At 43.3% G+C, this 71,826-nt stretch overlaps 2 protein-coding genes across 2 annotated transcripts; both read left to right on the top strand.

Annotated features, from left to right (window-relative positions):
* Window positions 1-17,295: 17,295 nt before the first annotated feature.
* On the top strand, window positions 17,296-21,321 carry LOC123948855. The gene is made up of 3 exons (XM_046015981.1): window positions 17,296-17,335; window positions 19,754-19,899; window positions 20,629-21,321. Exons 1-3 carry the CDS (start codon window positions 17,296-17,298, stop codon window positions 21,184-21,186), a joined length of 744 nt encoding a protein of 247 aa, XP_045871937.1. The 3' UTR covers window positions 21,187-21,321.
* Window positions 21,322-38,768: 17,447 nt separating this feature from the next.
* FDX1 (ferredoxin 1) lies at window positions 38,769-69,425 on the top strand. Its single transcript, XM_046014920.1, has 4 exons — window positions 38,769-39,073; window positions 44,396-44,520; window positions 63,747-63,876; window positions 68,114-69,425. Exons 1-4 carry the CDS (start codon window positions 38,931-38,933, stop codon window positions 68,226-68,228), a joined length of 513 nt encoding a protein of 170 aa, XP_045870876.1. The 5' UTR covers window positions 38,769-38,930; the 3' UTR covers window positions 68,229-69,425.
* Window positions 69,426-71,826: the final 2,401 nt, after the last annotated feature.

Raw genomic sequence — 71,826 nt, 5'->3', positions numbered from 1 at the left:
GTTGTCTCCAAGCATTCAGTGGGTAGACAGATACCTTTATGATGAACTTTTTTTTTTAAGATTTTATTTATTTATTTGAGAGTCGGAGATCACAAGTAGGCAGAGAGGCAGGCAGAGAGAGAGGAGGAAGCAGGCTCCCCCAGAGCAGAGAGCCCCACGTGGGGCTCGATCCCAGGACTCTGGGATCATGATCTGAGCCGAAGGCAGAGGCTTCAACCCACTGAGCCACCCAGGCACCCCTATGATGAACTTCTTTATTGACCACAGACTTAGCTACAGACGATACTATCTTCACTCTCAGGACTTCGGCACTTGGTAACACAGGTAACACCCCTCTGAGGTCCTGCCCCTCTAAGGCACTAGGTGGGAGCCACTCGAGGCCCCATTCTTTGTAGGATCTAATGGTTTCCCATTCTTCCCAATCTTGGGTCTCTTTATCTTTCCCCATATTCCCTCCCTTTTCTTGAATAATTCAGCTCTAGTCTCCAATTAGCCTATGTTAAAAAATAAAACATCTTAGCTCTTTCATGGTGACCAAGAGGCCCTAAGCTTTTGCTTACGAAGCCTGTAAAGGGGGCTGTGATGTGGTGAGGCAGCACCCATGTACTTATGTTCACCCGTGAACAACAGGAAAACCACCTACAGCCACTTGAAAGATAGAAGCTTATTTTTCTCACTTAACAAGAAGTGCAGGCCTTGGTTCTCTAAGTTGGTGATGTCAGGTTGATGCATTTGATTCTTTTGACCTTTCTCTCCCGGTTACATGATGACACCGGTGGTCTAGCCATCAATTCCACACTCGAGAGAGAAAGAAAGGGAGAGACGATGCTGGTCTTGTCTGTTTTCTTTCTTTCGGGAAAGCAGAATCTCTCTCAGCACCCCCTCTCCCTTGACCAGCAGCCACAGGTGTGCCCTATGGGCCAGAACCGGGTCGCAGGGCCTCTCTGGATGCAAGGAAAGATGGACAAGCAAGGATGCTGCCTTTCAGGCCGTAGAGGGAGAGGCACAAATGGACAGGAGGTTTCGGAGAGGCTTTTCAGGAGCCACTTACCATTATCGTCCATAACCTGTCATCTTTCCTGAGGAGTAGGAAGTGAGGCAGAGTGACCTTCTCAGATACAGCATCTGGGTCTTTGGGCCGTGGCGGATTATAACATAAATGGGATGTCCAGGCTCTGCGAGTCGGTCTCACGCTACACTGGCAGGCTGCAGAAAAGAAAGAGCAGAACATTCTGTGCCTCAGAAATTGGGGGCAGGAGTCTAGAGGAGAGTAGTGTTTGGATGGTTGGGAGTGAAACAGGGCAAGGTCACAGGGACACTGAGCTAGAGAAGCTCACAGAGGGCCACTGAGAGTGCACATCAGAGGCGGAAAGGGGGGGAATGAGAGATGTTGAGCTCTAGCCAGAGGCGTCACATCTGTGGACGGCCTCCGCCTAGCAGACGGAATGGAGGCCTGCTGCGGGCCAGGTCAGGGTGATGCTGTTTGATACGGTCCTTCTGACCTTCTCATGTGCCCAGACTGCAGTGGGAAAACGAAGTGACACAATCCAATCTGGTATGTCAGTAAAGTTGTACCTGACGAATACAGTTTCTTCATAGTCTTTAAGAAAAGATACTTTGACATAAATATGAACTATCTGATAGTTGAGAGGTCACTAAGAGTAAAAACACAGAAGCCTGAGAAATTTAGGTAAATTCTCCATTCGACTGTGTCCCAATTCCATACATTTCATTTCTGTTCATACCATTAACTGCGTTCTTTCCTTCACGGATGCCCAAATCATGGACTTGTACCTGGGCGTGAGTACACATGAATTCACTCAGAAGAACCTGCCTTCTTGCTCCCTTTTCTCTTACCAACTAATTTATCAATTCAACACATAATGTCTAGAGCACCTTCTCTCTCCTTAAACTTCTCCTAATTCCCCCACTTTAGACCTGGGGGAGCCATGAAGAGAATGGCAGGTGGTAGTCTGGGCTGAGGAGATAGGAAACATATCCACTCCAGACAGATATGCAGAAGCTTCTCTCCCCTTCCACTCCTACCTCGGGGCCTGGCAGCAGAGATCAGTAATAAATTAGGAGGATCACTGACGTGTCTAGTTGGCCGCTCTCATGCTGGGTATGTCACAAGACTTCTCTCTGTTTCACTGCCTTTTCACTGAGACAAGACTGGTATTATTGCTTTCCTCTCCCTCCCCTTTCATCTCTCTTGTCCAACTACCTACCAGATCTGTCACACAGATAAATAGGATATTGCTGGTCACATTTCTCTGGGAAAAAGTCAAACCAAACTATACATGAAAAACATTTTTCTTCAATAGAGCTTTTATGTTTACCCCCCACGGGTCAGCTCAGAAGGAGGGGTGAGTGACCGTCTTGAGACTATCAGAGAACTCTGAAATCCACACTAGCACAGCGGCCTCTTCTATTTAGAAATGTCTCCAGAATGCGTATCCACCTCCTTCCCTGATGCCTCACTCTGTGTTCCGTCCACGTACGCTACCTTATCATCCCCTGCAATTTGCCTTTATACCGTCATTACACTCATTTATGTAACCTAGATGTGAAGAATCCTTCCCCTGTGCCAGACACTCATCGTTCCAGGCACCGAGGATACGAAAGTGAATGAGACAAAACTTCCTGTGCTTTTGAGTCTTACATCCTAATAGAGACACACGATAAACACACACACGACAAACAAGACAATACAAGCACACGTGTGTGCGCACACACACAAAGTGAGGGGGGTGGTAAGAACTGGAAAGAAAACAAAGTAGGTCAAGAGGGTTGAGAGAAAGAGATGGGGAGGGAGTGCTGTGTGAGTAGTTTAATTTAGTAACAAGGAAAGTCCTCTCTGAAAGTTGACATTTAAACAGAGACATGCATGAACTGAACTAAAGAAAAGAGCCGTCACGATGTCTAGGGGAGCAACATCCTAGGCAGATGGAAGCAAATGCTGAGACCCCAAAGCAGGAATGCACAGAGCAAACTCAAGAATACTCGGAAGAGTAGGAGGGAGGGTGAGCAGGCAGGCAGGTGAAGACCCGATCACGTAAAGCCCTGCATGCCGTGGTAGGGAATTTATCCAAGTGTGACGGCAAGCTATCGAAAGGATATAAACAAGGAAATGATATAATCAGACCTATGTTTTACAAGGTTCTCTCTGACTGCTGTACAGAGACTAGAACAAGAGTGGAATCAAAGAGGTCAGGTGGGAATTCACTAGAATGATCCAGATGATAGAAAATGGTGTCTTGGAGTAAGACAGTAGTGATGAAGGCAGTGGGAGATGGTGAAATTGTGTAATAGGATGGAAGAAAATCCAACAGGAGTTTTTGTTAAGTTGAATGAGGAGGATGAAGGAAAAGAAAGCTATGGACAATTCCAAGATTTGTGGCCTAATCACTGAATGAATATGGGTTCCGTCTAGCAAAAGAGTGAGCACTAGGGAAAAGGTAGGTTTGTGTGCAGTAGAGAAGGGGATTCAGTCTGGGGCATGTTTAGTTTGAGATGTTATTACGCATCTGAGAAGGAATGCCCAGTAGGCAGTTAGACATATGGGTGTCAAATTCAGGAAAATGACCAAGGTCGTAACTGAATTTTGGATTCATGAATGAATTTAGAGATTACAAATTTTAGAGTATACCAGGAACTGGAAATCAACTGAAGAAATGTTTCTAAAAGGAGAGGGTGGCCAACTATATCAAATACTTTTGAGAAGCTGAGTAAGACTGACCAAAAACTGACCACTGGATTTAGCCATATGAAGGTCAGTGGAGACCTTGATCCAAATGGATTCAGTTTCCTAATGGGATCAAAACCCTCAGAGTTTTGATTAGACATTTATTATATGAAGACTTGTTATGTCCATCTTTCCAGCTGGGGTATAAATTTCATGAATGTAAGGATGATGCCGCTTTCAGGCACCATTTTATCTGCAGTGTTTGGCTCACTGCCTGGCACACAGCGAGCACCAGAGATATTTGTGGTGGATCCCATTCTGTTCAGATTCTTGTAAAGCAATTGATTACTAGAGATTCCACTGAGGTTGTAGACTGTGTGGAGATTTGTCGGTGATTGTAATGAGGCGGGGAGGGGTGGCTGATGAAGCCGTTAGAGGACTCCTCTTTCAACATGACAAATACTGACTTTCTAAGTTTAAAATGGCGAACGTGCTTCAGGAGTACACGATGACAAGAGAGGCCTGGTGTGTGGTAATGTGAGATTAAAAGTGCATGTTTTCACTATCACTGGGTGTGTAAAATAAAAAATTAACCCCGAGAGAAGTCATGAGGGGCAAACAGAATTTCTCCTTAGGTGATTTCCCTTGGAGAGGAAAACAGAGCAAATTTCAGTATTCAGAGAGCCAGGTCTGCGTCTTTGGCACATTTCCTTTACATGCTCACTGAATTAGGCCACATCATTGCTTTGAGAACTGGTAAGATCTGAGATCGTCCATTTATTCATATTAGCTCAGATCCTCCCTTTGACTAACTTCCTGGAAACAAATCAAATGCCATGAGAAGCTCAGCAATTTTTTTCTCAGATCACTAAGGAACATTTGGTAAATTACTCCTTTAGTACATAAAATCACTTCTCCTATCCCAAAGGCTTTAATGTAGCTCCCCATTGGTACCTAATTTGCTCTGAGTTGGTGGAATGAAAATCTGACTCAGTGAGTCACTACCCCGAGCAGAAAGCTGGACGTGAGTAGTCCCATGCCCGACAGAAATCATCATTCAAATTAGGCAGGCCAACCGGATACAAAAGTGACTGAAATACACTCAGGGCAAAATAAGGACCATTTGGAGAAATCACAAGACTCCTGCCATGTTAAGTACACCCCAACAATGATGGTGGGTTAAAATGGGCCCCTTGGAAAAAACCGCCTTTGAGAAAAAAGAAGGAAGATGGAGCTTTCCCAGAATTGTACATGCTCTTAGTATACAGTGCATTTATAAACAGATTATCACCCCTCGGGAAAATGTTAGGGGGAGGAAGAAGTCAGTGAGTGATGAAAGTCTGTAATGAAGATGCACACCGTGACCTGCAGCAACAATACGGAACTCCTCCAAGCCTTTATGTTCATGGAAGCTGCCAATCCTGAAAAATGCACAGGAGTTCCCTGTTGTGTTTCTACAACTTCTTCTTGCCCTTTAACCAGGAGAGAGGACAGGCACGTGGTTAGAGTCAAAGCTGGCAAAAGGCCAACTGCTTGTTACCAGTTGTCTTTTTGGACCCACAGGTCTGGAAGCCAACCTAACCTTTCCCCCTTAAATACTGGGTCTGAAAAATAGTTACATTTTACATGTTCTAGAGAATAGAATGAATTCTGGCTCTTTCTAAGTGTTTCAGTATCTGTCTTAGTTCTTTAGGGTAGAATCAATTTAGAGAAATACTTGTTCCATTTAGAGTCTGTGGCTGAGGGGTGCCTGGGTGGCTCAGTGGGTTAAGCGTCCAACTTTTGGTTTGGATTCAGGTCATGATCTCAGGGTTATGAGATTGAGCCCTGGGTGGGGTTTGCACTCTGCTTGGAGCACCCTCCCCAGGCCCCGCTCTGATCCTCTGCTCTCTCTTCCTCTCAAACAAATAAATAAAATCATAAACATAAATAAATAAAGTCTGTGGCCGGAAGCCTATTCATTCTCAGCCTGCCCCAACACTGGCTATTCAGCCACATACTTCACAAGTACCATTGAGCACCTACTATGTGCTCTTCTTGGTGCCAAACCCTGGGGTTTTAGAGGTAAATCTGGTAAGCGGAGACAAACACGAACCCACAATGCCAACAGAGTATTCTAGGTACTTCTGAGCAAAATAGGAAGGACACCATAAGTTCCATGGGGCATCTACTCACAAAGCTTCAAGGAGGCCTGTTGGGCTGAACCCCGAACAGTACTAGGTGAGTAGCCATGGAAGGAGAAGGTGGGTACGAGCACAAGACGTGTGTGTATAAAGACGGAACTCGCGTGGCCAACTGAGAGACCGCATAGCAAAGCATTGTGGGGCAAGGAGAGAGAGCTCTTGGGGCCCGGAGGCAGGGGTTGAATGAGGTTGGAGAGAGAGAGCAAGATGAAAAGTAGCAGGTGGTATGAATTCCCCTGCAGAACCACTCATAACCAAAAAAAAAAAAAAAAAAGGGTCTTCCTCTTTGAACCTCAAGCAGACTTTGTGGTCAAAATGGAAATACACTGACATGTTAGTCAGTCTACTTCCTGGGATTCGTAAGCCAAAATACATTCATACTATCTTGAAAAAACAAAACTGATCTTTTGCCTTCTGTTTTTTAGCTGGTCGGGGCTCTTTCCTTATTGGAGTGACCCAAATTTTCATTCCCAAGGGACCTGTGCCCCGCTATGTGGTGTTCTAAGCACGCCCTGTTGGCTTGTAACACTGCCGTGGGATCATGACGGGGTGTGTCGGGGGAGTACTGTTTGCTACAGTACCTCTCCTTCCCTTTATAATCAGAATTAATCACCGAGCCTACACTTGAACTTTCTTTTCTGTGTGCCAAAAAAAAAAAAAATGGCAAGATAAGAACTTCATTTCCCAATTCAGTGGAATCGTGAATGTGTTCCTTGACTGAAACCTTTGTCCCCTTGGGTTCTAAACTCTAAAGCCGTTGCTCTTTCCAGGAAGGTGGGCAAGAAGATGCCCTTAGAGTTTTTTGTTTGTTTTTTAAGAATACTGTTTTTCTTTTCTTTTCTTACAAATGATTGATTTTTGAAGGACTCTCATGACCCGAGATCAAGAGTCACACACTCTACTGACTGAGCCGGCCAGGTGCCCCTGCGCTGCTTGGAGTGTTAACCGTGGGAAGATGTTCCTGCCCATTGTCCTTCAAGGCCATCCCTATGCGGGTGGACCCACAGCAGTAGCTGCGCGAGTGTGGGTGTCTCAGGTAAGAGCCAGTCTTGAACACTTTCTTCTCTAGTCGGCAAGTCACGGGGTGTTCCCCCCCACAACCCTCCCAAAGGCCATGATGTGTGGGCTGGAGGAGGACCTATGGCCCCCAGCTCCTGCAGGGGGAGGCGGTGTATCTGTCACACCAGGACCACCTGCAGTGAGGAGCCTCGTGTCAGGCTTAAAGGCCCCTTCCCTTAAGAAATCATAAAAACATTCACCGAAGAGTTTTCAGTGCTTTGTGATTTTCAAAACATTTAAATCCTTACTTCAACTGGAAGTTCAAGGTAGGGATCCACCTTTATTCTTTTTCCAAATGACTAGCCATGATGTCTGAGTAACACATTTCTTTTCACCACTTTAAGCTATAACCAAATCCTGTTCCTGTTTGGATCAGCTCCTGTGCTCAGCATTTTGTTTGATCGATCATCTACCTGTCCCTAAAGCAGTATATGTCAGCAGTAAATACTGCAGTTTCAATGACTGCCAAAGTCCTCCAGAATATCCTTGTGTTTGGATCTTCCTTATATGTTTTTATTCTTCCAAACTTCAAAACTGCTTTGCCAAGTTCCAAAAAGATTCCACTAGAATCTTTATTGGGCTGTAATAAATTTGTAGGTTGGTTTTAGGAAAAAGGGACATCTTTACAATGTGTGTCTTCCATGCCAAGAATAGGACATGCCTCTTTATTTATGGAAGTGTTCTCTCTCACTGGACACTGAGTCTTAGTGGTATGAACTAGTTTCTTCTCAAGAGACTAGTTTTTTGTTTTGTTATCAGTCCTGCTGTAAGACGCGAGTTCAACAAAATGTAATCATTTCTTGTTGGGTCACCGAGTACTCTTGACAGCATAAACACAAGGGTGTATTGTTGAAAACTGTGTTGTGATGATTAACTACCCAAGAGTCCAGGTTGGGATTTTTTTTTCTTTGAACTGAATATAGAGGGATGACCAGTTGAAAAAACTGATTGGAAAATTCAAAACATCCAGAAACCACCAATGTGTAATTTTGTTATTTGCCTATGAAGGATTTCTTTTATTGAGAAGTTGCATCATTATTCCAGAGCAGGAAAGAAGGTTGTAATGTTATCTTGGCCACATATTTGTGGCCCATCTGAGAAACGTTTGCATAAATGCGCTGGTTAAAAGACACATCTTCTGGTCCAAAACCCATTCTAATACTGACAAGACAGTAAAGAAGAATGGTACCTGCCAAGTTATTTAACAAAGCTTTCCAAGGAAGTCACCTGCCAGCTTTCCTTTTCCACTGTGTACTCAATGTTTGGTATACAGTTGGTGCCTAACTACTTACCAAAGGAATGAATGGAGTCTCTAGAAAGGATTTATTTATATATATGTTTTTTTAAAAAGATTTTTTAAATTTTTTAATAATTTTTTTTATTTTTTAATAAACAAATAATGTATTTTTAGCCCCAGGGGTACAGGTCTGTGAATCGCCAGGTTTACACACTTCACAGCACTCACCACAGCACACACATACCCCGATGTCTATAACCCCACTACCCTCTCCTGACCGTCCTCCCCCCAGCAACCCTCAGTTTGTTTTGTGAGGTTGAGAGTCTCTTATGGTTTTTCTCCCTCCTGATCCCATCTTGTTTCATTTATTCTTTTTTTAAAGATTTTTTTAAGTGATCTCTACACCCAGTGTGGGGCTTGAACTCAAAACTCTGAGGTCAGGGCGCCTGGGTGGCTCAGTGGGTTAAGCCACTGCCTTCAGCTCAGGTCATGATCTCAGGGTCCTGGGATCGAGTCCCGCATCGGGCTCTCTGCTCAGCGGCGAGCCTGCTTCTCTCTCTGTCTACTTGTGATCTCTCTCTGTCAAATAAATAAATAAAATCTTTAAAAAAAACCAAAACTCTGAGGTCAAGAGTCACTCGCTCCACCAACGGAGCCAGCCAGGCACCTCCTATGTATGCTTCTTAAGATAAAAACCTGAAGAGTGCAATCTGGCTGGCTGCTGTGGCAGAAGCAACAGCTTCTGGATTGGTAGCTGAGACTGGTGACCCTTCCTGCCTGTGCCTCGTCTAATCTTCTCCACGGCCAGCCTGCGATGCTCGGTCAATTCCCCCCAGTCTACCTTCCATTCCACTGGAGGGTGTCCCCTAAGAGCTGGCTTCTGTTTCCTTCCCACCCAGCCTTCTGTTGCCAAAGATCCTTTGTGCCTCGTGCCAGCCAAGTCACAAACCTTGGACAACCACACTAACATTCTGCTGTTGGCACTGGGATCAGAGAGAACTATGTTACCATCTGCGTGTTGGAACAACGCATTAACGACAGACTTTGCCTGTTCTTCTTTTCAGGATGAGTAGGCTGATGGGCTAAAATGACTCAGTCAGAGCCAGAATGGGGCAATGAAAATAATTTTTAGCCCCGGTTGCTGATATGGATTTATGAATGGGAACGATGTTAGGTCAAAGAGAATGCAGCGTGAAAGAGAAGCACGTCCATCCTAGGTAATCAAAGCCTGGAGTCTCTGCGACTGGTATTAGGAGCTGGAACAGAATGCCAAGAGATCGGAGACCAGAGAATGTTTAAGGAAATAGCCAAGCCAGCTACAGCCAACAGTTGAGCTTTTGTTCGCTCTCAGAGCTACATGGCCGCCTGAATTTATTTAAATGTCCTAGGATAGAGCAGACCTAATGGAGAATGATCATAAAAAATGCAGGTGTAAGTGTTAGGAGGCTGTTGCGTCTCAGTGAGAATTATTGAAAGAGTAGAAGAGTCAGAGTGTGAGCAGCGAGGCTGGGAACAGATTCTAAAGTCACGTCAGAAACAGGATTAGTGGGAATGAATGGCTGCACAGCCGTAAGTCGTGAATTCTAGAAGTATTCATTGATGCAGGGAGAAAGTACAAACAGATAAAGACTCAAATGGTACAATACGATCCATAAAGATCAATAAGCATTGAGAAAATTTGGATAGTGCATGAATCACTCTCATGGGTCTTTAAAAAACTGTTTAGAACACATTATCATTACTGCTCATGACAGTTCTCTAACAGTGACATCCTTTAAAATTGCTTCCGTCTTAACAGTTCTGTGAGTGTGACTCAACCAGGTTTACACAGAGGCTTGGAGGCGTATCTGTAAGAACTCAGGGCTTTGGATTTCCAAGTCCTACTCCTGGAGTCCACTCCTAGTTGCAGTTCAGCTCTCACAGTCCTAAGGTCCAACCCCAATTTACACACGCACACACACACACGCACATACACTTTCTCCAAAATTTTAAGTATGACTTCTGAGACTAAAACTAGAGTGATTTCTCTATTATCAATACTTCCAGATACAGGTAGGTAGATGGTTAAAAACACATAAATATCGTAAATAGCTTTGCAACTAGGAAGGTGACCTCAGTGTTATACCATTTTCAAGAAACTCTAGTGTGGCAAGACCACAGATTCCTCCCGTTCCTCCTTCTTCCTTCCAACTTTTCCCCCGCAAACACCGATGGAGTGCGAACAATGCTCAGCTCACGCTGGGCTCTGAGAGCTACACAAATACAAAGATGGGGACTCCTAAGGCCCAGGGCAGGGGAAGTCAAATTTGCATGAGGCCCCTCAGAGACGAGTTTAGGGTGCTTGGGGAGGACTTGAATGCTGAAGAGCCAGCACCCAGACACCAAGATGAAGAAGGATAAGGACCGTCTCAGCCTTCCCAATCCTGGCCTGAGACACCGGCATGGGTGGCGGGGGGGGGGGGTGGGTGGGGGGAGTGGGGGGGTGGGGGGGCGGGGAGTGAATGGCATGTGCCTCCTCCTCAGGGGACACAGGGTGAGTGAGTAGGGACAGGAGTGTAATAGAGGCTTGTGTGACACAGATGGGGAGGTACCCCCACCCCACCTCCTCTCCAGCACACGAGGGCTGTGAACTTGAAAGAATCAAGTGACTCCCTTTGGCAGGTGCCAAAAGAGACGCATCCGTTTGGAGGCCTTATCATCTGAAATCGGCCGAGAGGGCTGTCCTACTTAGGAGGAGAATCTTCCTCTTGGTTGTGGAAAAGCTGCGCATCGGGGCCGTGGGGTCAGAGGAGATTTTTCCTGTGTGGTTCACAAAGTGCTGGGTATAGATGCTGGGCAGCAGGGAAGGACAAAGTGGGAAGACCTAGATTTCAGTCTTGTCTCCACTGCTTATTAGCTGAGCAAACAATTGCTATGAGCTCTAGTTTCTTCCCCTGTAAAAACCCCAAATAATAATGAGTAGTCCCATTTATTGAATTGTGTGGGTTTTTAATCTTTACAACAACCCTATGAAAGAATCATTACTATTCCCATAATACAGAGGAGGAAATGAGGCTGAGGGAGGTTGAGAACACTTTCAAAATCTATATATCTAGTAAAGGGCAGAGCTGGGACTTAAACTCATATCTTGATTGAAAACCCTGTCTTCTTAACCATTTACATCTTCGGCCTCTCCTTTGTGGGTTTGTGTGAAGGGTAAAAAAAAAAAAAAGCAAGTTTTACTGAAATGTTGGTAATTAATGTGACTATTAAATGCCTAATTGTTCTGATAACTTTCAAACATAGTTTTATTTATAGCATAGATTTGAGTCTTTACATTATTTTTTAAGTATAATTATTTAAAATTTTTTTTCATTCATTTTTTTACATTTTTTTCTTGTTCAGTTTGTTGTATAGTTGCTGCTTGAGGAAAGGAACTTTTTTAAAAAAATATTTTATTTATTTATTTGACAGAGAGAGAGAAAGAGAGCTTGCATAAGCAGGAGGAGCGGCAGAGGCAGGGGGAGACGCAGACTCGCCACTGAGCCCACACGGGGCACCAACTCCAGGACGCTGGGATCCTGACCTGAGCCGAAGGCAGACACTCAACCTACTGAGCCATCCAGGTGCCCGGAGGAAAGGAACATCTTTTGAATATTACAAGAATGGTTAGAAATAATTAGCATACTCTAGTCAGGGCAGTATATACCTTTACTAACCGTGATTATCCATAAATGGCCATTTATTTCTTGCTTTGGCAGTGACGTGGAAAGGGCTGTGGACTGGGAATCTGGGACCGGCTTTTAACCCCGGGTCTGGGTTCACTGTCCTGTGTTTATCTTAGCCCAAGTACGTTCTTTGGCTAATATTGCTTCATGTTTAAAACAAGGGAATTAAAACATGAGGTGGCTGGTAACCCTTTACGGCATGAAGAGCCTATGATTCCTTATAATTTTAGAAGAGGATGTAGCTCAGAAAAATATACTTTTAGATCAAATTCTATTGTAAGACTATTAGTAACATATGCAGGGGTTCTAAGCAAGTAATAGATGAGAAAATGAAACTGTGAATTAAAGAAATTTGGATAATTTCTAAGTACTTTCCATTTTTGAAGGTCTATCATCCAAATGATAATGACATTGTAATCTGAGTGCACGCCGTGATATTCCAAAGGTCTTTCCTTTGATCTATCCTTTCTGATCCTCACACCAACAACATGAAGCAGCGAGGAGAGTAATTTTATCCACTCTCCACACAGGAAGGAACTAAGATGAAGTGCTGGCCAGGTCACCAGGCTGCTTGGGGACAGAGCAGGGTAAGACAGACTTTCTGTCCCCTACACCACTGCATTCCATGGCTCAATAAATAAATATTAACTGTGGCGTCTTATTCTGCTTTGACAGAGGACTAATCCTCAGTGATGAATTCCTGTTTCTGAAAGTTCAAAGTCCTTAGTTCATCAGTTTTCGAGCATTTGTAGGATCAACGGGGATAGGACACACGATACTGGCAACTTTTTCCAAATTCACAATTAGAAAAGATGGGAGAGTGGGTTTTACTTTTTCAACTTAAAAAAGTCAAGTAGCGGGGCACCTGGGTGGCTCAGTGGGTTAAGCCTCTGACTTCAGCTCAGGTCATGATCTCAGGGTCCTGGGATCGAGCCCCACATCAGGCTCTCTGCTCCGCGGGGAGCCTGCTTCCTCCTCTCTCTCTGCCTGCCTCTCTGCCGACTTGTGATCTCTGTCAAATAAATAAATAAAATCTTAAAAAAAAAAAAGTCAAGTAGCTAATATGTGAAGCTCTCTTTGACCTAAGACACTTTTCCTACAAACCCCGAGCCTTTGTAAATAAACAATTAGCAACGGTGACTAAGCAACTCCTCTTTCAATTACATATGCTGTGTTAAGTATTATTGCTGTGTTTGTGGAAAAGATTCATTTAGGCTTTCTCCACTCTTCGAAAAATGATTGTATCTACTATTCTTAGAGTAGCTCGCTGCTGGTTTATAGTTTTATATGCGTGTAATAAGAAAACAGTGTTATCGGTACAGAAGAGTATAAAATACATGTGATCTCCACACCCTGCAGCCCAGGCTGATGCTCTCCACACAGGCATTGTTAACAACCACTGTAGCCGTCACTACTATAAGTTAAAAGAATATGCTTATAGTTCTGTTTCTCCATTTATTGGCTTTGGAAAGTGTCTACCGATTTCTGTCTATGAGAGATACGGAAGAATATTTACACTTCCAACTTCTCTAGCTCCTAATTTGTTTTATTTTTTAAAGATTTTATTTGGGAGAGAACAATAGAGAGCTAGAGATAGCATCGGGGGAGGGGCAGAGGGTGAAGCAGTCTCGAAGCTGGGCAGGGAGCCCAGTGTGGGGCTCCACGCGAGGACTCCGGGATCATGCCCTGAGCCGAAGGTAGACAGACGCTTAGCTGACTGAGCCACGCATGCATGCCTCTACCTCCCAACTTGTGTTAGTTATATTATTTACAATTCAGTTGTATTTCTAATTTCTCTAAAAACTGTATTTTAAATTATTCTTTGTAACTTTAAATAATACCCAAACTTCTTCTGGATTTATTTATTTAGACAAGATGCTCTTATTCCCAGTCACTTAAGAGGTCTACTTTTAAGTGTTTGTTTTATGGATAGATTTACACACAGACATTTCTCCATACATACGTGGTCATGGTTTACTATATTTATATTTGGGTCTGTTATTATAATTAAGTCTTCGGAAGATTAAGAGTTAATCTATATAGGGGCACCTGGGTGGCTCAGCGGGTTAAGCCACTGCCTTCGGTTCAGGTCATGATCTCAGGGTCCTGGGATCGAGTCCCGCATCGGGCTCTCTGCTCAGCAGGGAGCCTGCTTCCCCCTCTCTCTCTCTGCCTGCCTCTCTGCCTACTTGTGATCTCTCTCTGTCAAATAAATAAATAAAATCTTAAAAAAAAAAAAAAGAGTTAATCTATATAAAGCACTCAGCACAGTGCCAGGCACATAGGTCCTCTGTTAGGAAAATCTGAGTAGTGTGGATGAACCCCCATTGAGAAGGAAATGTAATGTTATTCAATTGCAATTCTGCAGCTTAAATGAGATTCTTCTAAACTTTAAGAACTAATAGATCCTTTCTCTGTCTGTCCTCTCCTCCTCTTCCTGCTTTCTTCACTTCCTTTGGGTCATACTCAGATGGCATCCTTCTTGTATTCTTTCTTGGATTACAGTTTGTTGGATTACTTGTTTGAGCTTTGGTTTTGTTTTGTAAGGAATCTTGAATGTCTCAAAATGGTCTTCTTTTAAGCCCTCAAATTTGATTAGAAGTTTGGCCAAGTTATCCATTTGTTCCCCCTTAGAACCTGGAAAACACTCTGATAACGACCCACCAGGGAAGGACCTGGGTCTCTTTGGTTCCCAATACATCATCACAGGGACCTGGAACAGTGTCTAGCCCTCAGTATTCACTCAATATACATGAGTTTTATAAAGAATCTGGTGACTCGGGTCACCTGGGTGGCTCAGCGGGTTAAAGCCTCTGCCTTCGGCTCAGGTCATGATCCCAGCCAGGGTCCTGGGTAGAGCCCCACGTCTCTGCTCAGCAGGGAGCCTTCTTCCTCCTCTCTCTGCCTGCCTCTCTGCCTACCTGGGATCTCTGTCTGTCAAATAAATAAATAAAATCTTTAAAAAAAATGATCTGGTGACTCGTACTGCTGAGAAGAAATTGCAATGACAGTCTGATTATTTACCCCCCTCTTTGGAAGCATTCAGGGTTTTCTTTTTGTTCTTAAAATTCTAAAATTTCTCCATGCTGCCTATGTACTTCTGTTTCTTCACTTTTCCTGCTCTGTAATGAGTGAGTTTTGTCAATCTAAAAAATCTTATGTGTACAGGAAATTTATTTCATTATTTTCTTGACAATTTCATTCTCTCCACGGTCCCCTATACCTTCTCGAATCACCTTTAGAGGCGTATTAGATTTCTTAGAGCTAACTTCCATGCATCTTATTTTTTTCTCACATTTCCTGTCATTTTACTTCAACTTCCAGGTAGCCAACTTGAGCTTCTATTGTATTTATATTACTACTTAGAAATCCCATTGAAATTTTGATTTTTACCTTCCAAGAACTCTTTCATGTTGTCTGATTGCAAACTATACTTGTCTTAAAAGAATGTAGATTATAAATTCTTCTGATATGAACTGGCATTTTTATTGCTCTTACTGAAATGGTTTGAAATAGTAATTGTATTAACTGGCTGACAGGTGTGAAGAATGTGAGTGATCTACGGTGCATCATTCACTAGGGTTTTTATTTTTATTGTTTTACTCTTTAACTGCTTGGATTATCTTTTTCCTCCAGCTTCAGTTATTGATTTTTCTAAGGCTTTCCCTTTTTTTTTTTTTTTTTTTTTAAAGATTTTATTTATTTATTTGACAGCGAGAGAGAGATCACAAGTAGGCAGAGGGAGAGAGAGAGGGAAGCAGGCTCCCTGCTGAGCAGAGAGCCCGATGCGGGACTCGATCCCAGGACTCTGAGATCATGACCTGAGCCGAAGGCAGCGGCTTAACCCACTGAGCCACCCAGGCGCCCCAGGCTTTCCCTTTTGTATTGTTTTTTTCTCCCAAGTCTGAGGTTCCCTGCTGTCCTTTTATACAAATGAATGAGGAACTACACAAACACCTTAATTTAGTATCAGAAGCTGGTGTGGGTTTCCTCCTGGGGGGGCGGTTATTACATTTGTTTCTCTGAGCTTTTTCACTCCAACAGAATGACAGCAGTTTCTGTCTAAGGACGTGGAGTTTGTGGACCGGAGGGCTTCCAGGCAGGGTTTCCTGTGGGCAAGGCACAAGCCAGCAGATCCCAGAACCCAGAGATTTCCAGGTGGGGGGTGGAGGTGCATTTGAAGTCTGGTGATTTCCAGGCTGAGTTTACTACAGAGATGCAGAATTTCTTGGGGCACCTGGGTGGCTCAGTCGTTAAGCATCTGCCTTCGGCTCAGGTCATGGTCCTGGGGTCCTGGGATGGAGCTCCGCAAGGGGCTCCCTGCTCTGCAGGAAGCCTGCTTCCCCCTCTCCAACTCCCCTGCTTGTGTTCCCTCTCTCACTGTGTCTCTCTCGTCAAATAATAAATAAAATCTTAGAAAAAAAAAAAAAAAGAATTTCTTCAGTATCCCCTCCAGACCACACAGCCCTCACCAAGAAGGCTCTGTGAGCTGATAGCTTGCCTTCGGGAGGAGGCGCTGGCTTTTAGCCTGAGGGCAAAGTCTCAGCTGTGAAGCTCTGTTTACACAGGTCGGAGAAAGGGGCCCAGCTGTGCGGAGGACTGTATCCCGCTCCTTAATGAGGCCACTGATGATGGCCCCACAGCGCAGCATCATTTCGTCGTGCTGTCCTCTGGGCAGGCACTCCCTCTGGGGCCCCCTTGGGGAGACACGTGCTCAGTTCTTGTGCCCAGGCCAACAGCTTTCACTACACTTTCTCATCAGTCATCTATCTGCTTTTTCTCTTTCAGAAATCTCTCAAAACTTCAGGTTTGCTGACGTTTTTTTCTTGTTTCCTGTGCTGTTATCTCACTCTTTTCAAAGAATCTTTTCTGTTACTTTGATGGGGATGTGGGATGGGAGGTCAGAGAGGTAAATGCATGTCTTAATCTACCCACTCTGTATGAGTATTCACACACACACACACACACACACACAAACACACACACACATTTAAAAAGATACAATAACACATCCAGTCAGTCCTTTGGGGGAAGGTGCAGTTCTATAAATCACCAGAATAAAATCCTTGAATTCTTTAGTTGGTCTCAGTGTTTTGCCCAGTTTATGCTTATTAAAAATACTTAATACTGAACAACGTGTCAGGAATTGCAATTATCAAACCTGAAAACAAAAAAGTTTAAAAATTGGTATCCATAATGGAATATTTGCTCATCGATGCTTTTCCAGTTACCCCACCCTTGGATTTCGACTTTAATACCCCAACTCCATAGTGCATATGAGGGGCCGCTTTATGGTTTTTTTTAAGTAGGCGCCACACCCAGTGTAGAAACCAACGCAGGGTTTGAATTCACAACCCTGAGGATCGAGACCTGAGCTCGAACTGAACCACCCAGGTGCCCCTTCAAGGCATTGTTTCCGGCATAATGCTGAAAGAAGGGCTGTTCTACTCTTCTATTTCTCCGGGTATATCAGTGTCCTTTGGATTCTCCTGCTTCAGATTCCTTTCCTTAGAAATTCTGTAAGCAAGTATTAAAATGAATAAAAATAAAAAAAATGTTTATTAAAAAGAAACAGGGACACCTGGGTGGTTCAGTTGGTCAATCATCTGCCTTAGGCTCAGGTCATGATCCCAGGGTCCTGGAATCGAGTCCTGCATTGGGCTCTCTGCTCGGTGGACAGCCTGCTCCTCCCTCTGCCTGCTGCTCCCCCTGCTTGTGCTCTCTTTCTCTGTCAAATAAATAAGTAAATTCAAAAGCAAGCATGCGCACACACACACCCCAAACAAACCAAAACAAGCCAAATAGACCCCAAACTCTGAAATTAGCAATATGCTTCCCAGTAGTAAACCCAAGGTTGAATCTGGGGCCCACCAGGCACTAATCCTGCCCTTCAGGCAAATGCCTTCAAACTTCCTAAGTCTTAACTTTCTGAACTTGTAAATGACCATAAAAATACTACCTGTACCAACACAGCCTGGGTTCAAGAATTAAGATAGTGTACACAATTCCCTTAGCACAGTTCCTGACACCTAGTAAGGCTTCATTCGATATTAGCGATTAACATTCACAAATAATTCACATCTATACTACAGAACAGTTCTGTAATAAAGATTTATTTGAGAAAGAGAGAGAGAGAAAGGGGGAGGGGCAGAGGGAAACCGAGACAGAGAATCCCACGCAGACTCTCTGCTGAGCACGGAGCCTGACCTCACAACCCTGAGATCGTGACCTGAGTTAAAAACCAAGAGTGAGAAGTTCAACTCACTGAGCCACCCAGGCGCCCTGAGAACAGTTCTGTAATAGATAATCAACCCGGTCTTGTTAAGATATTGGTAAAATAAATAAAAGTATTAATTCCTTGTTCCATCTGGTTGGTCTTTTGGCATGTGCTTTTTAAATCATAATAAAATAGATAATAACACAACATTTACCATTTTTACGTGTACGGGTCAGTGGCATCAAGTACAACCACACTGAAGTGCAACCATCCCACCACCGTCTCCAGAACTCTTCATCTCCCCAGACTGACACTCTGAACCCATTAAACAATGCCCTATTTACTCCGTCCCCTGTCCCTGGCAATTACCATTCCATTTTCTGTCTCTATGTGATACCTCATATCGATGTGATACCTCATATCGATGGAATCCTACAGTATTTGTCCTTCTATGACAGCTTTATTTCATGTAATGCCCTCAAAGTTCACTGCAGCATGTGTTAATTTCATTCCTCTTTAAGACTGAATTCTAGTCCAGGGCGCCTGGCCGGCTCAGTCGGAAGACCATGAAGCTCTTGATCTCAGGTTCATTGAGTTTGAGTCCCACATGGAGTGCAGAGATTACTTAAATAAAAATTAAAAAAAAACCCCACTGACTACTATTCCATTGTATGTATAGGCCGCATTCTGCTTATCTGCTCATCTGCAGATGAACACTGGTGACTTGCACTTTTCGGCTGTTATGAACGATGTGGCTTTGAACATGGTGTACATATCCATTCGAGTCCCAGCGTTCCTTCCTTCTGGGTGTGTATGTCCAGAAGTGAAAGCGCGGGGTCATGTGGCAGCTGATGTTTTTCTTCTCATTTGGTAACCCATGTCAGTTTGCTTTCTTGTGTTTGAGAGATTTATGTCACATAACTAGATTTGTTTTCTTCTTTGTGTCACAAATATGCTGATGCATCTTTTCAAAGAGGGGGACAGAGCCCTTTCCTGGGACAGAGTCCACCTGTGCAGATCCACTCACCAGTGCCCAGGGCTCGTCTGGCGATGAGGGTCATCTCCGTGGCCCTGTTTACATAGGACAGAGCACCCTTTCTCCTGGCCACCAGAAACGGTTCTACAAGGCCTAGTCCTTAGCAGCTCCATGAGTAAGAAATTGGTTAGGCAGACTCTGGCTTCTCCGTGCAAATTCACTGCCATTTAACAGTGCTGCAAACGGCTTCCGGATACCTGAAATGTGCCAGACACGCGCTAGGTAATGAGGTACGGGGTGCTTGAGGCTTGGCCTCCCAGTTTGGTGGGGAGTTTATGGGGACCCCACTCCCAACCCCCTCAATGCATAAGAGCTAGACTGCCTCACACAAGGAGAGCAAAAGAGTCGTCCAAGAGCATTTTGGTGTTCTTTGGCAATGGGAGATCTGGGTTTGATAGGTTCTGTAATGGGGTAATTTCTGGGCCCTGTAATTCACAATCAGGAATTTGAGGGGGATACAGCATTTTGAAAGGGATCAGGGTCAGGGAGGGGCAGGCCTTGAAGTCTAAGGTTTGTCAGCTTCACAGTAAATCATCTTCTGGATTTGGGGAGGATTACAAGATCTTTTACCCCTCAAGCTCCGCTTCAAGAGTCCCATTTTCGGTCATTATTTTCATTCCACAGTTAAGACACTGAAGAGCTTGGTGAGACCAGAAGTGTCTGGGTGCTCAAGCCCCCACCATCTCCAGCTTCCCGGGGCCCAAGGAGGCTGACAGCAAGGAGGAGAAACAAGGTCTTGAAAAAAAACCGTGCTCGTTGGAGACCATTTGGGAAGGTACCAAGTGAAAAACAATTCACTTACTAACTGCCCTATTACCCTGAGATAAATCATTGTCCACATTTTGGCAAATTCTCTCTCCAGCCTGCTTCACGTCCCCTCAAACTGGTAACCTGCTTTTTGTACACAACACTCAGGAACGTTTCCAAAGTCACGCACTTTATAAATGTAATAAACATTTTAAGAATGTTTTTCTTATGAAAAGGAAAAGTAAGACACGCAACCATTGTTGCTGACCTCGCCCTCCAGGCTCCGCAGACGGAGGGTGTCCCCTAAAACGCGGAGGCCGCCACCTACAGGAAGAAGGCTGCAAACACTGCGATCACATTCGAGGAGGAAGCGGTGATGCGAACGGGGCTGATCTTGTTTGGTTCAAAATTTTCCCTCTTGCCAGACTGGTTTTCCTCCTCTCTTTAAAAAGTCATTCAAGGGGCTCCTGGCTGGCTCAGTCGGTGAAGCATCTGCCTCCGTCTCAGGTCATGATCTCAGGCTCCTGGAATCGAGCTCCATGTCAGGCTCCCTGAGGAGCCTGCTTCTCCCTCTTCCTCTGCCCGTGCCCCGGGAGATATGGATGTTTTTACTCTCTATTTTGTTACTTTTCATCCCTCCTAAGTGTCCCTCTTTGTCTAAGTGTGACTACCTTACACTTGTCCAACACCGGATCTTCCTTCTTGGAATGATACAGTCACACAGTCTAATTTTTTGCCTTTTCTTGAGTGTGCCCAGAGAGTGAAGAAAGGAGCAGGTCAGCGGGAAGGAAGCTTGAGTTGTGGACAAAGAAGGAGAGGAGGAGGGAGAAAGAGAAGAGCCTACGTCTCTCTAAATTTGCACCCGGTCTCAGAAAGCATACTTCGCGTGAGCTCTGTGCAGTGCCTGGCACACGAGCCAGTGTCGGGTCACAAACCCGAGTGCTGCAGGCAATCGCCTGGCTTCTCCCACTTTTCCCCCTTGGCGCTCCTGTGGAAACTTCACCGTAACACACTACGCTTGCTTTACAAAATGTTTGCTTATGAAAGTTCTGAGGTGCCAGCAGAGATTTTAGAATCGGAAAGACTTGGTTTTAATTCTCAGCTTTGCTATGGGACCTTGGATAAATTATACGCCCTCTTGAAGCTTCGGCTTTTCCACAGTAAATGTTTCTCTCATGAGAGAAAAGGGAGAAACGTATGTGAAAACCTGGGCAAAGTGCCTGGCACTTCATACAACCCAGAATTCCAATTAATCCGTTTACCAGATATTTCCCGAATGTTCGCCCTGTGCAGAGGCCTGTCTGCTGGGTGCTGAGCACACTATGGGGGATGGTCAGGCCTGCTGCCCGCGGTTACGGGACTTACATTCCAGCAGGAAAAGCCGATAATCATGGAAACGAAGTGTAATTACAGAGGTTGGTTAGCCCAGGAGTAAGTAAGCAGGGTGCGGGCTTCGTTGCCACCCGAAGGGTGAGAATGAGCAAGCGGAGCCAAGAGCTATTCAAGGCAGAGGCACGAACATCGTCGGCTCTGAAAGAGACTGCCCACCTCCCTGGTCAACCGACTGGTGACAGGCACCAGCCCCGGGTTGCCGCCTAATGGGATCTTAGGGGCTGGAATCCACAGAGGAGTCCCACTTTCAAACCCCTCTTTGTGCAGTTTCGCAACCTGCTAGACTGCTTCCTTTCTACTCTGGCTCCATCTACTGAACGAAAACGACCAGTGCTGCCTAAATTTGTCTATTACGGCTTTGTCCACAATCTTCCAATGAAGTGGAAACAGAATACACTTTCCCTGAACATGGTACTTAGTTTTGACTCTGTCAAGCTCTATTTCTGGGCAGAAGGAGTTTAAAGGGATTCTGATCATTCCTTCTGAACACCTTTGCTTTTTTGGAGGGAAGTTCCAGTGTCCCTTAGTAGTAATTAATTACGTTGGCTGGTGTGGCTTATGGAAGCTGCAACCTTCCGTTTTGTTTAAAAGAAAACCAAAGGTTTGAAAGGGAGTCACTTATGGGGTGCCCAGATGGCCCAGGCAGTAGAGCATGTGACTCTTGATCTCAGGATCATGAGTTTGAGCCCCACATTGGATGTAGAGATTACTTAAAAATAAAATCTTAATTAAAAATGGAGTCATTTAGTTAAGGGCTCCATATGAATACATAAACCAAGACTTACTATGCCTAAGCTAACTGCAGTTCCAACCCCCAGGCATGTACCCTTTCATGGCCAACATGAATTTCTGGTTAGCACTAGGAAATTTACTGATAGAGCTTCTGCTCCCCTTAGGAGGGGACATTGCCTGAAACAATGTATCCTTTGCTAGTATTTTCCTCTTTTGGGCTCCCTCTCTTCTTTTAAAAACCTTTTTTCCCCCCACAGCTCAAAAGAGCTCCTTTCTATTTGCTAGATGGTCTACTGCCCCCTTTGTGAATCATTCAATAAAGCCAATTTGATCTTTTAAACTACTCAGTTGAATTTTTGTTGTTTAACGATTTTCACTGATCCTCAATTACTGTTTTCAATATGCAAAAGTTGCCTTTCTGGCAAACTGCCATTGATAATTCTTACCACTATTAGAATCCCAGGGGCTGACCTGGGTCTTGCACATAGCTTATGTGGCTTTCTGGTCCCTGTGACCTCTTTATTCCAGGGACATCGGGCCCATCAGGCTCTCCACATATTTCTAACACTTGGATTTGCATTTCTGGGTGTTTCACTTTACTTCTACCCTCAAGTCTAGGGGTGAGTTTTTTCAGCTCATTAATCCTTTCAGCTAGTATTTATTAAATGCTTCCTATGGGCAAATGATGATTTATTTAAATCAGAGGATTTACTCTACTCTTATTGGGAGTACATTAAAGTTGCTAACCTCCTGAAGAGTATGTCTTAAAAGGTAGGGAAAGGGTGGATATGGAGACAGACAATAAGCAAATAAGTGTAAAATGTGCGAGATGGGGGCGCCCCGTGACTCAGTTGGTGGAGTGTCTGCCTTGGGCTCAGGTCATGATCCCGGGGTCCTGGGATCGAGCCCCTAGCCTGCTTCTCCCTCCCCTTGCTCCTGTGCTCTCGCTTGTTCTCTCCCCCTCTCAAATAAATGAATAAAATCTTTAAAAGAAAATGTGTGAGACAGCCAATAAATGCTGCACAGCACAGGAAAGCAGGGAAGAGGACATAGGGAAGGGGGGTGGGCAGTTGCTATTTACGGTTTGCAAAGGCCTCACTAAAAAAAGTAACCTTTGCAAAGACATCTAAAGAAAGTGAGGGAGGGAGGCATGTAGCTGTCTGGAGGGAAAGCCTGATTTCAGGCGGAGGGAAGAGCTGATGAAAAAGGGCAGGAAAGAAACAGGTGAGAGGTAGGAAGTGCGATCAGGGAGGCGGACGGGACAGGTCCTGCGGGGTCTCATAAGCCATTGTAGCTTACTTTTGCACTGAATGAGCTGGGAAGCCATTCATGTACTCTGAGCAGAGGAACTGTAACTGAACCAACAGGAGTTGGCTCACTGGTGAGTCACATATAGAAACTACACCAGATGGAGTTGTTGGACAAAGAAAAACATTTGCAGCAAGTAAGGGGATCCGGGGAAGAGCTTCCAGAGCCGTGACTCCCCGAGCAAGGGCGAATAGGTTCCTTTTATGCAGGGTTAGGAGGAGTATTTCCTGGAGCCCAGTCATTGTAGGGAGAGGTGTGTGTGAGGTCACACAAGGACCTTAAGGACACAGGCCTAGAAGTCGCATAAACTGTAGGTTATGTAAATGAGGCTTGTGTTCCTCCTTGGGTGGAGATTTCAGTATGGTAATGAGGTAAAAGGTACCTGTCCATCACTCCATCTGGGCACGTGTGAGTCTGGTGTCCAGTTCAAACTAGTCTGGGTGCTCTGGGCTCCCTCCAGGGAGGAGTTACTGCTGAAGGGATAGTTGCAGTTTCCATCAGGGCTGCTATCCCGGGGTGGAGGGGGGGTTCGTTAGTCTGAGGTAAGAGATACGCTGGGAAGAGTTTAAGGAACAATGTGGGACAAAAGTGGGTGGAGATGAGCAGTGAAGGTGAGGTCCTGGGGTCTAGCTGGGGACAGAATGACATAATCTGACTTAAATTTTTTAATAAAATTAGTGTTGGGAAGAAACCATAGGGAGAGCAGATGAGAAGCAGAGAGGTACAATGGGGGCGACTGCAACAACCCGGGCAAGAAAAGATGGTGGTTTGCCTCGAGGGTGGTAGCAGATGGAGGCTTAGAAGTAGCCCAGTTTTAATATATCCGAGGGATAGAAGTGACTGGACTTACTGACTGCATGACAGGATGTGGGATGAGAGATTAAGCAAGGCGCCAAGGATGACTGCACGGTTTTCAGCCTGAGAAAACCAGAGGACAGAGTTGCCATTAGGTGAGATGGAGAAGGCTGTGGGAAGTGAAACTTTTGTTTAGGGGGGATATTGAGAAATTGGTGTAGTCGACCCTTGAACAATGAACAATGTGGGCTTGAACTGTGTGGGTCTACTTATACGCAGATTTTTTACATACAGTATAGTACTGATAAGAGTGTTTTTTTCTCGGGGCGTCATGATTCCAGGGTCCTGGGATTGAGCCCCGTGTCAGTCTCCCTGCGATAACATTTTCTTCTCTCCAGCTTTATTATAAGAACACGGTATATAATACGTGTAACATACAAAATATGTGTTAATCAACTGTTTATGTTATTGGTAAGGCTTACACTCAGTAGTAGGCTCTAAGTAGCTAAGTTTTTGGGGAGTCAAAAGTCAAAAATCCACCAGATGTGGATTTTTACCGTGCAGGGTGGGGTGGCACCCCTAAGCCCCACCCCCAGTGTTCTTCAAGGGTCAACTGTAATTCATTTAACACATGCTGATTTGAGAAGCCTATCAGACATTCAAGTGGAGATGTTGAGTAAGTAATTAGAAATCAGATTTGGAATTCAGTCTAGAGGACTGAGCTGGATATAAATTTATGCTTTAGCAGTAGATAGGTACATAAATTTTAAAGCCGGGAGCCTGTGTGGGATCTCCCAGCAGAAAGAGGGGAAAATAGGTTTGAGGACCAGTCCTCAAACTGATTGGGGACATTTCGATTTGGGCACATGAGGTTAAGCCAGCAAAGGAGACGGAAGGACCAGAACCAAGAAATGTGTCCTTGAAAACAAGGGAAGGAAGACTTTGTAGAAGAATATTGACATGACAAATGCTGCTCGTTGACCCTGAAGTAAAAGGACTGAAACTTGACAGTGAGAAGGTCACCGTGGAGGTCAGTGATGACCTTGACTCATGAAGTGATGGAGTGGAAGTCTGACTTTAATAATAATAATCCCCCCAAACACACATAAAAATCCCCTCAAAATGGAACAGAGAACTAAATGTGAGACCTGAAACCATAAAATTCTGAGAAGAAAACATAGGCAATAATGTCTCAACATTAGCTGCAGAAATATTTTTCTAGATATGTCTCCTTTGGCAAAAGAAACAAAAACAAAATTAAGTTACTGGGACTACACCAAAATAAAAAGTGTTCACACGGTGAAGGAAATATTCAACAACAAAAAGACAGCATACCGAATGGGAGAGGATATCTTCTAATGATATATCAAATAATGGGTTAATACCTGATATATATAAAGAACTTTCACAACTCAACACCCAAAAAACAAGTAATCCAATTAAAAAATGGGCAAGAGACTCGAACAGACATTTTTCCAAAGACTTACAGATGGCCAACAACACATGAAGTGATGCTCAACATCACTCATCAGGGAAATGCAAATCTCAAAACTACAATGAGATATCACCCCTCACCTGTCAGAATAGCTAAATCAAAAACACAAGAAACAACAGGTGTTGGCAAGGATGCAGAGAAAGGGGAACCCTCGTGCACTGTTGGTGGGAATACAAATTGGTGCAGCCACTGTGGAAATCAGTATGAAGAGTCCTCAAATATTAAAAATAGAACTACCATAAGATCCAATAATTCCACTACTAGGTATTTATCCAAAGAAAATGAAAACACTAATTCAGACAGTTATATACACCCCTATATTTACTACAACACTATTTTTAGTAGCCAACATATGGAAACAGTCCAAGTATTCATCCATAGACAAATGGATAAAGAAAATGCAGTGAATAGGGGCGCCTGGGTGGCTCAGTCATAAAGCGTCTGCCTTTCGCTCAGGTCATGATCCCAGGGTCCTGGGATCCAGCCCCGCATTGGGCTCCCTGCTCAGTGGGAAGCCTGCTTCTCCCTCTCCAACTCTCTTGTATTCCCTCTCTCACTGTCTTTCTCTGTCAAATAAATAAATCAAAAAAAAAAAAAAGGAAATGTAGTGTATATACAGTGTATAAAATACATATGTGTGTATATATATAAAAAGCAGAATATTACTCAGCTGCATAATCATTTTAAGATGATTTTAAACATGCAAACGTTTATATGTATGTTATATAATTACATATACTATATACCATATATGTACATAATTTATATTACTGTGTTATATAAAATTATATATACATATAGTGTTACATATAAACATGATTATATATAATAGTATATATAATTCTATAATGTATAGAATAGAGTATATATAAAAATTATATATAGACATAATTCATATGTAAGTATTATATAATTTATGTAATTATAATATATATTATATATTTACGTATCTGAATGAAATTGGTTTCTTTATGTGAGGAAAATCTTTTCTAACCATCAATTAGACATCACGGAATTTGTTAGCATACACAAAATAATTAATATATATATATTTTGAAGATTTTATTTGAGAGGGTGAGAGAGAGAGCGAGAACACAAGCTGGGGGAGAGGCAGAGGGAGAAGCAGACGCCTCGCTGAGCAGGGAGTCTGCCGTGGGGCTTGATCCCATAGGCACAAGCTTAACCGACTGAGTCACCCAGGTGCCCCCAAGTAATTAATATTTATTTATAATCTGTTAAATCCTGTGATGACACCAAAATCATACCTGATTGCACACATGAGATTTTTTTTCCTCTTCTCCATCCAAACACATTGGGCTATTATCTTTTCTTTGGTGTGCAAAGATTCATATTGACTCATTTGCAAGTCAAAGCAGAAAAACTGGTATAGTTAGAGGAAAATCAAGTGCATGGAATCTATGGATTACTTAGGGATGGAAAGAGCATGAGATTTAATGTCAGAAAACCTAGACCGAATTCTTGACCCATCGCTTGCAGCCTCTGTGTCCTTGGGCAAGGCACGCAACCATTCTCGCCCGGCTCAGACTCCCATCAGTAAAATAAAAGCAGTAATGGCGAAGACACTCAGGGAGCACACATTAGGTGCCAGGCTACGTCCTTTACATGTGCTACGTCATTTCCTCTTCACATGGACCCTCCGAGGTGAGTACGGCTGTACTTTGTCCAAGATCGCACAGCAGGTAAGAAATGAGCAAAGCTTGAAAGTCTGTCTCCAGAGCCTGTGATCTTAACTACTATACTATAGTACTTTATGATAATTTAATGGGATGGTCAAAGTACTTAATATATATTCAAATGCTCAGAGCACTTGACACATGTTATTTTTACCACATCAGAAAGGAAATCACTATAATTAATACAGAGCATTGCAATGTAAAGACAGAAACACTGACATTGTTCATTAGGGGTCCAGAGATTCTCATCCTGGTTTCTTCATAAATTAGCTGAGTGACTGTGACAAGTCACTTAGCATCTGGGGTCCAGGTTTTCTCAATGTATTCAGATGTTTAAGTACCATTTAGATCTAGCTGGCTAGGAGATGATGCTGTTTTGCCCTTTTAAGCTCTTCTGGATCCAGCTTTCTTTAATGGGCTGGCTCTAAATTTTTTCTCACAGGAGAAATGTTGCATTTTTCTCCTTGCTCCGGCTTCTAAATGCTTTGAGTTCATATACAAGATTATCAAAAAGTGTAACATGCTCAGAAAAATCAGTGAACCATGGAAAGAGGACTCTTGTTTTCTTCTCAAAGATTTGCTTACTTTGTTTTGCTCTGTTTTGAGTAGGTAAGGCATTGGCATTGTCCAGAAGTTAAAACCCTATCACGAGGCACACACTGAGGAGTCTTGCTCCCTTTCCTTGGCCCTGTCGACCCTATCCCTACTGTTCTGCTTCTTTTTTTCTTATTTATCCTTCCAGGGTTTATCTACACAAGTTCAAGCCATAGGAATGCAAATACTTATTTTCTCCTTTTTTTTTTTTTTAAAGGGGGAAGCAGGCTCCCGCTGAGCAGAGAGCCCAATGTGGGGCTTGATCCCAGGACCCTGAGATCATGACCTGAGCCAAAGGCAGAGGCTTAGCCCACTGAATCACCCAGGCGCCCCAAATTTCTCAATGAAGGACACTTGAAGGTCACTTTTAATATTTTGCTATTACAGACAGTGATGCGAATAAGTAACACTGTGCACACATCATTTTATATTATATAGCTACACACACAGGACAAACTCCCACGAGTGGGATTTATGGGTTAAAGGGTAAACGATTTTGTAATATTATAAATATTATCATATTGCCCTCCACGGAAGTCAGACCATTTTACACACCAACCAGGAGCATAGCAGAGTGCCTGCTGCTCCATGGGTTCACCAACATCGTGCTGTCAAGTGTTGGATTTTTATTTAACAGACCATTTATCTGTTACAGAAAATGGGAGGAAGAATGATTTTAATTTGCTCAAAGACGAAGCTTTTAAAATGAGTTGGGAAGTTGAAAAGCTGGTCAAAATTTAAAGCAAGGTTTGATGGAAATGGATTCTTCACAGCAGCCCCCAAATCTGAGCTAGACAGCAGAGTAATATTCAGAAACTCCTCTTAAGTGATGACTGACATTGGAAGAGAACAAAAACAATTTTTAGTAACCCCAAAACCGTATGTCAATCATCTAAGGAAATTTGGCAATTGCTCTCCAGTTACTCAATCTTAATCCAAAGAAATCACTTGCTGCCCTACTAGAGCCTAGCTTTAACCTATCTCACAATACTGTTAACTGATTTTTTTTTTTTTTTACTGTTTTTTTAATTCTAGTCTGGCCTATGCAGGAACCAAGGGCAAGCCAGCCCCAAATATGCCATTCTGGCATGCTGATTATTTCAATCTTCTTCATTAAAAGACTCAGGATGAAATTTTACTGTCTAAAAGAATTTAGATCATAGACCTGCTCTAGGAAGAGAACCATCACCATAGATACCCACGTTGTCATATGAACATGGTATGGTTGACAGGGAGCAGCCTGTCAAGGTCTGTTTGATCAAAGTCCTCTCTTTGTCTCCTTGTTTCCGAATGGCCTTGGAAAACCATTTGTTCCCCAAACATTTACTCTTTCTCATCTTCTGGTGGATTGCTTTCTTTGCCTCTGAAATTCCAGACCCTTTACCCTCTTTTCCTTAGTTCAGGATGACATATATCTATATCTATATCTATATATATCTATCTCACTTAACTATCTTTTGAATCTTATATCTTTGTGGATTCCCTGTAAAACAAAATTCAATTTGACTTCCTGTTGATCTGTTGCATGTCAATTTAACACTTAGATCGTCAGAAGAAACTTGATAGAGTAAAATCTTTCTTCCCCAACACCAGCATATTAACAACTCCAAATTAATAACTGCATATTCATTCCAAGGGTGAAATACACATTTAATGTTCTGGACAGACATCACAGAGCAAAAATGGTAGGAACAAGATAAAAAAGAACCGAAGAAATCCCTTTCCACACTGAGTCACTCTCTCTCTGTACACATAATCATATACACAGGCATGCACACACACACACACGGCATGTGCATTTCTTTCAGATTCAAAGAAATGAAAATGTGTAGATTGCATTCTATTTTTTCTCTCAGATCTAAAGGTGAATATGTTCATTTTAACCGAACGTAATATAAAATATGTGGTACACTTTCTGTGTTTGTATATTCTAAAAACCACTAGACTGAAGGCCATCTGGTATCATTTCTTTTGGAAACACCCTAAACCTTCATTTAATTTAAATGAAAACTTCAGGGCACCTGGGTGGCTCAGCAGGTTAAAGCCTCTGCCCTCGGCTCAGGTCATGATCCCAGGGTTCTGGGATCGAGCCCCACATCGGGCTCTCTGCTCAGCCAGGAGCCTGCTTCCTCCTCTCTCTCTGCCTGCCTCTCTGCCTACTTGTGATCTCTATCTGTCAAATAAATAAATAAAATCTTAAAAAAAAAATAAATGGAAACTTCAACAAACTTCATTCCTCAGTAAAATGGTAATGATGCTGATGCCCACCTCACAGTGTTTTTGTGAAGATTAAATAACTCAAAACATGTGAAGCACCTAGAAAAGTATTGGAGTAGAGTAAGCACTCAATAAATGTTAGCTATTACCATATTTATTCTCTTGTGATACATTCCAGTGACTGCAAAATCTTTGGTAGGCACAATGGTAGGCATAATATGTATTACTTTTTTATGTTGAAGAAAATCTTGAAACCTTAATTAATGAACATTGATCAGAATCAGCCCAGAAAGTAGGAGTGATGATGGAAAGGCTCCTCCAGTGGTTAATCTTAATGCTGAACTTGTTTGATATTTAAACTCAAATGTGGGAGTGAAATAATGGCCCATATATATGGCCACGCCCTAATTCTTGGAAACCTGCGAATCTGTTACCTTATATGGCAAAAGGGATTTTTCAGACGTGATTAGAAGTAGGGACCTTGAGAATGGAGGTTACCTTAGATCATCCAGATGGGCCCCAACAAATCACATGAGTTGTTAAAAGTGAAAACTTCTCCTACTGCGGTAAGAGAGAGGTATGGTAAAGAAAGTTCAGGGAGGGGCACCTGGCTGTCTCAGTCAGAAGAGCATGCAACTCTTGATCTTGGGGTCCTGAGTTCAAGCTCCACGTTGGGGATAGAGATAACTTAAAATAAATAAATGAATGTTTTAAAAAGAAAAGAAAGGTTCAAGGGATGTGATGATAACAGGACTCAACCAGCTGACCAGATATTGACTGGTTTCTTGAAGAAGTGAGCCCACGAATGCAGGTGGGAAAAGTTTTTTTTTTTGAAAAGGTGCCTGGGTGGCTCAGTAGGCTAAGCATCTGCCTTCAGCTCAGGCGATGATCCCAAGATCCTGGGATGGAATCCTGTGACTGGATCCCTGCTGAGCAGGAACTGTGCTTCTCCCTCTGCTCGTGCTCACTCTCTCGCTCCCACCCTCTCTCAAATGAAGGGAAAAAGAAAAAAAAAAAAAAAAAAGAATCCAGGTGGCTCCCTAGAAGCCAGAAAAGACAAGGAAACAGATTCTCTCCTACAGATTCTATAAAGGAATGTGGCCCTGGGAGTCCCATTTCAAATCTGACCTACAAACTAGTAAGATAATCATTTTGATATGGCTGCAAAAGATTACATCAAGGTAGCAATCTTTTACAAAGACATAGAACTTTTGGCCATTTACTGAGTGTTTTTGTACTAAAAAATTTAAAGTGACACATTGTGAATGAACAGTACTACAAACCATATATTCTCCTGGCTTGGACCCTATGCACAATACGCCAGTCTGTTGTTCTACAAACATTTACGATGACTTAGTCCAGGCCCGAGGCTAAAGAAGACTTATGAGCTATTGGCGAATCAAATGATCTTTGATTTGAGCTATTGGAAAATCAAGTCACTGGTATCACTCAAGGGCAATGCTCAATCTGTCTCTGCCTCACACATATGTGTCTAAGTGCACTGGGGGACTTTCACGCCTTGTGAAACTAGATCTTTGGAAACAATTTTGGCAAGAAATAGTTTGGCCCAAATTTCAGAAATTAAAAACAGAGCCTGCATTGCATTTTTTAAACCTACAGAGTTGAAAGAATTTCTGGCCATTTTCTCCAACTTAAAACTGAAAGAAAATGAATTAACATTGTGCAGTGAGTCTTTTTCAATAATAATAGGGTGATTAAAGCACTACCAGTCTATGCTACTGACCGCTACTACAATACGGTCCTGAAAACAAAATATGCCAACACTGAAGTAGCAGAAGTCTGTAAATATCTCAAGGTAGTTAACATACATGTAAATCCAATTAGAAACTTTCTATCTATTCATATAGATAAAAATATTTATATTTATATAATACTTTTATTATGTAAATATATTTATATTCATAAATATATGCTATGTTGCTAGATACTTGTAAGTTTAGAGTTGCTAGACATTCCAAATTGATTTAAATCCTTAGCATTTTTTTAGTGACCACGTTTATCCTTTATAACGCATTTTCCCTGGTCTATTTAATTGGATTTAAATACAGTCCCTTTAATTGGACAGCAATAGGGCAAACTATCTTTTGATTGTATTTACCTGGTATTTTTTTTATCCTTTTATACCTCTTATAATTTTGATACATTTCTTCCAAATATCATAGAATCATAATATCTGCATCCTCGACAAAAGTCTGCGTCTTCATTGGTGTATTTCATCTATTTACTTCTGATACATTGGGACTTATTTTCAAGATTTCATTTTATTCTTTTAAAAAAAACATGCTTTAAATGGTTTTCTCCCTTCTTTCATTCTTTCTCTTGGAGCTTTAAGGATGTATTTGTCAGGATCGAGGCTACGCTGCGGTAACAAGAATTCTTCAAGTAAGTATTTTACGCAGCATCGGTGTTAAGTTCTCTCCCATGCTCTCCCGTGAAGTGTTTCAGGAGCGGGCTGGGCTCGCAGAGCAGGGGCTGCAGCACGGACGCTGGGAGGCAACTCTGCCACACGCGGTCACAGGGAACCCAGGCTGGCAGACCGGCTCCGACCGTCTGTCATCTCTAAGACGTAGCTTCTGTGAGATCCAAACACACCCCGGTTGTTGTCATTTTGCAGCCAGTGGGAAAGGAAAATGGACGGAAGGGAAAACACAGAGCATCCCCTTAAAAAGGCTACCTGGTTGCACACATCACTTCTACCCGCAGGGCTTTAGCCAAAGCTGTTACAGGGACACAAGCACCTGCATGAGCAGCTGGGAAGTGTGGCCTCCGGCTTGTGAGACACGTGTTCAGCTAAAACACAAGATATCCTGTTACCAAAAAGAAAGGGAGAGATTTCGTCGGTAACACTTTTGGTCTTATTACTGATTACATGCTGGTTCAATAACAGAATTCTACCTTACTCTTATTTTTCTCTTCTCATGAGACCATAGTTGGTGTTATTATTTTACAACCAATTATTACTTAAGATTTACCCACATGGTTGCTAATTTTCTGCTCATCATTTCTTCTTGGCTCTTAGTCCTTCCTTTTGGGTTCAAGTTCACTGTTCTCGAAGAACACTCTATTAGTTATCTATTGCTGCCTAACAAATTGCTCCAAAGTGGAATGAACGGAAACCACATTTATGTTCTGTTTCTGGATCTGGGGTGGCTGGGCTGGGCCCTCTGCTTCAGAGCCTCAGAGGCCATGGTCGGGGTGTTGGGTGGGGACACAGTCATATCAAGCCTCCACTGAGGAAGGAGCTGCTGCCCAGCTCACGAAAATGGCTGTTGACAGGATTCTGGTCTTTATGACTGGATAACTGGATGGAGGTCTCAGTTCCTTGTTGGGTGTTGGCTAGAGGCTGTCGTTAGTTCTTTGCCTCGTGACTGTCCCCAACACGGCAGCTTCTTCGCCAAAGCATGTAAACGAGGAAGGCAACAGAGGAAGAGAACCAGCAAGACAGTTCACAGTCTTTGGTAACGTAAGGCACAAGGGACACCGCATCATTTCTGCTGTGTTCTATTTGTCAGAAGCGATCACTAGGTCCAGCCCATGCTCAGGGTTGGGGGGGGTCACACCTCCATGGGAATGCCGGCAGGTGGGAGTCGCAGAGCCGTGTCAGAAGCCGCCACCAAACACCCTCCTTGTAGCGGTTCTTTCAGGGAGTCTGACGGCAGGAGCTCTATTAATTTTTGTTGGTGTAAAAAGGTCTTAAACATCTTCATTTCGGTCTCATTCTCTTTCCTCTGGGAATCCAAACAGAAGTGTGTTAGACCATGTGATATCGTCGGACAGCCCAGTGATGTCATGTTCTTATGGTTTTCTAGTCTTTTTTCCCTTTGAATGTCATTCTGGAAACTTTCTACTGCTGTGTTTTCAGGTTCACTGATCTTTGCTTCTGCGGTGTTACTGACCTCTGACCTTTGTATATTTACACATTTATGACACTTCCAAATGGCTCATCATCAGAGGAAAAACAGCATGGAAATCTGATAATATTTAAACCAAGTAATACAGAAAATATCACGTTTCAAACTCTTTGACACAACGAAACACACTACTTAGAGGAAACTTAAATACTTCGAGAAATTAAATACTTCTTATAAAAACCAAACTGAATAAAAAAAATTAAAAAAAAACCAAACTGAAAATTAATAAACTAAGTATCTAGATGAAGAAGTTAGAAAAAGAACAAACAGGTAAATCCCAAGAATGTAGAAAGAAACAAATCATAAAGATAAATGAATAAGGGCCCCTGGAAGTCTCAGTAGGTTAAGTACGTGATTCTTGATCTCGGATTTGAGCTTCACACTGGGTGTAGAGACCACTTAAAAATAAAGGATAAGATTAGAAAACAAAGATATAGCACAGAAAAATCAGGCCAAAGCTGTTATCTGAGAAGACCAATAAAACAAACTCTTGCTATGATTATTCAAAGAGAAAAGACTCAGAAAATAATATAAGAAATACAAAAGACTCAGAAAATAATATAAAAATTATGAAATGTAGTTATAGATATAGCAGAAATTTTTAAAAAAGATAACACTAGGGAAAAAGTTTATGCCAACAGATTTTGAAAATTTAGGTGAAATATACTATTTATTAGAAAATTGTAACTTTTTTAAAAGTGGGGAGGGCAGGGGCGCCTGGGTGGCTCAGTGGGTTAAGCCTATGCCTTCGGCTCAGGTCATGATCTCACGGTCCTGGGATCGAGCCCCGCATCAGGCTCTCCGCTCAGCAGGGAGCCTGCTTCCTCCTCTCTCTCTGCCTGCCTCTCTGTCTGTCAAATAAATAAATAAAATCTTAAAAAAAAAAAAAGTTAAAAAGTATACAAAAAGTTATCTTAACAAAGAAACAGGACCGGAAACTGACTGAGTCACTTGATCCAAGCCTTATTTGCATATAACAATTAAAGTTTAAGCTGTGACAGAGGGATTTCTAGTGAGTAAGGCTCCCAAAGGCGCCTATGTCGGAGAATGGTTCCTCCAAGGACTGGAGTTCTGGAGGCCAGCTCTAAGTCAGCCGGGTTCAGGCAGCCAACAGAACCTGCAGGGGAGAAAGGCACAATGCGGGACTGATAGGCAGTAGAAGGCAGAGGTTGAGGGGAGCTGTGTGTCCAGCTGAGCAGTTTGTTTTAGTCTGTTAATAAATGGGGATGAAATGTCATTCAAGGATTTTCATTAAGAAAGTAACACAATCATATCAGTATTTTTTTAACAATTTTATTTATTTGTCGGAGTGTGAGTGCACAAGCAGGGGGAGTGGCAGAGGGAGAGAGAGAAGCAGGGTGTGATGCGGGGCTCCATCCCAGGACTCTGGGATCACAACATGAGCCAAAGGCAGACACTTAACCAACTGAGCCACCCAGGTGTCACAATCCTATCATCGGTATTTTAATGGCATCAGCCTCCTAGCAGTACAGAGGATGTTTTAGAGAAAGACAAGACTACAGGCAGGAAGGTCAATTAATTTAAATATCAATTATATCTTTAAATTTAGGAAACACACCAATATCATCAGCCTTAGCAATACATACTGGGGGTACAGTAATTTCTTGGGGTGAAATATACTCAGGTCTCATTTTGTGCTCCTTTTAAAAAATTCAGAGAATTGCTGACCTTATCCCTAAATTATGTGGACTGTGTAGAATCTTAAGCATCTACTATTGAATACAGTCACATTTACATGTGACATGTAAATACGTATTAATGACATATGATAACTGGGGCACCTGGGTGGCTCAGTCAGTTAACTGTCCAACTCCAGATTTCGGCTCAGGTCATGATCTCAGGGTTATGAGATCAAGCCCCGTGTCGGGCTCTGCGCTAGGTATGGAGCCTGCTTGAGATTCTGTCTTTCTCTGCCCCTCGCTCTTTGTCCCTCTCCCACTATCTCAAAAAAAGAATATATATACACACATACATATATATAATAAAATTATATATGTAAATATTTAATAAAATATAATAAGAATAAAAATATCATTTCTTTGTATGCCCTGGACGTGGGACGAGGAAGCAGGCAAACCTAGATTTAAACTTTGGATCTACAACTCACTAGCAGTATTACTCCAAGAAAGCCACCACTGGGCACCTCAGTGTCGTCTGTAAAATAAGAGGGCAGGGATGATTTTATTTACTGCTGTGTCTCCAGTACTAGCTTGGTGATCAATGCACTGCTTATGTCAATAAATAGTTTTTGATCAAAGGCATTTATTGATTAAAGGCATGTCTACTCTACAGGGTTGCTGTGATCAGGAAATGGGATACATACTGTGAAACTTCCTAATACAGCTCTTAACGGGGACATTATTAAATGGCTGCTTTGTGACAGGCAATGGGCCAGGTGTTGGGAATAAGAAGATGACTAAGACAGCATCCTGACTTTGGGGGGGGGGCTTCTGTTTAGAGGGGCTCCCTAAAGTATGTGCGATGGGGCACACGGTACCATGAAGTGCAGAACAGGTACTCAAGAAACACCGAATCTGAATTTTTATGACACGTTTCAGTTTGCGAAGCCCCTTCATGACCATTATTCTATTTGAAATAACAGGCACTGTCAGTTTTACAAGAACAGACAGAGGGCTTAGGCAACATTATCTGTTGGGATAAACAGGCACAACTTCATGGGAAAGACAGAATTTGAAAAGAGCATCAAAATTTTGACAGGAGTGAAAGATTGTGGGGTGTAAGATTCTTTTGTTTTGTTTTTTAAATAGGCTCCATGCCCAAAGTGGTGCTTAAACTCATGACCCTGAAATTAGGAGTCATCTGCTCTAAGGACTGAGCCAGCCAGGTGCCCGGGGGATGGGAGTTTTCTTTTAATTTATATTTATTGGAGAGAAAGAGAGCAAGCAAGCACCGGTGGAGGATGGGAGAGGGAGAAGTAGACTCCCCGCCAAGCAGGTAGCCCGATGTAGGGCTCAATCCCCGGACCCCAGGATCATGAGTCAAAGGCAGATGCCCAACCGACTGAGCCACCCAGGAGCCCCAGGAGTTTTATAAGACGGACAAATATATAAGCAAAAGCTCTTCCTCAGTAATTCCATATTGCTTTTTAAATCTGTGTTTAGAGACCACATGTTTATAAATCCCCTCTATAATCCTGCTGAATGGATATTTGTAATCTTTGGGATCAAGCCTTATCCATCTTTAATCTTTGATCAAGCCTTTTTCCATCTTTAATTTTCATGAGTTGTCATGATTACTAACAGAAGTCACACAACATCATTCATTTATTCACAAATATTTACTGCCCACGTGATATGCCCCAAGCCCTGTGGCTGGCAGCATGGGGGTTACTAAGACGAACAACGCATACACACTACCACACGAAGCACAAAGCTGGACGGGCCATAACCCAGCGGAAGTTGGATTTGTTGAGAGAAGAAAGTCTGTACTCCTGCCCCTCCCATTTTCTTCCTACAGATGAATTCATCTCAGTCTGAAGATTTGATCTTATATACAAAAGAACTTAACTGTTCTACAACCTTCTCTTTCCGAGTAACTTGTCTGGGTTTGTGGTCCCTTTCCAGCCTGAAAATTTTTCTCTTTACAGGAAGGTTTAGGCAATTTGGGAGCCAAATGACTACCTTCTCTCTGCCATCAGGTTCAAGGCCCAGCCCACAGTGTCTCGAGAAACTTTACTCAGGTCTAGACTTCCTTGTTCTGAATATTTTTTAAAGTATTTAAAAATGTTTAAATATTGAATTAATTTAATTAATTTAAAAGTATCTCTCATTGTGTTTAGCACATCTGCAATATCCACTTGACTTTGACCTTTGGCATCTTTAAAGATGGCTTTAGGGAGGGGGGCCCAGGAAGCTATCACATTAAGATTTGTGACGCATTATGCCATTCCTCGTACGGTTTTTTTTTTCTGTAACCCTCAGAATGGCCCTGGAGACTGGAACATCTTATCAGTGTTTAAGTGTTTTTGGAAACTCTGATGCTTGAGGACAATAATTCACCCAAGGTCTCAGAGCTCAGGAGTGGCAGACCTTGGATTTGAACATCGCTATTTCTGACCTCAAAGCCCATGTTCTTTCCACCACAACGTATCAATCATGATAACGGGTATTTTAAAGTTCATCTTTCTTGCATTTTGTAGAAGCCCTTAAACAAACAAGCAAACAAACTCAGTTCATCAAAGGTTTCCAAACTCATGGATTTCACCGGTTGAACGAGCATTTATTGACCCTGAATTATTACCGGCTTTCTGCAGCATCCCTTTATAATCATAACTGTTCCTCTGTGTATCACGTCTGTTGGCATTGTGAAATTTCCTACTGTCCTTGTTTGACAATGCCCAGAATTCCCTTCTTTCCCTAATTTGAACTCCAGGATGATAATCGCCCACACTGAGTTTTGTTTTGTTTTGAACCGGGAGAAGGCGAGAGAAGGGCGAGACAGAAGTGGTGGTTTCCTTACCTGCCGGTCCTTCTACGGTGTCTTCCCACGCGACGTCGGCGGCCTCTCACAGCTCCGGGTTCCCGCGCGCCCACCCCGGTGGGAGCCGCAAGGTGCAGGCCAACCTGCTAGGGAGGGGCGCCGCCCCGGCGCTCAGCCCCGCCCCCGAGAGGCCACACCCGCCCGGGAGGCGTGGGAACGGGCAGGGGGAGGCGCTGCACTCGGGGTGTCGCCGGGTTTATAGGTCACCCGGAAGGCGCGCGCAGCCCGCGGCCGCCGCACGGAGCAGGCCCTCGCCGGGGCCTCAGCCGCCGCGTTTCTCCTCGCGGACCCCCGGGCGTCCGGCGCCGGCGCGGCGGCCTGTTCGCACTCGCCGAGCCGACCGCTGCCGTCGCTTCCGGTCGTTACGCGACCACGGGCTATGGCCGCCCCGGGGGGCGCCCGGCTCCTGCGCGCCGCCTCCGCGGCCCTGGGCAGCGCGGCCCGTCGCTGGCTGCTCGTCGCCGGACCCCGCGCGGCCGGGCTGCCCCGGACGCTGAGCGTGTCGGCGCTGGCGCGGAGCAGGTGAGGCGCGGCGCGGCGTGCGCATGCGGGCGTCCCCGGCGCCGCGGCGGGGCGGCGTGGGCTTCCTCGTTCTGCTGTTTCTGCTCAGGCGCCTGCGTCCCGGGCGCTGTCCGCGGTCGCTCGCCGCTCGGCCCACCGGGCCCGCAGCACTTCTGCGGGCCTGTCTCCCTTGTGTCCCGCCGACTCCCGCAGGAATCGGGGCCGCGGGACCCGGGCTCTCCCGTTCCCCGCGCCTCCCGGGGTCCTCCAGAAAGCCGTGCGCTTTGCCGCCGCCCGCTCCCGGGTTTGGCTGGCGCTGACCTTTGATTTGACCGGAGCCTGCAGTGACCTTCATAAGATGCTCCCCACGGATGTCCTGGCCAGCAGTTTTCGCCCTGGGCCTTTCCCCGCCCTGGTGGGACGTTCTGCGGCCGGTTCTCTGGCTGGGGAATGCCTGTTTGGAATACACCCACTCCGTTCCCGGTACTTCCCTGTCCGCGCTCTCCGAGCTGGTACCGGGCTAAAAGGCTCTGCCTTGGGTTGGCAAGGCAGGGTTTTAATGCCTAACTTCCTTCATCACTGTAGGCCTCAGTTTCCCCATTTATAAGTGGAGCATAGCACTAGTGTAGGCCTCGCACAGTTATTTGAAGGCTAAGTCAGGTAGTACAGGTAGTTTTGTTCCTCGCAAATTGGGGAGGGCTCGGGGATGCCACCTGTGAACAGTAGCTACTGAGGCCCACGGTGTTGTGTTTTGTATTAAATGTTGAAGTGAAAAAATTTCCCCCAAATATGGTGAAGTTTTGTATTCTTGGGCATATTTGTTTTTCAAAGACACAGCCCCCTGCGATGCCAAAGAGTTAAAATGTACTCATCATTTCAGAGTGTAGCAGTGTGGTGGGGCCGTGTGTGATGCAGGTCCTTGCTGTCCCCCAGCAGGATGCAAGAACTGGAGGCAGAGTGTTGTCCACTGCCTTATCTGGTCTCTTCTTGATAAGATCCCCGAGAACAGAGACTAGGACTTAATCATCTTGCCCCCTTTAATCCTGTTACATAGAGTGAGCTCAATAAATTTTTGTTTCGTGGACTGTGGGGGAGATAATGGAGAAGGCAAGCCAGATTTCTTTGTCCCTGTTTCCTTGACATTTCCCTGCCTTGACCTCTCTACATGCGTGTGTCTTGCTTTCTGCTGTGGATGCATTCTTGAAAAATCGTGTGTAAATTGGGACATCTATCAAACGTATTTATGAAACCAGTATTTAAAAGGAACACGAGTGCTTTTGTAAATGGGAATTAGCTCCCCTAAACTTACTAAGTTTGAATTTGGTTAGACAAATTGTCTTAAAAGGAAGCACATCTGTTCTATTCTCTCATAATCCTCCTTTCCCCGCCTTGGCCCTGTTTCAGAGGATGGCCTCGTGCCTTGTATCGGAGACTTTGGAGCTACAGCTAGGTTTTCCAAGTCTTACTATCTGAGGCTTGTGTTTTCCAGTTTGGATATGACTAACCACATGTGGCTATTTAAGATAACTTATGTTAAATTCAGTGAAAAGATTCAGTATTCCAGTTGCACTGGCCGCATGTCAAGCACTCAGCAGCCGCGTGGGGCCAGCAGCTACTGTATTGGACGCCGCAGATACAGAACATCTCTGCTGGTGCAGATCCGTTCCACTGGACAGAGCAGCCTAGAGGCTGTAGTTCCGTCTCGGGAAGTTGTGCATGTAGCTAAGTTATCAGTAACTGAGAGTTGAAAAACTTTTTTTTTTTTTTTTGAATATTTTATTTGACAGAGAGAAATCACAACTAGGCAGAGAGGCAGGCAGAGAGAGAGGAGGAAGCAGGCTCCCTGCAGAGCAGAGAGCCCGATGCGGGTCTCGATCCCAGGACCCCGAGATCATGACCTGAGCTGAAGGCAGAGGCTTTAACCCACTGAGCCACCCAGGCGCCCCCAAAAACTCTTTTTGCTCCAAAATACCCTGACACAATACTTCATATTTTGTTGTGATTTCGGTTCCAAAGGGCTATCACAAAACTTGTTGTACTTCACTCTCAAGAAAATCCTGGGGGGCGCCTGGGTGGTTCAGTGGGTTAAGCCTCTGCCTTCGGCTCAGGTCATGATCCCAGGATCCTGGGATCAAGCCCCGCATCGGGCTCTCTGCTGGGCGGGGAGCCTGCCTTCTCCCTCCCTCTCTGCCTACTTGTGATCTCTGTCTGTCAAATAAATAAATAAAATCTTTAAAAAAAAAAAGAAAATCCTGGGAGGTAGGTGGGGTGGGGGATCCAAATCTCGTGTTAAGTAGCTGGCAAGCTAGGTGTTTAGCAAACACCATAAGAATTGACAATTCTTTCGCCCAGGGAGTCATGTGGAAGAGTTAGGGTGGCTACGGAAGTAGGGAGCCCTAAAAGGGGCCCCTTCCCTGGACCAACTGGCCCAGGGCCCCCCTCGGATGGTAAAAAGGTGGGCAGCAGCCATCACTTCCCTCCCTAGGAGGAGTCTGTCACGAACTTACCGTGGCGACCCCTCACAGCTTCCGTACAACATCTGTGGCCGAGCAGAATACATGGCAGTAGGGAAAGGTAACAAGTGAAGGAAAGAGATGCGTGTGGTGCTGACTGACTGACTGACGACGGTAGAAGGTTTAGAAGGACTGTACTTCTCAGTGCGCGACTTCTTACCCCGAGGAACAGCTCAGGGCTTTTGGCTAGTTCTTAGAACCGGGGGGAAAATATAAAACTCACCAATACCAATGACTAGTGGCAGACGGAGAAAGCTATTTGGGTAACGTACGTGTGTATGGTGCTTGAAGGAAGAGAGTTTCCACAGACTTTCCTTGAATGGTCTCAGCCGCTTGGTGAAGTCACTGTTGCCCGCATCTCCCTGTCCCCCAGCAGGGCAGTGGCGGCTTGCGGCGCGCGAGTGCAAGCTGCAGCCTACGTCTGATTCTTGGGTTCCAGGCTCTGTCGACTGCAGATGACCCTTCCTCTCCCGTTTCTGCTTCCTCTCCGGGCCTTCGGCAGACCTTTCATTGCTCTCACTCTGCGGTTTTTTCTGGGGACTGTACGCCTTTAGTACGTAGCCCTTCAGGCTTTTCAGCAACAAAAGGACTGAGGCTTTAAAGTTACGAATCTGTGTTTGTTGAGCGCTCCTCTGTGTTAGGTATTTTGCCTCCATTGTTAAAACTGGAATCTACATGTTACCCTGATTTTACAGGAGTCTGAAGTCACATTTCCGTGCTGTAAGCTTGGCTGTAGAATGCTCCAGAAGAACAGCAGTGGTAAAACCTCTGGCTTACAGGGGTGCACGTCCGGGATGGGATTGTTGCTGTGGTCCTTCCTGCAGCCTTTAGCTCCCGGGCATTTGTCCTTGTCAGATCCCTAGACTGCCGTGCTGGGCTCCGACCCGTATTTCCATCTGGCTTCCGGACATTGTCCTCTGGTTCTTTTCTTTTAGCTCAATTAAAACAGGTGTAGACTTGAACTCATTTCCATCTTCCCCAAGGCTGCTCCATCTCTGTGAACTCTGGGTTAAACTGGACCCCTCCTTGCCCGAGCTGCAGATCTTAACATTGTTTCCTCCCTCTTTCTCAGTCTGCCTTGTACAGATGGTCAACAGAACCTTCTCTTTCCGTGTCCTGAGTATCTCTGAGGTTAGTTCTCCTACATTCTTTCTTAGTCTGTTCTTCGATAAACCCCCGAAGTGGAGTCCGCCCCGCCTCCAGAGTGTCCTGCCTCCAGAGTGTCCTCATTCGCAGCCACTCTGCCTTGGAGAGGTGGCGGTTACCTGGTTCAAAATCAGGACTAATGCTCAGGAGGACTTTCTTCAAAAGTACTTTCTGTGAAGAGAAGTTGGAGAGCACTGGCCCTTTTGAAGGGACATTCTCTCTCTCTCTCTCTCTTTCAGGGACACACACACACAGGTGATAATTTTTAATTCGTACAATTCTCTTTTTTCAGCATTGAATTATCAGGGAGAGCATTATCTGAAGGGGGCTTTCAGTTGCTTCATGTGTTAAATAAGATAATTGGACTTGATAATTTGGGATTCTATAAATCTAGGTTTTTTTTCTTACACGAAAGTTTTCTTTGATGGATTATTACCATCTATTGGCGGTAGTGAAAATTGCAACTAATTCTTTTCAGCTGAAGTACATCTTTTCATTTGCGAAATTGTGAAATTATGAAATTAAAAAATGATCGACGGTGGATGACAAGCTTCTAGTTGCTATCAGAATTTCTTGTCCCAGATTGCGTAGTGGTGTTTGTGAGAAGCAAAAGCGTTTTAAGTCAGTCAGCTGACTCTGGTGGGGACTATACTATCCTGCAATGAAACACGTAAGGAGGCATTGTATTTATCCTCCCATGGATTCAAATGAACACAGATCTACACCTTTGATTCTTGAGTACATGATGAGGACCAAAGTGAGATGTTTAAATGCTCAGTGCTTACCAGACAGCTGCGTGACAGGTGTCATACACCAGAACCGCGGGCCTTTTTCCAGTGCTCCACACCACGCTGTCGTCTTTTAGGGATGTTACAGAGAGACGTTGCTTTTCAGAGGGCTGTGGGAGAGCAACGTAGATTTAATGACTGATAAGGATTGCTAAGTGTTGTCCTGTGACTGTGACCTTGTCTCGGGACTGTGACCTGTGACCGTGACCCTTGGTGTGACACAGCAGGTGGCCTTAATGGAAATGTGTTTGCTCTTTCCTTTAAGGCGGTGGGTGGCGCTTCCTCTCTGGCAGGTGGAGAGAGAGACACACCTCAGCTTTGTGATGTCTTTTTCTCAAACTGTGGAAAGGAAAGACTATACTATAGAAAACATATTTGTGTGCGTGGGTGCACCTCCGTAGACGCGCACCCTATTTTCTTTGGCCATCCAGGTTCTGAAAACAGTTAAAAAAAAAAGATTTTATTTATTTGACGGAGAGAGAGAGCACAAGCAAGGGGAGCAGCAGGCAGAGGGAGAGGGAGAAGTAGGCTCCTTGAGGAGTAGGGGGCCCAATGCGGGGCTTGATCCCAGGACCTGGGGTCATGACCTGAGCTGCAAGCAGCCACTTAACTGACTGAGCCACACAGGTGCCCCTGAAAACAATATTTTAAAGATTTTATTTATTTATTTGACAGACAGAGATCACAAGTAGATAGAGAGGCAGGCAGAGAGAGAGAGCAGAGAGCCCCCGCCGAGCAGAGAGCCCGATGCGGGGCTCGATCCCAGGACCCTGGGATCATGACCCAAGCCAAAGACAGAAGCTTAACCCACTGAGCCACCCAGTCGCCCCTGAAAACAATATTTTAAAGTATCCCTTTAAATGACTAAAAATAATAAAGGACTGCTTCCTTTCCAGCTCAGAAGATAAAATAACAGTCCACTTTGTAAACCGTGATGGCGAGACATTAACAGCCAAAGGAAAAGTTGGTGACTCTCTGCTGGATGTTGTGATCGAAAATAATCTAGATATTGATGGTTTTGGTGAGTATGGGACATTCCTTAAAATTTATAAGTGAAACCATTAAATGGGTTTCAACTTTTGGGGGCTTTTTTGCAGAATTTTAACCTTTAGCATGCTAAGTAAAATACTAAAATTCAGGACGTGTTAGTGTTAAATTCTCATTTATAAAGAATAGGAGTGATACTGCATTTCTCTTCTTTGTACGTTGAATTAACCATGTGCCCTCATGAGTCTGTTGCCTCATTCCCTTACTGATGATGACTTGTGTGCCACTAAGCTGGGGGTAGCAACTGGAGTTGAAAGACACCAGCTTAGAGATCTTGAATGTCATATCACAAAGGAGTAGTTTTGACTTAGTCTTTTGGTTTTAACTTTATATTTGGAAATACCTCCAACTTAGAGAAAAGAATTTTCCTATATCATCTTCACCAAGCTTCCCCTACTGTTAACAGTTTACATTACTATGGTATAATAATCAAAACCCAGAAATTAATGTTGACTCAATTACTCAAAAACTTGAGATATAATAGAATTTTCCAGGTTTTTCCCACAACTGTCTTTTGTTCTGGGATTCGATCTAGGAGTCCACATTGCATTTAGGTATTATATGTCCATAGTCCCTTCAGTCTGTGACATTTCCTTGGTCCTTTCTTGTTTTCCACAACCTTGATACTTTTGGAAAGCACTTACATTATTTTATAAAATGTCTCCCTCAATTTGGGTTTGACTGCTGCTTTCTTGTATTGATAGAGCTTATGCATTATTTTAAGTGACTTAAGGAGTTACTTACTCCTTTTTACAATTTTATTTTTGTTGTGCTATGATTGCCATTTAACTTCATATTCGTTTTAGGTGTGTCCCATACTGTTTTGATATTTGTATGTATTACAGAATAGTCACTGCAACACGTCCAGCTAACCTGCGCCAGCACATGGCCTTGAACGTCCGTTCCCCTGCCTAGAAGGGCAATTTATCTACCTCTTTTTTTTTTTTTTAAGATTTTATTTATTTATTTGACAGACAAAGATCACAAGTAGGCAGAGAGGCAGGTGGGGGGCGGGGGGAAAGCAGGCTCCCAGCTGAGCACAGAGCTGGATGTGGGACTCGATCCCAGGACCCTGAGATCATGACCCGAGCCGAAGGCAGAGCCTTTAACCCACCGAGCCACCCAGGCGCCCCAGTTTATCTACCTCTTGTTAGAGAAGGAAGTGTTTTAGTTAGAAAGCTTTTATGTCTTGCTCTGACTGTATTCTTTACCCACTCACACAAAGCAGATGTTCCAGAAACTGCCTTCATATGGCTCAGGGACACGCAGTCTTTCACTGGGCAGTTTTGCTCAAGCACTCTCTCTCTCTCTCTGGAGTGGTGGTTCTCAAAGGGGGTTCCTATTACCATTAGCATCATGTCACTTGGGAAATGCAGATCCTCAGGCCCTGTGCCAGACCTTCTGAATCAGAAAGGCTGCGGTAGAGCCCAGCAATGTGTTTTCACAGTCCTCCGTGTGATTTTAATGTATGTTAAAGTTTGGGAACCACTGGTCCGCAGGAAAGGCCCAAGGAGTATATCTGACTATGATTCCTTGAAGGCATTGTTCACTCTGCACTTTTAAGAGCCCTTTCGAGATTAGAATTAGGTCTCCTCCTTTTTCCCTTCATATAATAAATGTGCCTGTGTTAATGCTCATCACGGCTTTCCGCTTTAGGGAAGACACCCCTCTCCCGTAGGACATTACGAGCTCTTCATATAATAAATATAATATTATTCATATAATTATGAATATAATATAATAATTATATAATATAATAAATATAATATAACAATTATATAATATAAATATTATATAATATAATAAATAAATGTGCCTGTGTTAATGCTCATCACGGCTTTCGGCTTTAGGGAAGACGCCCCTCTCCCGTAGGACATTACAAGCTCTTGCTCAGGTGCCTCACAGAGTGGATTTTGCCAGAGTCGACAGTGCATATTTGCCGAATTCTTACATCTAACGTCAGTTCAGGTTGGTCGTAACAATGGCCATTTGAGCGCAAACAACATTCCAGCATACGTTATCTGTTCTTGTAACAACTCTAAGAAGTAGACTTGCTTTTTAAAAACTTCTATGTTATAGATGAAGAAAATGACGTTCAGGGAAATTGATTTTCCCCGGGGTCATACATGGAGCAGTTAGGAGGTCCAGGACTCAAGTCTCTAACCCCCAAACCTCTGCTTTTTCCTTCCCTTTTGTCTTTCGACCATTTTCCCTAAGAGATGTCCTTCCTGGGTGAACACCTGTCCCAGAAAGAATTGATACAGTTCTAATATTAAGGAGTTTTTTAGTTGAAGGCTGTGGTTCTTGGCTGGGACTGAGTTTCAGAACCTCTACAGAACTTCAAAAAATGCAGACGTCTGTCTTCCATCCTAAGTAGTACAGGGAGAGACAAAGTTGAGCAGGCAGATTTGTAAAAAGTTGCACACGGTTCAGATCTACACTGTGGTAAGAATGATAATTTAGGGACACCTGGGTGGCTCAGTTGGTTGGACGACTGCCTTCGGCTCAGGTCATGATCCCGGAGTCCCGGGATCGAGTCCCGCATCGGGCTCCCAGCTCCACGGGGAGTCTGCTTTTCCCTCTGACCTTCTCCTCGCTCATGCTCTCTCTCACTGCCTCTCTCTCAATAAATAAATAAAATCTTTAAAAAAAAAAAGAATGACTAATTTAGGGAAAGAACTCATTGGTAATTTATGTAAAATATATGTTCTATAAAATTTATAATTTGTCTTCCTCATGAGTTCATTCAGCTACATCTTTAAAATTTTTTTTTTTTTAAGTAGGCTTCACATAGGTTCCACACTCAGCGTGTGGAGGCCAACGCAGGGCTTGAACTCGCGACCCCGAGATCATGACCTGAGCTGATATCGGCAGTCAGATGCTTAAATGACTGAGCGACCCCAGGTGCCCCTGCATTCAGCTGTGCTTTTGAGCTATGCTCAACTTAGTTTCTCTGAATTTTTCTCTCACAAATGAAAAGTGGTACAGCACACAGTGATTGAGAATAGACCGTGGAATCAGGTTATGGTTCATAAACCAGTGCTAAGACGCCTCTTACTGGCCATGAGACCTGGAGCAAGCCACTCAAAAGTCCGTATGCCCCAATTTCCTCTTCTGTGAGTTAGGATTATAAAGGTTCCGGCCTCACAGGGTTGTTGAGGATTAAATGGGCTATCGGAAGTGAAGTGCTGAGCCCAGCGCTGACCTTGGTGAGAACAGTAGCATTTGTGGCATTTTAACTTGGCCTTCCCTCATCCTCTCCCCGCTCCTGCAGTAGCTTTAAGACTCCGCAGCTTCGGAACTACAGGAGCTGTGAAGCCCAGCAGCCTTGCAGCCACCAAAGGGGCGGATGGGGTTTGAATTCCTCGGAAGTCCCATCTCCAGAACGTGGTCATGAGTCCTACGCTTCCCGGGAAAGCTCCATCCCAGGGAGTCATTCTTTGGCCTGCCTCCGAGACTGCTCTGTGCGGGGAGCTCTGTCCCTGCGCCTTCAGACTGAAACAGGCACCTGCAGCTGTTTCACATACCGGCTGGGCAAGCACGAGCCCGGCCAAACATTGAAAAGGAAGGTGTGGGGAACGAGATGTCCGTAGTGGGCTTTGAAATGCCCTGGGGATCTGGAAGGGCCATGCACACGTGCAGGACCCCGCTCGTGCCCAAGAAGGACGTGACAGCATCCTAGCCTCTCACCCTGGCTCCGCGTCAGGTCCCGCACGGTGAGGGCTGAGACAGACGTGTAGGCTGCTCGAACGTTGAGGGGAGCACACCACACACACACGCGCACCAAGCTTGTCAGCAAAGGGTAGAAGACTCACTGGGTGCAAGCACTGAAGGACACCCTGCTTGGGCCTCTGGTTGACCACTAAGCTAACTGAGCAGAGACCTCAGTGGCCGCACACAACTGGGAAGACAGACTTGAGAGAATTAGAACAGGAAAGTCACCAGGAGCAACAGCAAACCTGGGCACAGGGTGGAGACCCTCGTTTCCACAGTTGCCACATCGTGTTATCTCCAGTGTCCACCTTCAGTAAAAAAAATTGAAGCATCAAAAGAAATGGGAGCGTGTGGCCTACACTCGAAGCTCTGCCCCGAGGAAGCCGAGGCGATAGACTTACCGGACAAAGACTTACACCAGCCGTTACAGAAGTTCAGAATGCTGAGGGAAACGACATGGAGGTTCTCTGGCATCTTCACGTCAGAATGTGTGGAGGCCATTGCTGCCCTGAGTGGGGACACGTAAATGAAATGTTGGATGTTGTTCGTGCCCTTGAGAAAGCTGAGCTTTTGAGAGTGCTGAGAAAGCTAATGTGGAGCTTGCGAGCTGTAAATTGATTTTTATGAATTTCTCCACAGATTCGATCGTATGCACTAGGCCTATATATTGGGCTATTACTGCAGAGATATTTGTAACAGCAAAAGATTTGAAACAACCAAATGCCCATCAATGGAGGGCTGGTGTGTAAGTTTTACAATGGGATATTATATGGGATATTATATATTCTTTTTAAGAAAAGAAGTCATCTCTGGAAGGAGTCTTAAAAACCAAATATCAGTGCTTATCTGTTGGTAGGAGGAAGATTTTCATTCTACAACTTTTTTTTTTTTTTTTTTTTTTTAGGATTTTATTTATTTACTTGAGAAAGAGAGGGAGTGAGTGAGAGAGAGCATGTGCTCACAAGCCAGGGGGAGGGGCAGAGGGAGAAGCAGGCTCCCCACTGAGCAGGGAGCCCAGTGTGGGGCTCCATCCCAGGACCCCGAGATCATGATGTGAGCTGAAGGCAGATGCTCAACTGACTGAGCCACCAGGTGCCCCTCATTCTACAACTTTTTATGCTTTCTGAGTTTTGAACAGTGTGAATGGGTTACCTGTCTTAAAAATGTCCGTAAGAAAAAAACCGAGAGGAGACAACCTAAATATCTAACAACAGGAACTGTGTAAGTCTGCGATGGCATTTCTGAAGTACAGTATGTGTCTGTTAGAAGTAACATTTACAGTGTATAATCACATAGGTAGATGCTTATCAGTGGAAAACACAATGTTTTTAGTTTCGATTTTTCAGAATGCACTGAGAAAGATACTAGAAGATGTTCAGACAGACAGTGTGGCTGTCTCTTGATCTGTTGGTGAGGTTCGCCTCTTCATTCCACTTCTCTCTATTTTAACTGCTACAAGTAAATGCAGTGATTTACTTTACTACCTGTGACTTGAGTAAGTCACTGGTTTTCCCTGTGCCCTACTTTCATGAGAAATCAAATGAGGGCAATAATAGTATTCCCCTCATAGGACTTTCATAATGGTTAAGTCAATATTACGTCTTCAGAATATTATGACATTAGGAAAGTTTTAAAAATATATGCAGTAGTCTGTTTTATTGTATAAAAATCTGTGTATGTGATGAGGATACCACTTCAGGGCTATCAGGACGACTTCTGTCAGAAGAAGGGGGGAAGAACAGGTGTTGGCAGGGAGGAGGAGACAGCGGAGGTCTGATGCGGGGCTGCTGGGAACGCGGCAAGGTGCAGCCGCCGTGGACGGCAGTTTGGCCGGTCCTCGGGGAAACAGAGGTACAGTGTGACCCTGCAGTGCCATTCGAGGGCATCCCCAGAAGAATTGCAAGCAGAGACTCAGATCCTTGTACAGCAGATGGAAACAACTCACGCCTCCGCCAGCAGACGCGTGGATAAACAAAATGTGGTATATATGTGGACTGGACTGTCCTTTCGGCATAAAAAGTGCTGAAGTTCTGATATCAGCTGCAACAGGATGAGCCGTGAGAACATTGTGCTAAGCGTGTAAGCCAGGCACAAAAGGACAAGTGCTCTGGGGCTCCCCGTACGTGAGCTACCCAGAGGGGGCAAATTCAGAGAGGCAGGGGAGAACAGAAGTTGCCGGAGACTGATGGGAGGAGAGAATCTGGGCTGAAGGAGGTCTTCTGGAGATAGCTGGTGGCGATGGCCGTACGACATGATGAAGTACTTAGTGCCACTGACCCGTATACTTAAACATGGCTAGGGGTGGTAGATTTTATGTATATTTACTACAATTAAAAAATGCGGGTCAGAAAGAAAATCTGTACAGACATAGAAAATAACATTTTTTTTTTCCGATTAAAGAATCACTGCATAGTCACTGTAGAAAATGTTGGAAAATTTAATAAGCATGTAAAATAAAAAATCCATCCATTATTCTAATCTCTGCAACCACTAATGACATTTCTATGCTTTTTAAAACGCGTATTGTGGTTGCATTTTATGCAGACACGAATTAGATAAAATAAGAGCAATATGAAACTATTGAAGTTTCATACTCAACACAGTGTTTGAAATTGTGTGACTGTCTCCACATTTTTAACATTCACTTAATTTGGGGCGCCTGGGTGGTTCAGTGGGTTAAAGCCTCTGCATTCGGCTCAGGTCATGATCTCAGGGTTCTGGGATCGAGCCCTGCATTGGGCTCTCTGCTCAGTGGGGAGCCTGCTTCCTCCTCTCTCTGCCTGCCTCTCTGCCTGCTTGTGATCTCTGTCAAATAAATAAATAAATAAAATCTTAAAAAAAAAAGATTCACTTAATTTAAAGCTGACAGTGGTGGTGAATTATAATCCTTCTCTGTGCTAATGCCACGAGGGGCTGCCACGGGAGCAGGTAAACAGAAGTGTTTCCTGATCTTTGACAGCAGCACTGAGACTTGGGACTGTTAGGCTGTTGAAAAAAAATGGAAATCAGAATATCCCGCGGCAGTGCTCACCAACTCACTAGGTGACGGTGTGGTGCTGGAATCCACCCCCAGACCAGAAACTGTGGGATGGAAACTGAACGTGACCTAATGCCTAAGATGGTCAACAATCACCCTGACCTTCTGTGCCGTTAGTTGAGGAGTAGAGACTGTATAAGCCAAAGTGCTTGGAAAATAGGATTTTAAAAAGCAAAAATATTTTTAAGCTCAGAAAAATCTCTTGGAAATCAGGAGGTGTGAGAGTGGTGGGTGTGCCACCGGGTGTCCCGTGCGGTGTCTGCAGCAGGTGTTGGTCGGCGGGGTGACCGACCCTCCTGCCCTGCCGCTCCTGGCCTTCATTTCTCTGAGAAGGTTAGTCTCGGCTGGAGTTTTGAGGTCTGTGCCTCCCTTGCATAAAAAAAGATGATTCGTTCTAAACGCGTTGGGCTCTTTCTTTGGACATTTAGGTGGCTTCCGATTTTCAACTATTCTAAATAAACTTAAGGTGAACATCCTCAGAAATACTTTTTATGTATATGTTTTATAGTCTCCTCGCAATAAATTCTAGGGATAGAATTGCCTAGTAGAGTTTGTTTTATAAATGGCTCAAATTATTTGCCTGCTTTCTGATGAGGTATTGTTTGTTTTCTTGGTTAGCAAAGCCTCTCTAAATGTGCCATTTGACAAAAAAATGAAAACTGAACATTTACTTAAATGAGTTTCAACCTCTGCTGCTTGAAGCCACGTCTTTTCTCAAAGCATTGTAAATGCTTTATTTGCAACAGATAATTTTCTTGAGTTGCTTTCCATTAATTCCTTCTAAATCAAAGCAAGCATAAGTATTGTGATCTTAATACCTCAAGGTATCTTAAAATTTTGAAGATCTTTAAAAAAGGGGGGGGGGCACCTGAGTGGCTCAGCGGGTTAAAGCCTCTGCCTTTGGCTCAGGTCATCATCACAGGGTCCTGGGATCGAGTTCTGCATCAGGCTCTCTGCTCGGCAGGGAGCCTGCTTCCTCCTCTCTCTCTGCCTGCCTCTCTGCCTACTTGTGATCTCTCTCTCTATCAAATAAATAAGATCTTAAAAAAAGTGAAAATTTGGAGATATATCATCATTGATGACCATGTATGCAGTGTGCTGACTTTCACACTGCAGGCTGCAGGCATTAGTGGATCGCGAGAGCGGTTTCGTCGCTCCCGACAAGCATTTTAAGGAAATCAGAAAGAACAGAATATATAAAAACACATGATCTTTCGCAAGGGTGTATTATCTCATGAACTATTTGTTGAGCTATTTTACAAAGTATATGTGTGCTGGGTCATGGTGTAGAATGAAGTTCACACTGAGTCACAATAAAAAACAATTGTTTTTGAAGGCCATTAGTTGGATGGGTAAGAATGGAGTCTCTGTGTGTAGTTTGATTCTCAGCTCTGCCGAGTAACCTGCTCTGTGACCCAGGGTTAGGTACCTAACCTCTTGTTTTACTGAGGGTAGAGTGGGAATAATGTTAGTATCTACCTCATGAGACTTCTGGAAAGGTCAAATGAGCGAATCAAAGCAAGTGCTTAAAGTAAACATTAGCTACTGTTGTTAGCATGGTTATTAATACAGGTTTGTTGTTCATTACGGAGCACTTCAACAATGCGTTAAAAAACGTTTCCCTGGGTGCCTGGGTGGTTCGGTCGGTTAAGCGTCTGCCGTCAGCTCAGATCATGAGGGATCGAGCCCTGAATCGGGCTCCCTGCTCCCCGGGGAGCCTGCTTCTCCCTCTACCCATTCCTCCCCTTGTGCTCACTCTCTCTCAAATACGTAAAATCTTGAAAAAAAAAAAAAAAGGTTTCCCATCCCACTTTGGTAACCACTGAAGAATCTTTCCACCTTGCTACTCTAGGAATACAGAAACTTTAATGCCACAGTCATTAGTAGTTTGACAGGAATTCTGCATTCACTTACGTGGTCTCTGGAGAGAAACTTTAAAGATCCATGACCTGAACATGTCCAGAAATTTGGGCATGTAAATATAAACTTGCGGTAAGCTAAACCAGGTTCACTAAAGATAGAGCTAAGCCTAAGCCACTTTCTAGAATAAAGATGAAGGAAATGAGGTCAGGAAGCCTGGGGGCAGCTGTTTGGTTGATTCCTAACGTAGAATAAGGAGACTTTTTCAGTGTTGCCCTTGTAGTCGACTCAGGGGAGGCTGACCAAGTACAGAGTCCTTTTTACAATTTCTCCTTGGGTGAACTCATCCCTTCTGTGACCCCAAATCCCATGTTGATGTCCATAAATTCTTGCATTTACCTTGTTAGCTCCCCTCTCCACGGAGCCTGGGACTTACAGATCCAACTTTCTACTTTACATCTCTTCTTGGAAATTGCACAGGCCTTTTAAAGTCAACAAAGCTAAATAGCATTTGATTTTTTCTTCCCCACCGAAACTGGTTCTTCCTCAGGTCTCACCTGCCATCCGTGAGCATCACTCAGCTGTTTCAGCCGGAAACTGGAGAGTGTCTTTGGCTCTTCCTTCTCCCCTGCGCCCTACCTCCGGTGCCGTCAGCAGCTGCTGTCCGCTGTGCCTCCAACATACACCTGCCTGCCTCCCCGCGGCCACTGCTTGGGGCTGGCCGGCCGCTGCCCGCTGGGAACTGTGCAGACCTGCCCCCGCTCTTGGGCCCTGCACTTGGGGTGATCAGGCACGTCCCCTGACTGCAAAGCATGAGTAACTTCCCGTGTCACGGAGGATACAAATCACGTTCCTCACCCCAGCCTAGGAAACCCCACTGCCCTTCCTTTCCTGAATTTCTCACCATTCTTTCTCTCACTGCAGCCACACTGGCCTTTTCTCAAGAGCTGACCTCACCCAGAAATTTTGCTTTGAGACGTCATCCACACTTTACATGTTTCTCTTGCCTGGTACACCCCCTCTCTCCTCTCTCCTGTACATGGGATTTTCATCTGCCTCAGCTCAGGTTTTATGTTACTTCCTCAGTGAGGCTCTGCCCAACCACCCAGGCCGAAGTCGGACTCCTCTCACTGCCCTGAGCCCTTTATTCTCGGCCACAGCATCCGCTGTCTTTCATTGCACGGATCACAACCTGCTAAGTGTCTGTTCCTTCATTTGCTTCCTCCTCAGAGCCTGTGATGGAGGATAAAATCATTCCTGTTTTATTCCTCACTGTATGAAGTAATGAGCATATATGAGTAAAAAAGGAAAAAAATGGTAAATTTTGGAAGTAACACACTTATAAGCATGTGTGTTTCCAACTTTTTTTTTGTTTTTCCATTTCTTGGAGGGTCGGTTTTCAGAGCGTATTATAATATTTCGTCACTAGGGGGCAGCTATGCCTCTCTGATCAAACTGACCTAGTTTATGACCTCAGACCTTGGTTTTGTTTTGTTTTTTTTTCCTGCTATATCATCTGTTTCCTTCATGTCTCTTTTGAGGGAAATTATTCAAATTGGGAGATCCTGATCATGTTCACATAAATCTATATGCATTCCTATCATGTTTTTGATGCCCTGTTGTTATACTGCATTACTGGCTATGCCAGATCAAACTTTACTCTGGAAAATTAGATTTTATACTTACATATTTTTATCTTTAATATCTTTATATATATTTATAAATATTTAATATATTTCTATATATTATACATAAATATATATTATATATAATATGTATAATTATATATATCATATATTTTAATATAACATGTAATATCATATTTTTAATATATAATAGCACAGTTATCCTCTGGAAATTTGGGGGGAAGGGATTAGTTGAGGTGGGCAGTCTTTCTTGTTAGCATCATCTCTCCACAAAATAGTCAATATAAGATACATATGTGTGCACATGTACGCAAAATGATCTTTCTCCTTTTGGCAAACACACAAATTACATGAAAAAAAAGGAACAATAGTCTGTAGATCTCTTTTTTCTGGGAGTTAATATTATGGCAAGAATTTTGTTAAAAAAAATAAATAATCAAGCCAGGGGCGCCTGGGTGACCCAGTCAGTTAAGTGTCTGACTCTTCGTTTCAGCTCAGGTCATGTTCTCAGGATTGTGGGATTGAGCCCTGTGTTGGGCTTCACGCTGGGCCTGGAGCCTGCTTAAGATTCTCTCCACACACCCCCCCACCCCCCCTTGCTTAAAACCAAACAAAAACCAAACTCAGTCTGGAGAAGTTTTATTTATTGCCAATCTTGAGATTAGCCAATAGCCATACTTTCTTATTCTTAAGGTAATTTTGAAATTAAGTGAACTTGAAATTTTGTAGATAAACGGTGTTAAGGGTCTTACTCTAGTAAAATCAGAATTACTGTGAAAACCGAACGTTTGTCAAGAATCCCATAGTTTCTAGGAGCTAGGCTGTGTCAACTGTAAATTTTACATTTGTTATTGTAGCTAAAGTGAGGCCACCCTCAGTCACTATCATGTAGCCCGCTGTTTATAGAAATCAGAATGTTGGTGTGGTTTTGTTGACTGCAGTGGTAATGTTTTAAATTTTGGTTATAATTTAATATTTTTTAAAGCCTATAACGGTTTCAGCCAAGCATTAAGTGCTAGTGCTGAAAAATACATCTGAAAATCAGTTATTTTGGAATAGAATGTAGATGTGACAGAAACCTATGACAAAAGCCAAACGTCTGTCATGATATGTGTTACTATTAATTTAGGAGAACTCTTAATCATTAGCCAGAGTGCCACCAAAATAAAAGCAGCACTGAGGTGTGCATACGTTGAAGTTCATGAAAATTGTTATAGGACCGTGCAAAGATGACCAATAAAGTGCCGGCGCCAGGGGCTAATACCAGTGTGGCTATAATGTGTCCCTAAGTCTGATTATCATCTATGATAATCATATTTTATATATGTTTATATTTTTTATATATTTTTGATTATTTGAAAGGTGGACATAGTAATGTAAAAAAGTTTTATTTAAAATGTTCGCCTACGTGTATTTTATTATTATTATTTTTAAAAGTTTTATTTTGGAGAGAGCACTTTTTTGGGAAAGTCTTTGTCTTTCTTTCATTTCTGAAGGACAACTTTGTCAGAGTGTTTTGGTTGGAGTTTTTCCTGTCAGCATGTTGTATATGTCATCTTGGTGTCTCCTGGCCTCTATGGTTTCTTTCTTTCTTTCTTTCTTTTTTTTTTTTTTTTAAGATTTTATCCATTTATTTGACACAGAGAGAGGGAGCGCACACAAGCAGGCAGAATGGCGGGTAGAGGGAGAGGGAGCAGGAGAAGCAGGCTCCCCACTGAGCAGAGAGCCCAACATGGGGTTCCATCCCAGGACCCTGGAATCATGACCTGAGCTAAAGGCAGAGGCTTTAACCCACTGAGCCACAGGCACCCCACCTCTACCGTTTCTGCTGAGAAATCCACTGATAGCCTTATGGGGATTTCCTTGTAACTTACAAGCTTTTCTCTTGCTGCTTTTAAGATTCCTTCTTTGTTTTTGATTTTTGGTAGTTTTATTGTATCTTGAAAAAGATCTCTTCAAGTTGAGTTTGTTTGGGGACCTATGAGCTTTATGAAGTTGCATGTCCAACTCTACCAAATTTTGGAAGTTTCTCAGCCATTATTTCTTAAAATAAGCTTTTTACCGTCCTTTCCCTCTCTTCTCCATTGGGGACTCCAGGAATTTGTGGATTGTTTGTTTTGATGGTTAAAACACCAGCAGATCACATAGGCTTTCTTACTCATTTCCATTATTTTTTTCTTTTTTCCCTCTGACTGGATAATTTCAAAGGTCCTATTTTCTAATTTACAGTCTTTCTTCTGCCTGGGCCATTGTGTTGTGGATGGTCTCTGTTATATTTTCCATTTCTTTCATTGTGCTTTTCAATTCCAGAATTCCTGTTTGGTTCTCTTTTATGATTTCTAGCTCTTTGTTATACTTAACCATGTTATTGCATCATTTTCCTGATTTCATTGATGGTCTTTCTGTGTTTCTTTGTAGCTCATTTAATTTCCTTGAAACAGCTATTAGGAATTCTTTATCAGGTAAATAGCAGATGTTCTTGTCTTTGGGGTTAGTTACTTGAAGATTATTGTGTTCTCGGGGCGCCTGGGCGGCTCAGTGGGTTAAGCCTCTGCCTTCAGCTCAGGTCATGATCTCAGGGTCCTGGGATCGAGCCCCGCATCAGGCTCAGCAGGGAGCCTACTTCCTCCTGTCTCTCTACCTGCCTTTCTGCCTACTTTGTGATCTCTCTCTCTGTCAAATAAATAAATAAAATCTTTAAAAAAAAAAGAAATAAGATTATTGTGTTCTCTTGGTGGCATCGTGTTTCCTTGATTTTTCACGTTCCTCAGTCTTGTGGTGTCGTCTTCACATCTGCAGTGGCAGTCACCTCCTCTAGTCTTCATGGACCGACTTCGGGAGGGAAATTTTTGTCAGCCCTGCTGGGGATTCTGAGGCTTTTGGGGGCCTCCAGTGGATTTACCTGCATGCTTGCTTCCTCCTGTGGCACAGTCTTAAGCTTCTGTGACTTCTCTGGATTCTGCAGAGCCAGCTGGTGTGCTCACAACTTCCCTTTTCCAAGCGCGGCCAGTCCCAGGCTCGCAGATGCAGGCTGGCTTCGTGGTCGTCTGCACAGGCTCACTCTCGATGCCCGTGGGAGCGTGCTTGGGGACTTGGCCGCGGGGTCAGAAGGAAGATGTGTGGGTGAGGTGTGTGGACTGCCTGCGGTATCTGTGCATGGGCTGGGTGGATCTGGGGGTGAGGCATCCCCAGTGCTCAGCGGGCCTCCTGCTAGAGTACATGACATGGTTAGTAAGAGTCACATCCCTCCGATATATCCAAGCCCTGACTGCTGATGTCCTTGCCACTTGCTGCCCTCCAGCGTTCAGCTCAAACTCAGTACGCTGCATGAGATGAGGGAAGTGGGCCTGATTGGCAGCATCTTCTCAAAACGGTTCCTCGTCCTCGGGCTGCACTGGAGGGTCAGCCCCTCCTGGATCCCACAGCTCCCACAGAGGCACTTTGTGGACAGTGCCACGTTGTTGTGGAGGGTGGGGTGTGACCGAGGCCCATGTTTGTTGTCCATTTTGCTGCGCTCAGTCCCTCACCACACTTAATTTTAAAACATTTTCATTATTCCAAATGGAAATTCTATACCCTTTAGCTAGGACTCCCCAACCCCCCATTTCCCGTCCCTGAAACAATCACATCTTTTTTTCTATCTATAGATTTGCCTATTCTGGATACTACATGTAAGTGGAATCGGAAGTTGTCTTTTGTAACTGACTCTTTCCGATTAGTAGCCTATTTTTAAGGTTCATCTCTGTGGTAGCGTATACCAGTATTTCATTCCTTTGTAGGGCCAAATAATACTCATATTCCATTTTATGGATATTCTGCTTTTTGTTTACACTTTCATCCCTTGAAGGATATTTGGATTGTTTCCACTTTGTAGCTATGGCCAAGGTATGAAAGCAATTAATGAAGAGAGGATGTTCTTTTTTTTTTCTTTCCTTTTTTAAAAGATTTTATTTATTTGACAGAGAGAGCGAGCTTAAGCAGGGGGAGTGGCAGGAAGAAAACACACTGGTGGGTAACTCACCTGCTCAGGTAACCAACTGTCTTTCGTGGTGGGCTGCCACAGAGTTGAGAGTGGTGAAGGGGCTATGGACACCTGTCCGTCCACCTGTCCTCTCCCACATCCAGCCCCTGGAGGGATGGTGGTTGGGAACCTCTGCAGTGGGTTACGGGAAGCTGCTAAAGCATTCTGAGCGGAAGGTGATGCAGCATGTCTTATTTTGGAGCGATCTCACTGGTGGCTGTGTAAAGGATGGGTTTGAGATGAGTGCGACAGAAGCAGAAACCATGAGATTTCACCAGGGGGAGGGTAAAAGATGGCAGGAAGTAGAGAGAGCCAAGGAGAGATCCCGTCCTAGAAAGGGAGTCAAAATAAGAATATTTCAAATGGTAGAGAGAGCGCCAGAAAGGTGCAATGTGAGAAAAGCCCAGGGAAGAGGAGGGTGCGTACGATATGGTCTCAGTCATCTTGGAAAGGAGAGAAAAGTTCATATACCCGGTAAATCCCTCTGGAAAAATGTAGGACATTCCTTTTTGCACCACCTGGTCAAATGAAACGAAGTCACCATGTTCCAGCTCTTCGTACACTTTCAGCTCTTTTCCCTAGGAAACTTGAATTCTTTTAACCGTCTCTTAAAGATTTTATTTTCATTCTCTAGTATAATTTTCATTGCCCTCTTGGGAAACTTGCCAATTGTTTCCACATCTTGCTTAAGTTGCCAAACTCAGAGCTGAAGAGGATTCTAACAAGGCTTTGACAAACATTGAATATATGCAGAAGATTAAACTTTTGGTTCCTACAAGCTAAGTTCCTATTATACATTCTAGTCCCGTATTTACTCTTTACATCAATGCTCTGCATTCATGATCACCCCATATTTTACAGTCCCTTCCGAACTTTGTCAACAGGTGTGCTTTTCTCATTCCTTGGACGGGGAAGAAATCAAATATAACAGACACTCTTAGATGCAGAATGAAATCAACTCAGCCTGTTGAAGATGGCTAACATTGTTCTGAACAGAACGGTCATATTGTGATCTAAGTGTCACTTTTGAAAAAAAAATTCTGCAGCTATGAGTCACAAGACCTCATGAATCACGATTAGAAGAAACAATCCTATAAGACCCCCAAGATAATAAGACAATCCGAGGAGTATTTTTTTTTTTTTTAAGATTTAAAAATCTGTCCTATTTAAAAAAGGCAGGAAGACTTACAGAAAATAGTGAAGACGTGTCTCTGAAAAAAGTACTTGGGAGGAAAATATACATCTTTTTAAAAAGAGCCTCAAACTGTGAGAACAACAAGAAGCTATTTCAGAAAAGTTACTCCTTTCTTTTGTTCTTGTCTCAGCTCATAAAAAAAAAATATTTCATGATAGCTATTTCTTCCGATTTAGTACGTTCTTGGTCTTGTAGTTAAAGGTAGTCCCCAAACTAGTAAGCACCTGACTTTTGCCTTTGTTTGGGATACACCTGTATGAATGTTAACACAGTATAAGTTTGTGTAACCCCCACCGCAATCACAATACAGAACAGTTTCATCACCCCCCAAAATTCCTTTGGACTGCTCCTTTGGGGTCACACCCTCACCCATCCCTAACACTTGGTAACCACTGGTACGGTCTCCATCCTATAGTTTAGTCTTTTCAGAATGTTGTCTAAATATAAACTTACAGTACGTAACCTTTGAGACTGGCTTCTCTCACTCAGTATAATGCCTGAAATTCATCCAAGTGGTCTCGCGTGCCCCCAATTCATTCCTGCTTACTGCTGACAAGCATCCCATTGTGTGGACATAGCACAGCTTGTTTCTAGCACATATATCGTGGTATTGTGTTGTGGTTTTCACCAGCGTTTTCTCCAAAAATTGAAGACGTTGAATATCTGGGGTTTTTGCGGGGGGGCCGACGGAGGGATTGCCATCATTTTTTTCAAAGTCATGTGGGAGAATGGCCTACTTTTTCTCTTGTACTACTAGAAGAAAGCTCTGAATGGCCCAGAGTTGTGCGTATGTACATGTTCAAGTCCAGCTGCCCTTAAATATGTTTTTATGTGCTTATTTGTCATCTCTGTATTCTCTTTGGTGAAGTGTCTGTTCGTATCTATTACCTATTTTTTAATTGGGTTGTTTGCTTTTTCTTCTAGCATGAGTTTTGAGAGTTCCTTACATATTAGGGATCCTAGTCCTTTATTGGGCATGTATCCCACTCTGTGGCTTGTCTTTTCATGCTCTTGACCATGTCATCAGCAGAGTACAAGTTTTAATTTTAATGAGTTTCAGTGTATATGTTTTTCTCTTTTACAGATTGTGCTTTTGAACTTGAGATAAAGATATAGATAAAGATCTATCTGTATCTCTCCTGCCCCCATTTAAGTAAAATATATCCATTTACGTTTTGTATGAAATGTTCCAAATTTACACAAAAATAGGAAAGTCAACTACTTGCTCAAATAACCAATTTTGTTTATGTGCGTGTCTCTGTGTGTGTGTTTATATTGAGAGAGAGAGAGAGAGAGAGAGCACGCATGTGGAGAGGAGGGGCAGAGGGAAAGAGAAACTCAAGCAGACTCCAGAGCGTGGAGCCCGGCGTGGGGCTGGATCCCACAACACTGAGATCCTGACCTGAGCTGAAACCAAGAGTTGGATGCCCAGCTGACTAAGCCACCCAGGTGCCCCTGTGTGTATGTTTATTAGATTATATATACTTAGTATTTAAGTAAGGTGACTTAGGTTATGGAGTCACAGGAACTAGTTATCTTCAACATTGGGAAACTTACTTCAAGCCGTGACTCATCTCTAACTAGCAATATGATCTTTAGTCTATTCATTTAACTTCTTGGGTTTAATTCCTATTGTATTTAAAGAGAAGGTTGAATTTAAGATAACTTACAACTTCCATAATAGTATTAATACATAACAATATTAATACAAGATTAAGAATAATAACAATAACAATACACTTGTATTGGGCTTATTACCTATATGTCATGGTTGCAAGGACATATATTAAGTAAACACTCACATGTAATTCTTGCAACTACCGTGTGAGACTGGTTGGGTCACTGCTGAGGGAGCTGAGGTGTGGCGGGTAAAGTAGCTCAAGGTGCTGCGGGGATGGAAGCCCGAGGCCTGGCTCCAGAGCCTGCCTGGGACTTCCGGGCTTCACTGTGTGGTCTCCTTCTACTCGGTCCTATTACTGCTTTGAATCAGTTTTAGTAGAAGTGAACATTTCAGGAAGTCTCTCATTTCCTTCTTGATTTTTTTTTTTTTTTGATAATAAAGCATGAATGACAAATGGTTAAATTATGAGGCAACAACTCTTGTTAAAATTATTAAGTCATTCAGGGGAAAATAAAGCAGGTTACTCATTACTGATAATAGTTACATGTCTTATGTATTGTTTATTACCAAAGAGAATCTAAATCAAACCGAAGTTACTCCTAGGACTCTGTAATCTTTATGGTTGTGTAAAGGCTTTAAAATTATTTAAAAAGCAGGCAAGAATAACATTTTCAGGTGGATTTTAACCAGAACATGCTTCTGCATGGTTCCGTTTCATCAGATCCTCCTTTGGGCTCCCTGTTTTTGGAAGATAAGCTCGGCCAGACCGGGGACGTGATTTAGAGCTGTTAGTATGTGAGACAAACTTGAAATAGCTAAGGATGCTAAGCTTGGAGAGGGAAGAGCAGTCTCGAATATATGGAAAGTTATTGTTTAGCAGAAAGATTTACTAAATAAACTGTTAATGAAATTCTCACAGAGGGTAGAAAAGTGGGTGCCAGGAGTTGGGGAAGTAGGGAGAGGCTGGTGAAGGGACACAGACTTGCAGCTGTAAGTGAATAAGGTCTGAGGGTTTCACGTGTAACGTGGTGACTGTAACTGATGTATAATGTGTCATAGAACTGACATTTGCTAAGATCATAAAGCTGAACTGTTCTCACCAAAGAAAAAAAAAAAGTGATAAATATATGAGGAGATAGGTGTATTAATGAATTAGCTGGGGAGGGGGGGATCCTTCCACGTTGTGTACTTGGAGCTGATCACGCGATGTACACTTCCGTAGCTTACAGTTCGGTCAGTTATGCCTCAACATAGCTGAGGAGAGAAAAGAAGGCTGGGACTGTGTGGCTCGACCTGGGTCAGCCCAGGGAAGCTACCGCGTGTGACGGACGTGCTTACGGGGCGTAGCTTTGCCGGGAGGCTTTCCTGCAGACACTAGGCGACCCATGGGACAGGGATGCTGCGGAGCAGAGCCAGTCATGGTTTGCTTGGATTGTGTGACTTTTCAGTTCCCTTTTCACAGTGCCTGGCATATAAGAGGCACTCAGAAAATAGCTGTCAAATTCATAACTTAAAAAAAACAGGATGGGAGAAATAGTCTTATCATTATTTTAAAACCAACATAATTCTTAAAAGGACTTACTTGATTCTATCTTGGTTTTGAAGAGCGATCGAGAGGGAGGAATATTTAATTTGATTTAGATGTGGGTTTACTTGCTTTCTCATTCCTCTCATATACCACAAAGCTTCATAAATTGTGCTGTGCTCTCCAGAATAAAGGTAGATAACTTCGATAGCTATTATATAAATTACTACATAAATTTAAAAATGCACACGTTGTTGTATGTGTGCATGTCTGAGTTTATTAATTTGTAAGCTCTTTGATATTAGGATTGTGTATTTTTGTGTTTCCCTTCACAGCACTTAGCCCGAATCTTTTTGAAAGCATATGTGAAAGATTTCAAACTGTGTGTGTGTGCACTTGGGACAGGGGGAATGGGAAAGGGGCGGGAGGGCTTGTCTCTAAATCTCATCATTATTCAGAAATAAAGTCCTATCATTTCCGTATGCTAATGCTGATTCTAAAATTTAGACATAATCAGTTCAAGCTAGATCCGAATTGTGTGTAATGTAGGGGAGTGTGTTCAATGTCTGTTGCTTTCTTAGGTGCATGTGAGGGAACCCTGGCTTGCTCCACCTGTCACCTCATCTTTGAAGAGCACATATTTGAGAAGCTAGAAGCAGTCACGGACGAGGAGAACGACATGCTCGATCTGGCCTACGGACTAACAGATAGGTAACGTTGTAGGACTGCTTCAGCTGTACTAATACTCTGGGAAGTTAAAGTTTTTAGTAGTTTGTATCTGAGACCAGACCCACACATGTCACAGTGATCTCCTGGCACAGATAGCTAACGGTCACAAACTCCAAATATCAAATATGTGACATTTCTTTTTGTTCTCACTCTTATAATTTTCGCCTTTATGAAACTTTCCTTTCTGCTAAAGATAAAAAAAAAAATCCATTCAAGGTATAGGAGGTGTAAGTTCTAGATCCTAATAAATCTTCTTTCATCTATTTTTATGCCAGGGATTAATATTTATCACAATTTAATGAGTTGGGATTCAGTTTAATGCTTTTTATGGTGTTCTTGAAGGACAGATTTGATAATTGGATGAAATTATCATGGGAAGTTTAACCTACTTGAAAGAACAGAAGTTTTAAAGAAAAAATATATAATGGCAACTATATTAAAAAGAATAGTTCTGTTTCTAAGTGTATCTTAATACACTTAGATTTAATTAGAGCTTGTTCTTGATATTAACAATAGGTAGAATTCCTCTTTAAAGTAGTCAGATTTATAGTAACAAGTGATATTGAGTGATACTTGATTTTTAAAAATTACCTAGTCTTTCAGTTGGAGTTAGAGGAGGTAGCTAGTTACGTTATTGTTTCAAGGGGGCAAGATCATAAGGGATTACTGAATTAGGTTGCCTTTGGTGTTTAACTGTAATTTGGTGACCCTCATGAAAAATCACTGTTTAAGAAATTTAAAATAATAGTAATAATAATAGGCTTAAATTGTATATATTATATAACCATAATTCTGTTAAATCCTTAATGCAACCATATTATTTAATCCTCACGACAATGTTTAGGTCATTAGTATTTATTCAGAGGTGACGAATCCATTTATTCCCTTTGGTGGTTCATTTCCCTGCTGGTAGCAGTGAGACTGAGCCCCAGCAGGAGAAGCGGGGAAGACAGAGCAAGTGTACGGTAGCTGCCCCGTCCCCATCCCCTTCACATTTTTAGGTGCCGTCTTCTCTGTCGACCCCTGTTTTTGCTGGGGAGTAGCGCACCGAAGGCACAGTGACTGTTGTGGGGAAAGAGAACCATGCTTCTCACAGGTAGCAGTTATAAGACACTGGGGCACATCTGGAATGAAAATAATTTTGCTCACAGCCAGTAACCACATGTAAACGATTTCTGGGGTACCACACAGTTCCAAAACAAACAAGGACATTCTTTCGGTTCCTGTATGTATTTTAAAGTTACGTGCTGTGTAAATGTCTTTATTTCTTAAGATAAAACACCATTGTTTTAATGTTTATTATAGAGTCTTCTTCACCGTGATTACTGCTGGACTCATACATGGGCTCATAGAGCACTTACTGTAATGGTTACCGGTTGCTTTTTTTCCTGTATCTCCAGGGCCTGATTCACCGTAGGGCATCACCCAGCTAGTTGTGGAATTAATGGTCGATAGAAAGAAAAATTCAGGAATTACCTGTGGGTCCGTATTTGGTGATAGTCATTGCTTGGTGCCACCAATTTCCAGGGGTAGTGGACGCAGAGGCCTCAGTGTCTGTAGTTGGAAGATGAGGATAATAATAGTACCTGCCTCGTTGGGTTGTTGTGTGATGCTCTTAGAACAGTGTCTGGTGGAGAAAGCAGTCATTAAATAGTTTTTAGCATTGTAATCATAAAAATATCAATTTATGTGCTGGATACTTACTATCATGCCTAGGTAATTGACAATGATTATTTCTGACCTCCAGGGTTAGGCAGTATCATCACCATTTTGTAGGCAGGAAAACAAGGTGTAATTACGACATTTGCTTAAGGCTGCACATCTAGAGAATGACAGAGCCTTGATTTGCATCGGTTATGTTGGGCCTCAAAGTTGTTGATCTTATACTTCTCTGAACTGAAAACCAACCCTTAGGAGTAAAGTGAACACACCCTCTAGTGTATTTCCACTGTCGTATGTATATGGCAAAAGGGACTGGAGAACATGCCGTCAAGGTTTGCACAGTGTCAGAATTTTGTGGAACTCAAGGTGAAATCAAGGCCACCTGCGGTTGGTCTCCTGGTCTGGAGGTATAGACTTTGTCCACTGGTAGACCTAGAGCAAGAAGGTAGAGGAGAGAGGGGAGAAAACAGCTGCAGGGCACCACTGCCTTGTCTTCCTGGAACCACCTTCCCTGGGTCCCCATAACACACTTCCTGTCCTTTTACTGCGCTTATCGTAAGCTGCCCCTTTTCACTGACAGCTCTTTCCATCTCTGTCTCGCTTACTAAATTAAAGGTGCCTTGGAGACTGGCCTTAATTTGTCTGTATGTGAACACTGGGAATAACCAGCAGGACTCGCCACAGTCAGATGAATTGGTCTAAATTGGCTCGCCACATTTTCTGCCCTACACACAGAGCTGAAGGCATAAATGAGTACGGTCAAGGCTATTTGTAATCAGCAAATAGGAATTATTGACATAAGGGGATTATTCCTATCAGAAGTCAGTATTTCCTCTGGTTAAACTTACTCCCTTGCTCCGAAACTTCCCAGTGGTCCCTCATTGCTCACCAGTTAAAGCCCAAACTCTTGGTGTTCAAACCTGTCTGTGGCCTGGTGACTGTTTTAGCCCATCACCCTCCCTGTATAGTAGCCAAGCCAAGCTGCAAACCCATATGGCCTCAAATAGGCCTTAAATCCCTGTATATTTGCCTCAAATGACTTTATCTTTTATTAAGTATTACATCCTCCCCATCCTTTAAAGCCCATTCTAAGTGCCATTTCCCCTCGCCAGAAGTGAGTGCTTTCTTCTTTCTTCTCAGACCGTCTGGCTTTCTCTCTCTGTGGCATCGGTCACGATCTCACGTGTTAATTATCTGTAAATGTGACTCATCTCTTCTGTTTGACTGAAAGCTCACTCTTTCATACTGACGCTGGTAGTTGAGTCCCACCGCAGTTCTGTGAGGACCCTGCTTGTTCTTCGTCTTTAGGATTAGGTTAGGAGACTAATGTCTGGCAGGGTTAGGAAACGGACCATGTGCCCTGCTGGATTCTGGACCCCTGGCTGGTCGGCCCTAACCCGATGCTGCCTCCTTACAGCCCCCGGCCCCCGGCACGTCAGCGTGTTCAGTGAGGGACGTGAGGTGCTCTTCCTCGCACACCCACTGACGGTCAGTGCTGTGCCTTTAGATGCTCAGGAAATGCTGGATGGATACATGAATGAGACCAGGACCTGCACGCCGAATTCCATCGCAGTGTAGACAGTTTGACTGTATCACTAATACATTGTTTTTACGTGCCTCACAGAGAAAAGCACCGCTGATTAAAATACCGGTACAAGGTTATCACTTGACATTTTGTGCATGTTAAAGGAGCTGTTTATACTTACTTCGACATATATTTGTTCATCCCTGTTTAAAAAAGTAAAATATAAATAAAATTGGTAGTAATTCTGAAGAAAAAAAAGAAAATAGAGTTATATTCTTCCAGTGACAAATATTTGCTTTACTAATGCCAAATTTATGTCCTCCTATGTATGTTTCTTAACTTTCGTAGTCTCTTTGGACTTATTTTGAGTGGTAGGTAAGTTCACACATGTAGTATGAACACCCTTCCCACAACTCAGTTGAAAAGACGCACATCAGAGTGTCACTGAGCCCACAGCTCCGACGTGACTGCCGCCTCCCAGTGCAGCTGTGACTGTAAGATGCCGTTGACTTTAAGACGCATCTCCATTTCAGAGATATTAAAAATGTGGCAAAAAAATGCTTCTGATAATTGATGACTTAAGTCTATGTATTTATTTTAGATTTCTTGTTTTAAAGGTTTTAAAAAGGGTACCTTTCTTTTGTCGTCCCTATGGTTTTGAGGGTGGTGGTGGGGGGGAATTGATGAATCGTTCTCTTGGTGTTGCTCAAACCTCTGTTCTCTTCCCCGCTTCCGTGCCTTCTGATGATTTCATTGCTCGTCAGCGCTTTCACCGAAACACAGTAGTTGTAGGAGATGCTAGAGACTGAAGACGAACATGCTTCGGCACACCACGTTTTGTGTTCGGTCTCGCGTTTGCATTTCTATGTAGCCTCTAGTTATGAAAGGGTTCGGTGTATGTCTTTCGATGTAGTGATTTAAAAGGTAAGTAAATCCCTCACTGCTTTGGGTAGGAAAATGTCCTGTCAGCTGCATTGTCTTATGAATAATAACACACTTGATCCTAAACCATAACTTCTCCCTCTTATGCAGATCTCGATTGGGCTGCCAAATCTATTTGACAAAGGCTATGGACAATATGACAGTTCGAGTACCTGATGCTGTGGCCGATGCCAGACAAGCCGTGGATGCGGGCAAGAACTCCTAAGCCAGAAAAAATTGGAATATTTTCACAAAATTTTACCTATTTTTATAATTATTATTTCTTAATGTAATTACATGAGAACATGAGTGAAGGGGTTTGTTATTATGATTCGCTTTACCACTTTAATTGTCCTTACATAACTATTGCATTTTTGTAGTTCTAAAAGCATGCAACTGTTATTTTGGTTAACTTACAAAAAGCAAATCAAATATTGGAAAATACTTAGTATTATAGAATCTTAGATATTTTACCTTATGTTTTTCTAACAACTGTAGCAAGATATTTTCACCTAAATTTTATGCCTAATTACAAGTAAGTTAGGTTAGAAAAAGGTATTATTTTTCCCTTTTAGATGTGGGTGAAGGCAGAGATCAAAAACGGCTTGTCTAGAGCCCTGGGACAAATGAGAAAATACTAGAACTCGTATCTTCTTACTACAAGTTTCGTGCTCAGACTGAAACTAGAGAAATTATGAGTATCTTATCCACAGCAATAACTAAATGAACAAAACTAACCGCTCAGTAAACCGCTTAATTTCAAAGACTATTGCTGCCTCTCAATAAAGATTTCAGAATTTTGATCCAGTGAAAGTGTCTGGACTTCCTCACAGCGGGGGGCTGGTTTCCGAGAGCCAGCACGCTGCGGGGTTGCTCATGGGCCAGGCAGAAGGTGCATCCTGTCCGTGACTAGTTCTGGAAGTCACACAGCATCACGTCTGCCTCTTTTCATGAGCCGTGAGGCACTGAGTCTGGCCCCTCGTTTGAAGAGAGGGCGTCAGAGAACTTGCAGTCATGGTTTAAAGCCACCACAGTAACCATTACTTTGAGGTTAGCTTCTGGCACGTTACTGCCTGAGAAGACTGGCCTTCTAACTAAGTGTTCTGAGCGTTTCAAGAAGGGCTGGGTTTTGCTCTTACATTGCATTTTGAAAGATTCTTGTGTATTCTTTATTATGATGGTTCATTGGTTTTCTTCTCTAACTCCCAATAGTTTTCTTCCTGACAGTTGGTTAAAATCGGAGAGAATAATGGTGGGTTCCTTTTCAATGCTGTGTAATTTTAGTTAACATTTCTCTGCATTTTGCCATCAAGAAAGGCAGCTTCCTTTGGTATAATAGTATGTATAATTGTTAGTTACATGCTAACACTTAATATTGTATTTGGTTTTCACAAATAAAACCAACCTGTAATTACATACGTAATTCAGAGCTACTGAATTAGTTTTCCACGTGAGCAGTTCGAAGAATTTTGAAAACCTTTGCCTAACTTTCACGGTGAAAATATTGTCTAATTTTTGTCTTAAAGGACAGCTTTCTTATTTTCTTGATAACTAGTTAAATATTATGGTGATCTGTGTAATTTCTATCCTAGTCATTTAGCATTTATCAGAACAATTACATTTCGCTTAAAAAATTGTTTTCTTAGGGGGAACTTAGATTCATTATATGTTTTCTCATCTTTTTCTTCTTTTTTGATAATTCTTTTAATTGCTTTTCCTGCTCCTAAACTCCCTGAAGTTTTGTGGCAAACCACATTTTGGATCAGAATTTGTTAGATGGATTTCTTATTTATAGGCTAACTTAACACTCTATAAAAACTAGAAATAATGTGTTTTATGCACATTCTAAAAATAGCACATGAAACTTTATTCTAAGTGTAAACTGTTCAAAGGTATTCAAACATTATACACAAACTTTGTTTCCTATTAGAGAAATATTTAAGAATAGAAATATGATCTTGGTTAAGCAACAACAGGATTCCTTTCATGTGTCAACACATCGCATGATATCAAGTTGTTCTTATCAGATTTTCTTTTGTTTATAAGTTTCTAGAAACTTAAAAATTAGAAAACCAGCTGGCAGGAGGAAGACATGATCACTTGCAGACACAGAGTGGTTATTACAGAACAGAAACAGGGGGTTAAAAGACCATTTAAATCTACCAGAGGCCATCGAGAAGTGGAGTGGATGGGAAAGGTCTCTGCAGTGAGACACGTTACTTCTGCAGAAACTTAGTAGAAATCATCTAATCATTGTCCTCATTCCTCTTTCCCTTTGACTCTCATCTGCCCATCTTACCACCTGGATGTAGGATTTGTCATTTAATTTGTAGACATGGTTTGATGTTAAAAAATTAAGCAGAGCCTTCACGCCTTTCTGCTTCCCTCTATGAGCCGCTCCTGAAACCATGACCCCTCAGCTTGGTTCACCCAGTCGTCTTTACCCTCCCTCGTCTGCCGGAGGCCTCTGCCTCGGGCTGCCCTTTACAGCATTTCCTGCATTTGGCATTATGTAGCCTTATTACATGCAGCACTTACTACATTTGTCCCCTGGTAAGACAAAGCTTTTTTAGAATAAGGACTGGGTTGTGTTCATCTTGGTAACTGCGGTGTCTATTGTGGTATTTGTCCCACAGTAGGTATATCAAAAATACTTGAGTCAAACAAAACCTGGTCTTATAAGGAGTGTCTTGCTCTGTGGCAATCTCCCGTTATGGATGAGACCACATGAGCTCAATACGGGCCTATGTCCTGAGCCTGCCTCTTAACTCCAACTTAACAGAAATCAGGAAGCACCGGTTTTCCTGAGAGATCAGAAAATTTCCACTGTATTAAGAAGAATTGTTCAACTCATCATCTTTTTTAAACATACCTTGAATGAAAAAGCTTTTGAATGGGCTGAAGTCCGATCTCTCTGCTGGTCTTGGATCTTGCAGGTAGGTAGTTCTTGAAATACAAGTGCTGAGATCATGTAGGTGGTACGTGGTCTCCGTCCCCTTGAGTCACGTGACACCATCATGACGAAGCCTCCAGATGGGCGCTTCTCCATCTGGGGACTGTCTGCCATCATGTATTTCGCAAAGCCTCAGTGATTTCCCATCAGCGTTAGGCTTTCCGTTGGTCCTAATGAGGATTCCTTAAGGCAGTAAAAAGGGATAGTTCACAGACTATTTTCCCAAACCAAGCAAACTAAAGACTGAGAAAAATTGAGAAACTCTTCTTTTTTTTTTTTTTTTTAAAGATTTCATTTATTTATTTGAGAGAGAGAGACAGAGTGAGAGAGCATGAGAGAGGAGGTCAGAGGGAGAAGCAGACTCCCCATGGAGCTGGGAGCCTCATGTGGGACTCGACCCCAGGACTCCGGGATCACCACCTGAGCCGAAGGCAGTCACTCAACCAACTGAGCCACCCAGGCGCCCGAGAAACTCTTCTTAATATTTTTGTTTTAATGTCCTATCTTTAATAGAGTCTTACTTGGTTTCTTGACTAAACTCCAAAGATTGAGTGTGTCTCAGAGAGATAGCAAGGTAGCTCTCCTTTGCAATGAGGGAAAAGCATGGAGTTTATTGTTTGAAGACCTGGGGACTGTTTAAAAAAACCTATCTAAAACTTGAAAATAAAGCGAAAAGATTACTACTGCAGGTCACTTTAAAGTGGTACTTGGAGGATGTCTAACTGGGCACCAAGGATCACCTGATGCTCTAAGACAGGGGCATTAGCAAACTATATCCTGTAGGTCAAATCCAGCCCACCACCTGTTTTAGGTCACTAAGCCTTACTGGCGTGCAGCCCTGCTCATCTCTTACTTACTGCCACGGGCTGCT

The sequence above is a fragment of the Meles meles genome, chromosome 8 (genome assembly GCF_922984935.1).
Source record: "Meles meles chromosome 8, mMelMel3.1 paternal haplotype, whole genome shotgun sequence".
Classification (NCBI taxonomy): domain Eukaryota; kingdom Metazoa; phylum Chordata; class Mammalia; order Carnivora; family Mustelidae; genus Meles; species Meles meles.
This window is presented reverse-complemented; position numbering and strand designations above follow the sequence as displayed.

Coding starts and splice junctions, on each gene's coding strand:
- LOC123948855 (XM_046015981.1), top strand. CDS start 17,296: ATGCTGAAAGAAGGGCTGTTCTACTCTTCTATTTCTCCGG. Junction 17,336..19,753: donor CTACTCTTCTATTTCTCCGG/GTATATCAGTGT, acceptor TCCACAGTTAAG/ACACTGAAGAGCTTGGTGAG. Junction 19,900..20,628: donor GTTGGAGACCATTTGGGAAG/GTACCAAGTGAA, acceptor GAGTGTGCCCAG/AGAGTGAAGAAAGGAGCAGG.
- FDX1 (XM_046014920.1), top strand. CDS start 38,931: ATGGCCGCCCCGGGGGGCGCCCGGCTCCTGCGCGCCGCCTCCGCGGCC. Junction 39,074..44,395: donor TCGGCGCTGGCGCGGAGCAG/GTGAGGCGCGGC, acceptor CTTCCTTTCCAG/CTCAGAAGATAAAATAACAG. Junction 44,521..63,746: donor TCTAGATATTGATGGTTTTG/GTGAGTATGGGA, acceptor TTGCTTTCTTAG/GTGCATGTGAGGGAACCCTG.